Here is a 72,089-nt window from a genome sequence, read left to right on the forward strand (position 1 = left end):
ATCTTTTCTCTTCCCATTTTTAGAGTTGGCATACAATCCCATACCAGGGATTTAATGAAGTAATGTTTATTACCAATTTGACCAACTAGTGGTACGATTAATTAATAATTTGCAATCAGATTCAAATAATGATTGGTCATTTTACCACATTTTTATTCGCATTCTGCTCTAGACATAGTATCACAGTGTAGTTCTCCTAGAAGTGGAGTGCCCAGACGTGTTTGGTAAACCACGGGCACTTAGCCGACTCTGCTCTTCTCGATCACTTCTAAGTGTTATAATTGTATACAAAAACGGGTTAACAGAAGAATTAATGGGTAAAACAAAGGCCACAATCCATGCATACAACACCGGCGAGATTGTGACTGCACCTGCTTGAACTAAAATTGATATGAACACAATAGGGGACCAGCAGAAAAGATCCGTAAGAACGATGATCGCCATTTTGGATGCTAGCTTATATTCTTCGTTAACCTGACACGGTCTGTTCGCTTGCGTACGTGTTTTTCTAATAGTGAAAAATATTGTAATATAACAGAAAGCCACAATAATACAGCATAATAGATTTAGACATAAATAAATGGCAATGGAAAAATACATGCTAGATGCTGTACCTTCAATTGTTGCTTTTTCTATTTGTAAAATATTGGTATAATCACCCGCCATTAATAAAGAAACATTTGTATTGTTTATTAAAAATCTTCTGCTCATTGGCAAAGCTATGCATACTTCGGACAATTCATATCCTTCAGTGGAGATTTCTGATATGGCTATGGAAATACCACACAGGAAGAGTCCGAAGATCCAAATTAGAAGAGAGATTTGTTTGGTGCACCTTGTAGTCAATCTACGCCGACTGAAAGGGCTGGTAACACCCATGTATCGATCTATGCTAATGAGAGTAATAAAGAGTATTGAGACTTCACTGGATAACAAAGCAATTGCACCTGCTAATTTGCACACGTGACTATCCCGCCATACTTCTGCGTGAGATGGGAAAGCTTCAGCAAAATAGACATCAGATGATGTAATGATGAGCATGTATATACCCATGAAGAGATCAGAAACAGATAGGTTGGCGATCAGAAAGGACTGTACTTTGTTCCTCTGGTTTTTGTAGTGACGTTTGCGCCAGAACAAAACGAATGTATTGGCTGAAATGGCAGAAATACCAAGAATCCACATACAGATTTGAAGAAATTGGCGCGAAAGTAGCCGCTGGCACGTGAGAAATGCTGGAGGCGCAGTTAAAGGTATACACTCGTTATCATACGAAATAAAACAACATGTGGCATGATCTTCGACTAAGAATCTTGTTTTGTTACTTACTCCCATAAAATCATCATGGTTGATCCACTTTAGTGAGTTATTTCTAAGATCAACCGTTTGCAGTTTGGTGCATCCGGAAAACACATTGCTTGGTAGATCATTGATTTGATTATCCTGAAGCGCCACGAGTTGAAGATAACTTAAACCATCACAAATATCTGAAGGGAGCTTGGTTATCTCGCTACGGTTCAAGAATAACACCTTCAGTTCTTTCAGCCCGGCAAAAGATCCATCATGAAGATCATGTAACCGGTTTCTGTCCAGAAACAAACCTGTCAGCAGAGACAAACCTTCAAATGCATTGTCTTCTATTGTCGAAATATGACTGGAATGAAACGAAAGAACCCGAAGATTTGTTAGATCAGAGAATGTTCCCGTTTGAATTCTTTCGATTCGATTATAAGCCAATTGAAGAACATGTACATTTGATAAATTGTGTAAATACAGTTCTGTAAGCAAGTTGTTTTGCAAAGATAACAGATATAACGATTTGAGAGTTTCCCAACTTCTAGGTTCTATTCGCTCTATTTTGTTGTCGCCGATATAAAGTTCTTGAAGGTTTTGAAGACCCAGAAAGTAGCCGTGTGCTATATGTTGAATATGATTATCGTTTAAATTGAGTAGAGTTAAAGATGGTAAATCAGCGAACAATCCAGATTTCAAATTATAAATCAGGTTTTGGCGGAGATCGAGATATACCAATTTGTGCAATCCATCAAAGGTCCCTGTTATTATCTCCGTAACGTTACTCTTACGCAGTATCAGATGTGTCAAGTTGATCGAATCGTTGAAAATTCCAGGATGCAAAATACTAATGTTATTTTCCTTAAGATTAAGAAGCCATAACTTAGTAAGACCTTTAAAGCATCCTATCTCTGGCGTGATTAAGCCACTTTTACTCAAGTCCAATCTTTGGAGTGATTTTAATGTCCTGAATGACCCAGATTTGACCATTGATACTCTACTTTCACTCCATAAGAGAACAGTAACATAACTAGGGTATACAACTAAGTAAGATTTCCAATTATTACCACAAAAAACTTGTACTTCTCTGTGGCTAAGAGTACATGAACAATCTATAGGACAAACGAAATCACATTTCCAATCGTCAGAAGTATTGAAACAATGAATGATGGAAGAAAACAATTTTGGACTGCATGTCTCACTTGTTTTGATACATACATCTGAAGTTGAACAATTAGATCCCGAACAAACGTTGAACTTATGTAATGGTTTGAATTCAAGATGGAAGGTCGCATTTGATTGGCTGAAAATTGTAAACCGATTGAAGTGCAGCCATTGACGACAATTGTTATATAGAAGTGCGATTTTATAATCGCATGATTCGTTTGTATTTGCAATTTCGATGTAATTATACTCATTAGCGTTTTGGGTGTTATAATTATTAATAATATCTATACCAATAGTAGAATTCATTGATGATATTATCTCTACTTTGCATAGAACATATGGATGTTGCGTATGTAATAAGGTTACATCACTTAAATTTTCTGAAAGTGAAATTGTATCCGCGTCACAAATATTATGCTCCATCAACGCAATCTGTGCAGATGATTGAATTGGACGTATCATTTCGGTTAATGTTACAGCCACTATGACTATAAACGTGCATTTTGCGATTGAACGCCAACATCGATTTAATGTCATGGTTACCGCCATGATTAATCTTTATGTAATAAATTAACTTAGAGTTGATTAATTAAAGCCCTTTATTATTCCGTAACATGATGTCAATGTATCCGTAGTGCACTGATGTATAATGAAGTATATAATTAATGGATTATTTGAAAAGTCGAAGCTATAATGAGGACCAAATTTTATCCTTTACTAGGTGCCGCAAAGACACCATATGTAAGGATATCTCGTGAATTGTGGTGTTTCCAATGGAATCAAATTACATTTTACAAAGAACACGTCCTACCACATACCCTAGAAAAAGAGATTTTTTTCTACAGGGTCTGTGGACCTACCAAAGGTCTTTGGTCCTGTATACATACAGCTCCTTCGGAATTCAGTTGAACTGGTCACGGTTCATATTTTGGGACGTATGTCATATTTGTCCAAGGAATAGTATTTCGCCATGGAAACACTAAAAGAGGCAAAATTTTTACATTTTACTCGGGAGCTGATTCTGGTTGCGATGGTCCTTTGTGGAATGTCTAGGGTATGCGCTCTTGAAGCTGCAAAGTCTCTGTGTGTGTTGTTGTTAAAAGGTTTATGGAATGTGAGGCCGTAGTGGTCAGTGACAACCTGTAAAGTGTGCTGAGGCTTGTGGATTAACGTCTAGACGTTGTGCCAGTGTGTAGCGCACTATGAATCACTGCGCTTTTGTATATTACATTTTAAACTTATCCGAAGATCGATGTATATCTTGCTCTTACCAATACAGCAAATAAAAGTAAACGAAAAATATTTGGGTTGATTTAGTAGCGGTATGTAGACGACGAATTTATTAGAATCGTTGACGATGACGAGTTCAAACAGTGGTGACGATTCAAATGTTAAAATCAAAACTGAATTGACGTATCACATATTTTCTCCAAATATTCTTGACGAACAATTCAAATAATCCACAAACTTGGTCATTGTTTGTGTACAGAATCATAACAGTTTTTCCCTCAGATCAGAAGAGCACTGGCACAATTTCAAAAATTCGTATACTGCGAGATACAAGATATTACCTAGCCACAAGATAAACCACGTCCATTTGGTGATGATCAGAGAATGATATGATGAAATAATATGATGCCAAACTCGGGTGCCAAACCCATCGTATTCATTTTCAACTCTCCTTACATAGCCGCAAAAATCAAATTTGGAGCCTTTTCAATCCTTTCGTTTAGCAGAATAAAACGGTAGCGTCAATATTATCTGTGTACTTATTTGAAACTAACGAAGTCTAGTTTTCAACATACTGTCCAATATGAAGCACCAATTAAGCAAGAAACGGATAGAATTACTAAAGAGGATATATGGTGTAGAAAATAACAGGAAAGTTGAGCTGTTGCTGCTATCTTATAGTAATAAATATAATACTGTATGAAGCTCCAAGCTAGTTGTATCGCGATGAAAGTATTATTAATTTGTTCAAAATCATACCAGACACGTTTTACATTCGCCATATGCCACGATATTGCACCGACATAAGATTTTCTCTGTCACTGTCAAAATTCTTTCCATCAGTCGATTTCCTTAGTTTCATCCAGTTTCGTGCAGATAATAAAATAGCAGACTTTCAAATCAGCTAGCAGCCTAGCACAGGCTGGGGATACTGACGTATTACCTCCTGAGAAACAATGTTTGTTACGTTCGGCATGAGCGTACTTTGTTATGTATACGCGGATTACGTTGATCTATAATTTAGTTGTCATACATATCCAATAACAGCTAAATCCAACATGTCCAATCAGAGCCCAGAAAAACACGTAACCATACGCCCATCGCCTACATCGCCATAAATAGTTGGTTTCAATGTGTTACAGCTCATGAACTGATCATTGCATCTTTACGAATCCAGTGTATCATTTAAGTTCTTTTTCCTTCAGTCACTGATAACCGATTGATTTCTAAAAAACAGTAAACGACGTCGTATATTCTTGCTTAACTTTCTGGCCAAAGGAGATACAATTGTGCTCATTGGTTAGTCAATATTTAAAAAGTAATCACTCAAAGCCCAGAGAAACTCGTAAACATGCGTCCATCGCACACAGGCAGAACAGAATGGCTACACAGTTGGTTCCGGAGTTGGATTCAATACTGAGCTGATTAATGCATTTTCACGATTCCAATGTGTTCACCTATCCCCTACTATAACATAAAAGAGAGGTTACTTCATTGGGTCATATAGGTGTTTGCATTTTGACAGGTTGTTTGGTTATAATACAGATTTATGATAAAATATACAATCAGAGCTTCTGCGGTTCAAAAGCTCGTAGCGTATTACGGGATTGTTGGAAATAGCTAGAGGGTTGGAACAGGAGGGAAGTGTATAATTGTATTAAAGTTCAGGTAATTATGTTTAAGTAGGGTTGGCAAAGGTCAAAAAGAAGATTTTGCTTATTTATTGGGTGGTTAGAGTACTTTGGTAGCATGTTAGAATAGCAAGCATTGTTTGTCAATTTATTCTTGTAGCCATGGTGACAGCTAATTCTTAGTTTTAAGCGGTTTTCAGTCAATTTCAGAGTAAAAAAGCTATATGCTATACACACTGTCCAATATAAAGCACCAAAGCAAGAAACTGATATAATTACTAACCCGGATATCTAGTGTAGAAAATAACAGAAAAGTTACGCTGCGTAGAATCAAACCCGGGAATCAAAGTTGTTGCTATCTAGTAGTAAAATACTGTACGAAGCTCAAAGCTAGTTGTATATTGCGAAACAAGTTTAATAATTATTTTTTTATGAAATGCAAGGTGAACAATAGTTCATTGGGAATGACTATGTCAAGCACATAATAGGCAACAGGGCATTATATTAGTAATCTTTATGGGCCAATCAGTGGTTCACACCAGCTTTATTAGGAGAGTGACAAGAAGCCATCTGCTAAATCATAATCCCGAAAGACGATGATGTACACGGCACTAGATGGATTGAGCTCCACAATCAGTGATCTCTCCAACTACACAGTCTGGGAGTCCATTCCAAACATGGACTGCAACATGGACGAAAGTTCTGCCGGTTGATAAGGTTCTCGAAACTGGCTCAGTCGATGTATGACTTGACATAGAAAGACTGGTGCCCCGGGGGGGCACTGTAGTGGTGAAGGGGGGTATCAGGCGCGTCCGTGGATTCTCAAAAAGCACCCTAAACACGTATTTCTGAAACTGAAATTTTCACCCCTAAACAAGTATAAGTAGCACGATTTGCTACCCTAAACAAGTAGTTGTCTTTCCCCCAACCCTAAACAAGTAATTTATGCAATTATTACCCCTAAGCAAGTAAACACACAGCAACAAGAGCTTTTTTTCGATGATCTATGGTGTGTCGTAGTAAAAAAAATATGCCGGCGGCTCTGCATAGCCAGAGTCTGGTTCAGGAAACATGTAAAAGCTTACCTCACAGGTCATGCAGTATGTCCAATATTTTCAAGATTTTTGTGCCAATAATTTCCCCTTTTTGTATCACATGTCCAACCCTTTGGATTGAAATATTAGAATTTATTTTTTGGGATTGGGATGTACCCAATTTTCCACATTTCCAAGAGAATTTTGAACTGCAAGTCCAACGCAAATGACGACCATGGCGATTGCAAACCACACATTATGAAGTTGGAAGACAAACACGGTCAGTCTCGCTTGGTCTATTTCCTAATTTCGTCTCCATTTAAAACATCCTAGAGCATTAATTATCATGCTGGATTTAGTGATAAATAGCCAACCAATATCCTGAAACTCATTGATTTATAAAGGAAAGCCAGGAAATAGCTCCAAATTATTCAATCGGCGTGTTTGTAAATACCCCGACTGGTGCGAGTGGCTCGTCTGATCATGTAAAGCTTGGGCAGCAATTCCTTCGAGTCTAGCGGGCATAAGCTGGTATGCATTTTGTAGGGCACAGATGCAGCAACCACACTGCCACATGTCGCCTGCGATGTAGAGAGGGGTTGTTAAGATCCATTCTTGCCTGCTGCTGCTCATCTAAACCGATAATCCTCAATGCTTTGCGCTGTATGGAATCAAGGAGCTTCATGGTGGTGGTTGCAGCACCCATTCAGCATAATGAGGCGTACTCCATAACACTACGAACCTGGGCCTTGTAAACTGTGGCTTTCCCTTTCACATCAAGCTTGTTTGCTACCCTCCTTAGGGCCCAAGCTTTTGTCCAGCTCTGGCAGCAGTGTTGGAAATGTGCTTATAGACCTTAGACGCCCCCAGGATTTCCAGCTCATCCTTCTCTGGCAGTTCGGAGTTACCACCAATTTGTTCAAATTCAAACCAGTTTAATAGACACTTGCGATATAGTCTGAAAGTCCCACGTGAATGGGACTTAAGACATCTTGATACATTTTACAGTTACTGTTTTCTGTTTACTCTCGTAACTTGCCCAAGGTTCGCAGGTTTTTGCCACAGGTGGAAAAAGCCGCGGTTTTAACCGCTTGGTAAAAATAGTTTTTGCCGGCAAAAATGGCAAAAATTAAAAAACTGATTTATAGTTCAATTTTTCATCTCAATACAAATTATACAAATTATTAAGTTACAAAAATCATTTCCTGAATGTAACAAGGCCAGATTTTGTAATTATAAGTAACATATGAAGAAATTAAAGGCATGCATGTTCATTGCTCAAGTGCATTTAACCGAAATGTGGCATACATCAGATTCAAAACTTTTTCATTTTAAGGACTTGATGAGACAAAAATTATGTTGAATCATTCATTAAAAGTTGTGTGCTGCTGTTTATGAGCTTCTGTGTTATTTTTTGATATTTGAGTGACTATATGTGAGTTTTTGCCATTTTTTGCCATTTTTGCCGGTTTAAACCAGGCAAAAACTGACAAAAACAGGTTTTTGCCAGTTTTTGCCACTGGCAACGGCAAAAACAAGTTTTGCCGGCAAAAACCGAACCCTGAACTTGCCGAATGAAAGAAGATCATGTTGGAAAACATCTTCTAAGAATAATTCGAGCGGGAGGGGGTTCTTCCTTTGAAGGTGTACGGGGATGTATAGTATAGTATAGTGGGAATCGCGCGTGCTCGATTTTAGTGCAGCGTATACCGTCCAAATTTTAAAAAACCTAAACCATATGTGGGCAAATTCATTTTTTTAATAGATGCACTATCTAATTCTGCACATTATGACACCTCATTGAATGCAATGTGACCTCAAGAAGTAAAGTTACAAGCATTTGATAAGACGAAGAAATTGGGTAAACTGACATACTCGCTATTCGCTATACGAAATACGCTCATTCGATCAGGCTGAGTTCACATAGTATACTCCTATATGAACTCAGCCTGAACGAATGAGCGTATTTCGTATAGCGAATACCGTATACCGTATACTTCTATGTGAACTCAGCCTTATGGGCCAATCAGCAGTGGTTCACAGCAGCTTAGGAAAGTGAGAAACCCCTCTGCTAAATCATAAGCCCGAAAGAAGTTCATTTATAACGCACTTGAAGGACACAATCAGTGATCTCTCCAACTACACAGTCTGGGAGTCCATTCCAAACATGGACTGCAACATGCCATTGCATTGTGGTATTTCCGTGATAAACTACTACAAGCACGCTCGTAATATCATTATGCATTTAAAAGTGTATTTTGGTCAATCATACATAATAATGCTATTCTAATTTAATTATATTGATTTAATTGTTATTGCCTAAATGTATTGATATTTATTTATACCAATGACTCTTGTTTACATTTAATTTTATTACTTTGTTGAGCTGTTGGTATCACTTGTATATTGATGTTGATAATTGATGAAAATAAAATATGAATGAATGAATGAACATGGACGAAAGTTCTACCGGTTACAAGATTCTCGAAACTGGCTCAGTAATTGCATGACTTGGCATAGAAAGACTGGTCCGAGTGGCTCGTCTGATCATGTATTAAAGGCTTGGGCAGCAATGCCTTCAAGTCTGGCGGACATAAGCTGGTGTGCATTTTGTAGTAGAGCACAGATGCAGCAGCCACTTGTCGCCTGTGACGTAGAGAGAGGATGTTAAGATCCATTCTTGCCTGCTGCTCATCTACACCGATAATCCTTAATGCTTTGCGCTGTATGGAGTCAAGTAGCTTCAGGGTAGTAGTTGCAGCACCCATTCAGCATAATGAAGCGTACCCCATAACACTACGAACTCCCTTTCACATCAAGCTTGTTTGCTACCCTCCTTAGGGCCCAAGCTTTTGTCCAGCTCTGGCAACAGTGTTGGAAATATGCCTAGACCAGGTGAGTTTCTTATGAATAGTAACACCCAGACTTTCCAGCTCATCCTTCTCTACCAGTTTGGTGTTACCACCAATTTGTTCAAATTCAAACCAGTTTAATAGACACTTGCGATATAGACTGAAAGTCCCATGTGAATGGGACTTAAGACAACATATCTCGATACATTTTACAGGTTACTGTTTTCTGTTTTATTCTCGTAACTTGCCGAATGAAAGAAGATCATGTGGGAAAACATCTTATAGGAATAATTTGAGCGGGAGGGGGTTCTTCCTTTGAAGGTGTACGGGGATGTGCCATCCACCAATTTGTTTATTACATATTTGTATTAACTATATAATCACAAATTAATGAAAGAAATCATGCTATATAGTCCCTATACATGATATTCATAATCGCATTGGCATAACGTTAAAATTTACGCTTTGACCATCTTGGACATTATTTGGGTGTAAAGGAGCTGCAGTTATTTATTAATCAGCCATCGCTTGTGAATAACTAGAATTGGTCTTTTAATCAAAATTGATAGTTGTAATACGTGTGTTACTTGGTGCTAATGTAAATATCACGTCCATCATTTATTATAAATATATTGCAGGGGACACGATAATACTGTCTACATTGGAAGGATGATCAGTCATTGCTTATTCGCACCATACGACCGATTCTCACGAGAACGGGACATATGACATCTCGATTCATTTTACAAGTTACTGTTTTCTGTTTATTCTCGCACTTGCCGAATGAAAGAGAGCATGTGGGAAAATATCTTATAGGAATAAATTCGAGCAGGAGGGGGTTCTTCCTTTGAAGGTGTACGGGGACGTGCCATCCACGGTTGTTTGAAGTGATCATTTATTAATGTTTTCAAAACATCACATAATGTTCAATTCTAGACCTTTACAACACCACCAGCTATCACACTAATACATATATACACAATAGCTATTTTAAGCCTAGATTTTATTTTCTTTATCCAGCTTTTCATGTTTTTCTGCTTTTTAGTGGTAATTTTGGTTCTATAAACTATATTTGTGTGGAAATTGAGGGCGCTATTTACATATATTTTAAATTAAGTTTAGCCTAATAATATGAGTTATTCCTTTCATTTCATAATAAAAAGTAGCTTGAAAATTTGTTTGCTTTATGTTACTCATTTTTATGATGTTATAATGTCATTTATACAAGTGTATACCCCTTGTAAAGATGCAAACAAGATTTAAGATAAATAGCGCCATCAGTGTTCAACTTTGCTTTGCTTCGTTTGAAAAAATGTATAAAACAACGTTTTATCATAATTTAGCATTAAAATGACACTTTCCCTATTTGATTGAAAATATTCACGCCATGCACGTGCAGCATGTGCATTATACATGTATAAGCAGGCAGTCATTAATTAATGTTTCTTAATTAAATGCAAAGCTTTATATATTAAATTTCGAAATTTCTTCTGTAATGTCTTACGCAAGTGTTATTAAATGAGTCGCAGCTGGGATTCAAATTAGTACTAGCTTTGACCATATTCCTAGTATAACAACCAATAGCAACCAGCAACAATGATTCAATTAATATATATAACATTGGGCCAAAATTTAAATAATCGTGGCCATTACAACTTTTGTCTCGGTATATTTTGTCTCGATATTTACAGCCTTTTGTAGCCAGGTTTTTATAGCCAGGCGGAAACTTGAAATTTGGATTCATTGCCCCTATAATATACATAACTTTTGTTACCAGTGTGTAGTAATTTTTTGAGAAAAATGCAAAATTAGTCACAAAATTTATCAGAGGGTGTAGTACCACCTTAACATGTTTAATAGTAACACTTCTCTGGTTAGAGTTTCCGAGTTGCCCATCATCAATTGAAATATTGAAATGAAACAGGCGATCTGATTCCATATTTGAGGGATATTATATCAATGAGCACCACAATTGTACATTTTCAATGTGCCGGTACTGATCCTCGAGCATGTTGATGAGCAACGAAGCAATATTTCATGATGTGCGTCAATAGCACACCGAGCAGAGAGAATCTAGTATCAATATCACAAGTGTTTCATAATGGCTCCCTGTCCTTTTTCTCCTCATTGTTTTAGAGTTTGGCACAAAAATAAGGAATAATTTTAAAAGTTTGAATTTGCTCTCTAAGGACATGTTCAAATATCAGTTTCATCAAAGGGACCCTTATTGTTCATTTTGATATGATGTGACACATTTTTATTCGCATTCTGCAACATCACAACATTTGTGGTTATCTTAGAAGTGGAGTACCGAGACGTAGTTTGTAAACGACGGACACTTAGCCGCCTCTGCTCTTCTCGATCACTTCTAAATGATATAATTGTATACAAAAACGGATTAACAGAAGAATTAATGGGTAATACAAAGGCCACAATCCATGCATACAACACTGGCGAGATTGTGACTGCACCTGCTTGAACTAAAATTGATATGAACACAATAGGGGACCAACAGATAAGATCCGTGAGAACGATGACCGCCATTTTGGATGCTAGCTTATACTCTTCGTTAACCTGACATGGTCTGTGCGCTTGCGTACGTGTTTTTCTAACACCGAAAAATATTGTAATATAACAGGAAGCCACAATAATACAGCATAATAGATTTAGACATAAATAAATAGCAATGGAAAAATACATGCTAGATGCTGTACCTTCAATTGTTGCTTTTTCTATTTGTAAAATATTGGTATAATCACCCGCCATTAATAAAGAAACATTTGTATTGTTTATTAGAAATCTTCTGCTCATTGGCAAAGCTATACACACTTCTGATAATTCATATCCTTCAATGGTGATCTCTGATATGGCTATGGAACTACCACACAAGAAGAGACCGAAGATCCAAATTAGAAGAGCGATTTGTTTGGTGCATCTTGTAGTCAATCTACGCCGACTGAAAGGACTGGTAACACCCATGTATCGATCTATGCTAATGAGAGTAATAAAGAGTATTGATACTTCACTGGATAACAAAGCAATTGCACCTGCTAATTTGCACACGTGACTATCCCGCCATACTTCTGCATGAGATGGGAAAGCTTCCGCAAAATAGACATCAGATGATGTAATGATGAGCATGTATATACCCATGAAGAGATCAGCAGCAGATAGGTTGGCGATCAGAAAGGACTGTACTTTGTTCCTCTGGTTTTTGTAGTGACGTTTGCGCCAGAACAAAACGAATGTATTGGCTGAAATGGCAGAAATGCCAAAAATCCACATACATATTTGAAGAAATTGGCGCGACAGTAGCCGTTGGCACGTGAGAAATGCTGGAGGCGCATTTAAAGGTATACACTCGTTATCATACGAAATAAAACAACATGTAGCATGATCTTCGACTAAGAATCTTGTTTTGTTACTTACTCCCACAAAATCATCATGGTTGATCCACTGTAGTGAGTTATTTCTAAGATCAACCGTTTGCAGATTGGTGCATCCGGAAAACACACTGCTTGGTAGATCATTGATTTGGTTATCCTGGAGCGCCACGAGTTGAAGCTTACTTAAGCCATCACAAATATCTGACGGGAGCTTGGTTATCTCGCTACGGTTCAAAAACAATACCTCCAATTCTTTCAGCCCGGCAAAAGATCCACCATAAAGATCATGTAACCGGTTTCTGTCCAGAAACAAACGTGTCAACAGAGCTAAACCATCAAATGCATTGTCTTCTATTGTCGAAATATGGCTGGAATGAAACGAAAGAACCCGAAGATTTGTTAGATTAGAGAATGTTCCCGTTTGAATTCTTTCGATTCGATTATAAGCCAATTGAAGAACAATCACATTCGATAAATTGTGTAAATACAGTTCTGTAAGCAAGTTGTTTTGCAAAGATAAAAGATATAATGAATTTAGAGTGTCCCAACTTCTAGGTTCTATTCGCGCTATTTTGTTGTCGCCGATATAAAGTTCTTGAAGGTTTTGAAGACCCAGAAAGTAGCCGTGTGCTATATGTTGAATGCGATTATCGTTTAAATTGAGTAGAGTTAAAGATGGCAAATCAGCGAACAACCCAGATTTCAAATTATGGATCAGGTTTTGGCGGAGATCGAGATATACCAATTTGTGCAATCCATCAAAGGTCCCTGTTATTATCTCTGTAACTTTACTCTTACGCAGTATCAGATGTGTCAAGTTGATCGAATCATTGAATATTCCAGGATGCAAAATACTAATGTTATTTTCCTTAAGATTAAGAAGGCATAGGTTAATAAGACCTTTAAAGCATCCTATCTCTGGCGTAATTAAGCCACTGTTACTCATGTCCAATGTCTGCAGTGATTTTAATGTCCTAAATGACCCAGATTTGATCATTGATACCCTACTTTCACTCCATATGAGAACAGTAATGTCACTAGGATATACAACTAAGTATGATTTCGAATTATTACCACAGAAAACTTGTACTTCTCTGTGGCTATGAGTACATGAACAATCTATAGGACAAACGAAATCACATTTCCAACCGTCAGAAGTATTGAAGCAACGAATGATAGAAGAAAACAATTTTGGCCGGCACGTCTTATTTGTTAAACATACATCTGAAGTTGAACAATTAGATTTCGAACATATATTCAACTTATGTAATGGTTTGAATTCAAGATGGAAGGTCGCATTTGATTGGCTGAAAATTGTAAACCGATTGAAGTGCAGCCATTGACGACAATTATTATATAGAAGTGCGATTTTATAATCGCACGATTCGTTTGTATTTGCTATTTCAATGTAATTGTACTCATCAGCGTTTAGGTTATTATTATTATTAACAATATTTATACCAATAGTAGAATTCATTGATGATATTATCTCTACTTTGCATAGGACGTACGGATGTTGCGTATGTAATAAGGTTACATCACTTACATTTTCTGAAAGTGAAATTGTATCCGTGTCACAAATATCACGCTCCATCAACGCAATCTGTGAAGATGATATACATTTAATTGGACGGATCATTTCGGTTAATGCTACAGCCAATATGACTGTAAACGTGCATGTGGAGATTGAACGCCAACATAGATTTAATGTCATCGTTACCGCCATTACATCTTTAGAGTTTATCAAAGTCGCCTTGTTATTCCGTAAAATTAAGTGTATCCGTAGTGCACTGATGTACGATGAAGTGTATAAAATTGGGTCCAATTCCTACTTTATTCATGGATTATTTGAAAGATTCAGCTGAAAGTTGAAGCCAAAAGGACCAAATTTGATCTTTTACTGCCGCAAGGCTTGTAAATGTAAATAACGGATTTCTCGTGAAATTTATTTCCAGTGGAATCAAATTACATTATACAAAGAACACGTCCTACCACAGACCCTTAAAAAAAGATCTTTTTCCTGGGGCCTGTGGTCCTACCAAAGGTCTTTGGTCGTGTGTACAGCTGGTTGGGAATTCATATTCGACGTACATATCATGTTATATTTATCCAAGAAATAGTATTTGGTGATATTGAAACTTGAGAGGCATACGTTTTACTTCGTGAATTTAACAGTACTTTAAACTTATCCGAAGATCGATGTACATCTTGCTCTTACCAATACAGCAAATAAAAGTAATTTCCCGCGGAAAGATATTTGGGTCGGTTCCCGGGTTGGTTTAGCAGCGGTTCTAATATATAGACGGTGAATTGATCGGAATCGTTGGAATAACCATTTCAAACAGTTGTGATGATTCAAATGTTGAAATCAAAACAGCATTGACGTATCACACATCTCCAAATATTCTTGATGAACAATAATAATCCACGAAATTGGTGTAAAAACCCAAACAGTTTTTCTTTTGAAGTTCAGAAGACCACTGGCAAAATTACAAAAAAACGTATACTGCGAGATACAAGATATTACTAGTCACAAGGTAAACTACATCCATTTGGTGATGAGAGAGAATGATAATGATAAAATAATATGACGTCAAATCCATCGGATGCGTTTTCAACTTTCCTTACGCGCAAAAATCAAATACGCATTTTCAATCCCTTCCTTTAGCAGAATAAAACGGTAGCGTCAATATTATCCGCGTACGGTCTTGTACTTATTTGAAACTAACAAAGTCCTGTTTTCACCATGTGTTATTCCAATATGAAGCACTAATTAAGCAAGTAACGGATAGAATTGCTACCTGATACATGTTATACTATAAAGTATATAGTAGCAAATAACAGGAAAGTTGAGCTGCCTACAATCAAAGTTCGTGCTATCTTGACAGTATCTTCTACTAGTAATGAATATGATACTGCATGAAACTCAAAGCCAGTTGTAGCGCGAGGCAAGTACTAGTATTAATAATTTGTAGCTATTTGTTCAAATTCACATTTAGACGCGTTTTACATTCGCCAGATGTCACGATATCGCACCGACTTAGACTGTCATTGTCACTGCCCAAATTCTTTCCATCAGTCAATTGTCTTAGTTTCATCCAGTTTCGTGCAGATAATAAAATAGCCGACTTTCAAATCAGCTAGCAGCCTAGCACAAGCTAGACGTATTACCTCCTGAGATACAATGTTTGTTACGTTCGGCATGAGCGTACTTTGCTATGTATACGCGGATTATGTTGTTCTATAATTTAGTTGTCATACATCCAATACAGCAAGATCCAATGTGCCGCCCAATTTGAGCCCAGAAAAACGCGTAAAAATACGCCCATCGCCAACATCGCCTCATAAACAGTTGGTTTCAATGTGTTATAGCTGATCATTGCATTGCATCTTCACGAATCCAGTGTATCATTTAAGTGCGAATCGATTTTCCCTTCAGTCACTGATAAACCGTTTCTAACAAATGAACCACGTCGTATTTGCTGGCTAAACTTTCTTTCATTAGTAAAAGTAAATCATTCAGAGCCCTGAGAAACTCGTAAACATACATCCATCGCACACAGGCACTGAGACAGAATTGATAAACAGTTGCTTCCGGAGTTGGTTTCAATATGTTTTGTTGAGAGGATTTGCATTTCACGACTCCAGTGTGCCCAGTCCCTCACCTGGGTCATACACTGGGCCGGATTTACCATTGGGCCAGATGGGCCCGGGCCCAGGGTCCCCAAATTGGGGGGATTGCCCTGTGCATATTCCTTTTAGCCCGAAAATTTCTTGGGCGCACTGGGCCTTTGCATAGCAAAATGCAGCTTCATTTGAGGCTAAATTAGTCCGAATGTAATAAATTTAGCGCGCTTCTCGCGCAAATATCAGACAATATACTAAACTGTGCACTTGAGTGTACTTGCCTTCCTCATGGGGCCTCCAAATTTTGGTCTGGCCTAGGCCCCCCAAAAAGGTAAATTCGGACCGGGTCATACAGGTTTAGTATTTTTTGAGTTTGCATTTTGGCAGGTTGCAGAGATTTATTTATAATATTATACAACTAGAGCTGCTGCGGCTTAAAGGAACACTCCGGCAATCACAACATTATGTCTTATATGTTAGAAAAGTCATTATCAATCACGAATCACATGGTTTTATTTGAAACAAACTCATATTGACCATAAAACGAATTAATACAGCCGTCTCTCAACACACGATATTCAAAATTCATGGGCGCTGAAATTATCCAGTGCAATGACGTCCCCCCAGTAATACAATGAAGACTGGCAACAATTAAACACAAATAACCATGACGTCATGCAATAGACAATTTCGGCGCGCGAATGTTGAATATCGCATGTTGAGAACCGGCTGTTTTTATGGTATGAGTTTGTTTTAAATAAAACCATGTGATTCGAGCTTGATAATTATTTTTCTAACAAGGTGGCATTTATCTGCCTACCTCAGATTGTAATACGCTGCCCACCAATCTTCACATCTCATTGTAAGTGCTTCTCTCGTTATTCTTTTAGCATAGATGTTGAAAAGCTGAGGACACAAGATGCAACCTTGTCTAACACATCTCCCAATTTCGAATCAGTGCTACCTGATCAGATTCACCACATGGTTTAATAGGAAAACCCATCTCTCTCATGATGTGCCAAAGGTCTTGATGGGAAACAGTTAATGCCTTACTGTAGTCAAGGAAACATAAATATAGTGGTACAGAGTTTCCCCTGCACTTTTTAATGACTCTCCAGCTTCTTTGTCATCCTCCGGTTGAGTCAGTGGCGTAGCGCGGGTCATCTGATTTTCTAAATTTGCCCCCGTGCCCCTATGACGTTACGCCACTGGGTTGATTATTTTCAAAAGAACTTTGCTGGCGTGGCTATGGAGGTTAATGGTTTGGTGCTTTGAACATTCTTTTATGTCTTCTTTCTTTGGAAGTGGAATAAAAACTACCTTGCCCCAGTCAATATAATCCACTTTTTATGCATACAAGTATACCAGTATCGGTATTCATTAACCAAGACATTTTTGTTTCACTTCGGTGGCTGTGTCCACCAAATTTCATGAACCTGCAACAATCTCTGGTGAGTTCACCCCGAATGACTCTTTAAATATATATATATTTGTCTCGCTTCCGGTCTTGTTCCCACCCAATTGCGTGAACCCACAACAATCAATGGCGATTTGACCCCGGATGACCTTGACATTTTTGTCTCGCTTCGGGGTTTGCCCACACCATATTAATTTCATGAACCTGCAACAATATATTGTAATTTGACCCCGGATGACCCCGAAATGACCTAGACATTTTCCCTGCAACAATCTATGGCGATTTGACCCTGAAATTATCTTGAAATTTTGGGTCTCGCATCGGGAGTCATCCCCTATAAAAAAAAAATTCATGAACCTGCAACAATTTATGACCTTTTGAACCTGGATGACTTTAAAATGACCTTGATATTTTTGCCTTGCTTCAAGGTTCGCTCCTGCAAAAGTTTAAGAACTGAAACATTTGACCCTCAGATGACTTTTGACCTCGGATAACCTAAATTTGATTTTTTTTCATGCTGCCCTCATATCGACGATAATACTAGTCTTGTACTACAGATTTGGCATTTAGTATGGAATAGTTTTTTGCAAAATTCTGAGACTGGTCTGAAAGGGGTCTACATAAACCGCACGGGCTAAATAATAATTGGAGTGTGTCGGGAAATGGTGTAAAATAATAATGATAGAAAATGTGCATGAGTTTACATTATGGCGCTGATAATGTAGTGATTTGGCTTAAAATGGGGGGATTTAAGGAGACTGAATTTGAGTTTTGTGGGGATAAAATTTTCGAATTTTAGCAAGATTATTGTAATACTAGAGCGGTTACCCGTACATATGACATCTCGATTCATTTTACAAGATACTGTTTTCTGTTTATTCTCGTAACCTGCCTATAACACCTTATAAGAAAAATTCGAGCCAGGGGGGTCGTTCTGTTTGAAGGTGCACGGGGATGTGCCACGGTTTTAGGGTACCTTTTTGTTTTGGTATATCAATGGGTAGGTTTTCAGTCGAGACTATTGCGCCAAACTGAAAAATGTTATAAAAAGGGATGCTAGGATCACGAAATCCTCCTTTAAGGCAAAAACCCCAAAATCGCAACAATTTTCACCAGCTAATTTAAGATTATATGTAAAGGCCTATCAGTAAATTGGCCGTAAAATGAGTCTAAAAACGCGCTTCGTCTATTCCCTCCTTGATTTCTTTCCACCTAATAAGGGTGATGTAAGCGATGAGCAGGGTGAACGGTTTCATCAAGACATTGCTGTGATGGATTGGTAACTAGGTCGGTTTAACCCTAACATGATGACGGATATATTTACAAGCCGACGACGGATGTCGGCTTGTTCTGTCTCTTCTCAATTCTTCTTCTTCTTCTGGCAACTCGTGACATTTTGCGTGACTTGCCACGTTTCGCCCTAGCTCTCTTATGATTCGACAGATTTCAACCATAGTTGAGCCAAATGACCACTGGACTAGGCCAAACCTTCCATTTGACTTTGACCTTGCTGTGACCTTTGACCTAGCTATAATGGTCAAAAGTGTGATTTCACAAAAATGCTACTCCTTCCACAAATTTCATGCAATGATCATGTGACTCATGCATATGAATCAACATGTGGCAGTGCTTAAAACTTCCTAAAAAGAATTGAGGTCAAAGGTCATTAAGGTGGTCATTTCCGGTCTGAAAGCTAAAATATTCAAAAAATCACTGTCTTTACAAAATATATAGCAGAGAGTCGCCATTAGCACACATGCATTGCTACTAGCCAGGGTCTTTAGGATGCCTACAGGTTTGGGGTCAAAGGTCATTAAGGGGTTACTTCCGGTCAAAAACCAAAAATGTTCAAAAAATTTTATCTCAAAATGTAAACAGACCAGAATAATATAACCAACATACATGAATTAGTGTTCCCTGATGTATGCATGGTATTTTTATTTTGGGGGTCAAAGGTCATTAAGGGGTCACTTCCTGTTTTTAGCTGAATAACTTCAAGAATTTTTATCTCAAGAAATGAACATGTTAGAATTTTTTAATTAAAATTGGAACAATGCATTTTGTCGGTGTACATAAGGTTTTTTTTACATTGAGGTCAAAGGTCATTAAAGGGGTCAAAAGGTCAATCAAAATTTTCAAAAAATCAAAATCGATGTATAAGTTCCGATTAAGCTGAAATTCACCAGGAATATTTCTTATGACATCCTAAGCACAGTGTAAGAGCAGTTGACCCCATCCGTAACCCAGGGGTCAAGTTATAGGGGTCAAATTGCGGCTTGTATTCAGCGTCTGTTGACTCTAGTTTATAATGTCTTTTTATATAGCATTCTCAGTAAAAACTAACTTGAAAGTGTGACATGCTAGGTAAATTCTGACTTCATATTTGAAATCAGCGGCCCTGATTTAGCCAAGAATGCATGAATTTTCCTCAGTAACAGAAAAACGTTTTCATTTGTTTTCCAGTGATATATTTCTACATCTTATAAAAAGTATGTAGTGGGCCTCACAAAACGATATCAGAAAAATACAGTACACAATTTAAAGAGTCACAAAAAAAAACTGATCAAAGATAGCTTAATCTTAATCCTTAGGGGCGAAATATTATATTAAAATTTCTGTCTGTGTTTCGTTCTTTATTTTTTCTTTTTTTTTTTTTATATCTTTCTTTATCTTTCTTTACCCTTTTTATTCTTATTGTTTTCTTTTCTGGCTTTTTTTCTTTCTCTTTCTTTCTTTATGTCTGTCTGTCTGTCTGTCTGTCTGTCTGTCTGGGTGTCTGTCTGTCATTAAATTCTGTATTTCTGTTTTTTATTTTTATTTCTATCTGTGTTTTTCCTATCTCTTTGTTTTTTTGGTGTTTTCGTTCTTTCTTTTTCCCTTTGTTTCGTTCGTTCTTTTTTCATTCTTCCTTTCTTTCTGTAATGTTTTTTTTTTTCTTATAAACTGTTCTCACATCAATACATCAATGACTCGACCGTAAATACGCGAATATTCTAGATAATGACGTTAACTGCCAGAGGCTTCCTAAATATTATTATGATGACATAATTCTTTGAATAACCACAATCATTTCGGCTAAGATTTATGATAACATTGGGGAATAAATTAGCCATATAATAATTTTCAGAAAAAGATCATCAGTTCAAATGAGTACTGCACGGATATGTATGATATGGCTTAATGACACTTTTTCCTGGAATTAAATCATGTGTTCAACATTATTACTAGGATAATGGTACCTTGCATGCATTTTGTTGGCAACGCAACACATAGTCATTTAATTTAAATCCATTATGTCCTTGATCATCAGTAGTAATCTGTTATCAATTTTGTAATATAGCTCCGAGAATATAATACATGTAATTTCATACAGTATGATCGGCTATCTAAATTATATCTATTGCAACATTTCCCTTGGGCTCTTCCACAGAATCGTGACCACAAACATATAAAAAATTTATTTCAAATACAGACTTGACATTAAAGGAAGTCTACTGCAATCACAGCATTATGCTTTATACGAGTATGTTAGAAAAAAATTATTAAGCACGAATCACGTATTGACCATAAAAACGAATAAAAACAACCGGCTCTCAATACGCGATATTCAAAATCCCCGCGCCGAATTTGTGCTCAGTTGTCATTAGACTGTCCCACAGTCTCGGTTAGGTCCGGCCTGGATAATGGAACGATACATAATTACATAATAGCCTACCAAAATATGCCATAGTCTTTCACCCCCCCCCCCATTCTAAATACACAGCCCAAAACCAATTCCTCTCTCTACACAAATTAGCTCAAATTGATGCCACTACACTGATCAGTGATCACACCTCCTATATTGAACGCTAAAATTCAGTGACCGCTCCCCACGCCGATATTGGGTTGATTTTTAATGCTATGTAATCTACATTACCAGTCGTTCTCCATGGACCCGAGGGAGGGTCTAAGTTGTCATCAGCCTTCATTGTATTACTAGACAATTTCGGTGCCCGGGAATTTTGAATATCACGTGTTGAGAAGCGCTGTTTTTATTCGTTTTCATGGTCAATCTGAGTTTGTTTTGAATAAAACCACGTGATTCGTGCTTGATAATTATATTTCTAACATGGCATAATGTTGTGATTGCTGGAGACTTCTGGAATATTTCTTCACGTAGTGCCAAGACTAGTCTGGAAGGAATCTGCATAAACCGCACGGGTTAAATATTTATTGGGGGTGTGTCGAAGATGATGTGAACTAATTTTTAATAGACTGTGCTTTCCATGAGTTTATATGGTGCTTATAATGTAGTGAAGCAGCGTAAAATATGGCGTATTGAAGGAGACTGAATAACCTACAGACTCAGGGTGTTCATGTCACGAGAGACAAATCGTTGTGATTAAACCCGGTGATAAGGATTTCCGTGCAAATCCAATAAGGGATGCTTTCTCAAAAACGAGACCGTACCTTAAAAGAAAATGGATTACGGATATTGTCCCGAATCAACTTTTTTCTTTTTTTAAAGCAGTTTCAAAAAGGTTAACATGATTTTTACTCGGAAAAAAAGGCTTATGCCTGACAACTTTGCAACAACAAAAAAGTCCATACAAAAGCAAGTTTTACACCGTTGGCAATATTTATCATGCTTATTTCATAATTAAGTTTTGGGTTTAGTTTATCTTTATTAACGTCACACTCTCTAATAGAGACCAACCAATTCTGGCTTATACAAAACAATAATACAATGAAAACCAAACTTGAGTCAGGGTCACTCTAAAAGCAGAGTCCAGCCACTCTGCGACTCTATGTCTAAAATGACTTCATATTGTCTCATCTGACTCCCTTGATGAGTCATAATTTGTTGACTCCACACAGGAGTCATTTGACTCCCAATATGGAGTCATTTTAGATCTGGAGTCACGCAGTGGCTGGTCTCTGCTTCTAGATTAACCCAGACCCCATTTATAGAGACACCGTGGTTCCATTACAGGGTCCCTTCGACAGTCCGACTCCAGGTAGGAACGCTTAGCTTTAAGTCACCGTCATTATCCTCTTCAACGTTGCCAACTCAAGAAAATTCGATTTTTGTCAGTTTTTGTTTTCAAGACGCAGAGTGGAATTTCAATACGCACAGTAACGCTTATCATATTCTTTCAACACATTTATTCAACTGCAAGTCTTACAAAATGTCTTGTACAAAAAGCAAAAATAACGGTATGTTTTAAAGGTTTTGAGATTATAATCACATCAAAAGAATCTACACCACACAGTGTCAACACCCTGTATTATAAATATTTTTCCATACAGCTCAATATACTCCGTTGAAATCAATATTCTATTATTGACACAGATAAAGAAAGTTTACATATGCATTGTGTTATAGGGCTTGCACCTGGAACTTAACTGACTGGGCTATAAACGTGTTCCTTTATACCTATAAAGTAGAATTGTAATTCTCAAAATTAAATATATCACGATTTTTACATTGGATTTCAAAATCTTTACATAAAAAATGCAGTAAAAGATATCCACAGCAAGCTGCAAGGCCCCGCTAATTAATGTACTGCTTTTCGAGTGAGTGTACTGGAAACAAAACCCTGGTTTTACCTGAAAACAAATCGATTTTCTTGTAATAGAAACATCATATGGGGTACTAGAGCATGCACAAATCGTAATCATGTGTAGAATATAGAAACTCTGTGTGTATCTCATATGATAGTCATGGTATGCTTAGCCTGAGTCGCTCGGCCTATCTCGAACAAAATCGCTATGCGTAGCTGTTGAAAAACACGAGGAGTCGTTGTACTATCACGGCAATTTTTGACACGAAGATATAGGGATGATGACGTTGTGCACCATCATATCACAACATGTAGTCTATTTTCATTACAGGAATAAAATCAATTCATCTCAATATGCAACGGAGAAATATGATCTTATTGTCCCTGAGTTTACAGACCATTAAAAGACTCGACCTTCAACAATACAGTGATAATAGATTTAGCCTACTGATTTTGAAAGAAAACTCATAGTTGAATATAATTACATCGCTTAGCTATTATCGATTGGTTTTTAGCCAAATGATTTGTTTTTAGTCAATCTCTCACCGAGCGCGGAGTACAAGTATAAGCTCATTTTGAAATAGAAGCTACTCTCAGCAGCCGGCAGGCAGTTTATAAAGACACGTGCTTTGATGCCTATACAAAATAATTCTTTACCTGGCGAGGACGATGTGCCTCATCTGATCATCATGTTATTGCCTGATGTACAAGTTGTGTCTTGCCACATTGAATAATATGTTAATGATAAATTCAGAGGATGGCAGTGACTTCATACCCATATGTGATCAGTCATCACCCAACGTACTAAAGTCTTGTGTGATATTTTGCTTCATTAATCACGGTGGGTTTTTTCCGAGGGGAGTAGATTTTAAATAACGACCTGAATGTTACTTTAGGATTTTTTCCATTACTAGACCTAGATTTTTTTTTTACTTTAAAACTATTGTTTTATGTACCACATATATAATATAACCCTCAGGTCTGCTTGAGTCATCACACATGAGAACATTCATCTACCCAATTGTTTTGTCGGTTTTTTATCCATTAGAATAATGTATCTGTTTGCAATATTGGCGACATCCTCTCAAAGACCGGTTTGAAAGATCTAATAAACTGTGTAAAGTTTTATACTTTATAATTAGGGTATGATACCAGCTAATACCCTGCCTTAGGGCCACAAAAATCCTATAATATTTGCCCATTTGAGCGTTGCAAGAATTTTCCTATTAAGTCATTTTAGTACCTGCATGGCGACACCCACTTCATGGCGATACACACACAAAGTATGTCTGGTACTGGGTAACAGTGTAGTTTTACCAGTAACTGGGGATAACAATGTAGTTTTACCAATGACTAGCGACACACACAAAAATTATGTCTTGTACTGGATACCAGTGTAGTTTTGCCAGTGACTGGCGATACACAAAAATTATGTCTTGTACTGGATAACAGTGTAGTTTTACCAGTGACTGGCGACACACACAAATTATGTCTTGTACTGGATACCAGTGTAGTTTTACCAGTGACTGGCGACACACACACAAATTATGTCTTGTACTGGATACCAGTGTAGTTTTACCAATGACTGGCGACACACACAAATTATGTCTTGTACTGGATAACAGTGTAGTTTTGCCAGTGATTGGTGACACACACACAAATTATGTCTTGTACTGGATAACAGTGTAGTTTTACCAGTGACTGGCGACACACACAAATTATGTCTTGTACTGGATACCAGTGTAGTTTTACCAGTGACTGGCGACACACACACAAATTATGTCTTGTACTGGATAACAGTGTAGTTTTGCCAGTGATTGGCGACACACACACAAATTATGTCTTGTACTTGATAACAGTGTAGTTTTACCAGTGACTGGTGACACACACACAAATTATGTCTTGTACTGGATAACAGTGTAGTGTTACCAGTCCCAGCCAACCCTGACAAAAAATGAAAGAAAACAGTGCCCCTCTGGAAAAAAATGAAAGAGGAAATCAGGAGGGCACAGCGTCATCATCCCTATATCTTCGTGTCAAAAATTGCCATGATAGTACGGCGAATCCTCTCGTTTTTCAATAGCTACGCATGGCGATTTTCTTCGAGATCAGGCAAAGCATAGTACGACTATCATATGAGATACCGCCAAGTTCTATTCTACACGTTATATACGATTTGCGCATGCTCTAGTATCCCATATGGTGTTGCTATTACATGGAAATTCGATTTGTTTTCAGGTAAACCCAGGTTTTGTTTTTAAATACACTATTAACTTGAAATTAAATACACTAATTAACGGCCATTGCTGTTTGCTCTGGATACATTTTACTGCATTTTTGGCGTAACGATTTTTAAATCGTAAGTTAAAATTGTGATATATTTAATTTTGAGAATTACAATTATATAAAGGAACACATTTAGCCCATTCACCTAAAATCCAGGTGCCTGTATTATAATATTCGATCACACGTGTATATCACAATGCATATGTAAACTTTCTTTATCTATGTCAATAACATTACTCGTTGATGGTCGATAAACGTCCCAATAAATCGGACTTAGTCACCGGTCAGTTCTACAGCATAGATATCCATGGCTAACGATGGTTAACTATGGAAACATGTTAAAGGACATCAAGAAAATTTTCTAAGTTATTTATTTTGAGCTCTTTCGAGACGAGTAATGGATACATTCTGTAGATTTAGGTTTTGTCTGTGACTGCTAATGTGAGGCCGTCGTAGGTCGTACGGGGCTCAAACTCGGTGGGTGGGTGGGTGTAGTTCTGTCCTGGCAAGAAGAAGTTTATGTTCGTTAAGTCATCCGACCCCGGGGCCCCCTCCAAGGGGTCATTTGAGGTCAAATGACTAAAAACTGCCATATGGGCATGAAACTAGGTCCTACGGGACTCAAACTCGGTGGGTGGGTGTAGTTCTGTCCTGGCAAGAAGATGTTCATGTTCGTTAAGTCATCCGACCCCGGGGCCCCCTCCCAGGGGTCATTTGAGGTAAAATGACTAAAAACTGTCATATGGGCATGAAACTAGGTCGTACGGGGCTCAAACTCGGTGGGTGGGTGTAGTTCTGTCCTGTCAAGAAGATGTTTATTTTGTTGCATTAATGAATTGCACCACACAATTATATAGGAAAGCTATGTTATCAAAGATTTCGACTAAACCAATATGTCAAACCTTTTGGGAAAATAAATTCAAAAATATGAAATTCAATTGGAGCAAAATTTGGAAAAATATTCTGGCAAAACAAAAGAACCTAGGCTAATGACATTGAATTGGAAAATAACCAGTAATATTTATGCAACAAAAGTCTTTCTTAACAAAATAGGAAAAGAACAAAGTAATGTATGTGAAATTTGTAACGAAGTAGATTATATTGAACACTTTTTTTTTGGTTGCAAAAAAATAAAAAGATATGGAGCGAAGTGGACAAAATAATTTTGCAACACTACAATGTTAAAATTAAAACCACACAAGCAGATGTTATCTTTGGTTACTACCATGCAGGAAAATGTAATACTACAATCAATAAAATAATAAGTGTTAGTAAACTGTCAATTAGTAAATATCGTTACGGGAAATATCCAGATTTGATCAGTCTATTACATTCTGAATTAAGAATCAGAAAGCTTATGTAGTAAAAATTGTAGAAATTAGCAAAGTCAGAAATTAGTTAAGTGAGAACAAATGAGTTATGTAAATATATAATGTGATGAAATCAACGAAGCAAATAAAAAAAAGAAAAAAAAAAAGAAGATGTTTATGTTCGTTTTAAAGTCATCTGACACCGGGGTCCGCTCCCAGGGGTCATCTGAGGTCAAATTACTAAAAAGTGTCGTATGGGCATGAAACTTGGTAGGTACAGTCAACATTTAAAACAACATTTTTGAAGGTCATTTTGGGGTCATCCAAGGTCACCACGGGTCATCTGAGGTCAAATTAGTAAAAACTGTCGGATAGGCATGAAACTTGGTGGGTACAGTCAACATTTAGAGTTATAAGTTTAGATCATTTTGAGGTCATCCAAGGTCACCCAGGGGTCATCTGAGGTTAAATTACTAAAACTGTCGTATGGGCATGAAACTTGGTGGGTACAGTCAACATTTAGAGTCAAATTTTTGGAAGGTCATTTTGGGGTCGCCAGGGGTCATTTGAGGTCAAATTAGTAAAAACTGTCGTATGGACATGTCACCATCAGCCTGGTAATCGCGCCCAGCCGAGAACCGCCAAATATGGTAACCGCCTAGTCTATTTTAAAACTGATGCATCAATGACTATGTTCATCATGTCATTGTATCATTCTCACATACATTAGGAAATGAATTTGGAGAATAGAGGCCTTGCATGTGACATATCATCCCGTAAATATGGCGGACTACTCAAATGCATTCAACAAAAGCATGATTGCAATCAAATAGGTTGATGACAACATTTGATTGAATGGACTGCACTCCGCCATAACTACGGTGAAGGACACCGGCTCAAATCCTTTGTTTGGAGCCAATCGATAATTTCATGCAGGGCCTCTATACTTTCTTCCTCCATTCTTACGTCAGAAAATTTATTTCTTTTCTATTACTACCTCAAGAAATAAAACAATGAAATAGACAAGGACACGAAAAAATCTTATAGGTGAACAATTGGTAACGGCGTCGAGCGCGCAAACCGTGCCGTAGTTCATTTATTCATCATAATATATCTTTTTCTTCTCATATTTTTCTTCTCATATTTTCGTAATATTCAGTCATTCATTTCATATTTGCATACATATAACATATTCATGATCGCGATTATATATTTCCAACGTAGGTTGACATTGAATATGGGTAAATTACTTAATAACGTCTCAGATCGCTCAAATCCCGAGGGATTTTGAAGCCAGCAAGGTGGTGGATGAATCGAGTTTAAGATAGGCATTTCTGGCCTTTTCGGTCTTCCATCGTCCATGTTTTGAGATCAGAAAGGATGGCACGTGAGCATTACAAGCAGCTGATGCTCCCCCGGACCTAAGGCTATGAAGGCCATATAACGTAATGTCCGGAACTAGGGGACTGAGTGCATCTAAAACGATCTCACGAGTGCGCGTATAACTCAATAATCTCAATGAACTGGAAGAAGGAATGAGACCCGAACGTGTACTGACTAGCCTACGTAAGACAGGCAAAGGTGAATCTGGGGATCGCCTAACGCTTTGAAGTACCGCTCCGCGACGACCACTGGGCATGTCGGCTTTGAAGTCCTGGCGATTACCACGTCTGCTCCATCCCTATATTGATCCGACTTTGATTTTGCTAGGTGTATAGTCATACGATCAGTTGAAACAGTACAGTCTCTTCTTGTGATCAGACTCAAGTCGTCGAAACGCAGAAAGCCGGCATAACTCACGAAGCATGTGAATAAGACACGGAGGTCGGCCAAGTTTGCGTTGTAATGACCGTGCGAGCTAAATAACTTGACCAACGTGTCTGAAGTGATGGGCTCCTTACGAACGGTTGGAGTTGATCTTAAGCGCTTAAAACCTTGCAAAGCAGTTTTCGCCATAGAGTTAGACGTTGGTGAAGGAATACCGGCTAGACCGTGCGCCCAACTGACGGCTGCTGCCGCGGATACCGCGATAGATTTTGGACCTGTGGCAGCGAGGTGTGAAATATAAAGGGAAAAATGAAAAGGGCTAACGGGAAATGTGGAAACTTCAGGATTTGATGAAGCCCAGGCCTCCCATTTTTTCCACGAGGCTAGGTATTTCTTTGTGGTAGATGTAGCCTTTGCTGACATGAGAAGGGCTGGAAGATTGACGCTGGCGAGATGTTTTAAAGTAGGGTCTTGAAGCGAAGATGTTAAACATTTCCAAGCACCTGCAAAGCAAAAATAAAGAACAGACACCAATAGGTTCATAACAATGACGCTAATAGCGTCTTGTAGGCATTCAAAACATGCATACAATAACATGTACAAAGGATTAAACTGTAGAACAATCACAAATTGATTGAGTTATTATTAAATTTTTTGATAACTTTAAGAAGTTAAAGATGCTCTTACGATGGCTGACCAATTATATATAACAAGCGACAATGGATTCTATGAATATTAAACTGAATGTGAGGTAGGCCTATAAGTTAATACAGCTCTATGGCTTAAAAAGTGCAGATTCGGTGTTGAGCGACGGGCCAACGACGCGGCGTTGGCGCTCAGTGGCCACGAAAAACCCCCGGTGGAGGAAACGTGAGTGCATCCAGGACGCTCAACGGAGGTGCACACCCCCTGGACCGAATATGTATGAACAATTCAAAGGGAAAAACAAAAAGTAATATGACAAACGAAAAACAAATTTTGGGTGGGTTTGGGCGGGAAATTAGGTGTTGCACGGATGCTTGCTTGACTGAGAGTGAGCTATCAAAAGCGAATCCCAATTGTGGTAGTATGGGTGATTATGTAATCGCCTATTGTGTACCGGTAAACGGTACAACGACCTTTCGTACGCAAACGAAAAGAAATTTCACTTTCTTCCTCCATTCTTACGTCAGAAAATTTATTTCTTTTCTATTACTACCTCAAGAAATAAAACAATGAAATAGACAAGGACACGAAAAAATCTTATTGGTGAACAATTGGTAACGGCGTCGAGCGCGCAAACCGTGCCGTAGAGAAACGCAAAAGAAAGGGCAATGTTGCTACTGATACGAGAGTGAACTCATGCGCAATAGAAACGATAGTAGAGCTGATATCAAATAATCAGTCACTCGTGACAAAAAGCCTTTTAGTATCTTGCCTCAAACTGGCTAAATTCATCCAAAAAACGTCAAATATACATATGGTGGCAAGCGCCTATAATACATATATCTGCCTCAATATGGCAGTGAAAACAAAGTTCCTCAATGCATACAAAATTACTGCTCGAGTAAGCAAATACCCAAGCTGGTGCCCCAAATAGGCTTAGGTCTAAATGGGTACTTTGACCTCGTGATTATCTAAACACAAGCCTGGCAATAGCCAAGGTCAGAGGCACAAAACCCTCTGTTTATCTTCCTAGGTAAGCATCTATGATCAATTCTCAAAGCTAGCGTCATGAAATTGGGCGCGCTACCGAAAATGGAATTGGGCGTGATGCGTGGTGGGATGAATGAAATATTCAACAATCGCCAATCATGGATTGATGTGTCAAAATGGGTACCATCAGGGCATATGGATGGCCAAAAGTATGCCGAAGGCCACCTAGGAATAATGAGTGTACCGTGACCTTTACTTTTTCGTAAATGCCTCAAAGAGTGCACTATGAGTGAAACTGGTGGGCACAAATAATTGTTCTCACCCGACCAACTATGACAAAAAGCGTCTACGCCCAATGAGCCGCGGCACCAAAATCTTGAATTGAACTTCCGAATCTTGAAGGTGTCGGGAGAGGCAAAACGGTCAAAAGTATGGGCCCCAAAATAGTATCAATGTAATCAAAATCTGATTGATGAATGGCCCAATCGTCAAAATCTGAAACTCGGCTGATCTTATCAGCAATGGTATTCATATCGCGAGGAACCCATTCTGGCAATAGCACGATGTTGTGCTTCATTGATAATGAAAAAATAGACAATGCCAAGTCATGCAAATGAGGTTTCATGCTACCATGCTCAAGGATACGAGGGACGTTGGTGTTATCTGTGTACCAGCGGACCTTTTCATGTGCTAACTCCTCACACAGTTCAGTAAGCATTTTGAATACGGCTGCTAACTCGCGCCACGTAGAGCTACGTAATTTCTCGTCCGCAGACCATGAGCCATTGATATGCAAATGGGAAGACCCAACAACATAACCACCATAGCCAGAGTCGCTTGCGTCCGAATATACGGTGCGAGTGGGTGTATGTTGATGCTTAATAGCAAAACCATTAAAAGCATTGAGATTAGACTGCCAAAATTGTAATTCACCAGTTACGCAATCGGGAATAACAAAAGAATCTCTCCACGATGACCTCGCCTCAATACATCTATACATGGCACGTGTCAAGAGGCGCGTGACTGGTCCAAGGGCAAGGGACATGGATATTATTTGACCAGCGACTGCAGCGAGCGCTTTAATTTGAATCGGTTCTGCACGAGCGTGAGAGACTAAAATATCCTCAATAGATTGAAATAATTTTGCTGTTTTGGTCGCGGGCACCGTAAAGGTTAATGAACGGGAATCAATAACAAGGCCGAGAAATTGTATACTGAGTTGAGGTTGCCATAAACACTTTGTTTTACTGGGAACAAAACCACTTTTGGTCACGCATTCTTTTACAAAAGCGGAGTTACGCAACGCTGATTCTAAATCGCGAGATACAATCAATCCGTCATCTATGTACATAAAAGATGTGATACCTTGTGAGCGCCAATGATATACAAGCGGTCTTGTTAGCTTCGAAAACAAATAACAGGCGCTTGTGAGGCCGAATGGGAGGACTCGTAAACACAAAAAATCTAACCTTTGCGTTAGCATCAAAGCGCCAAGCAAATCCCAAATACTTTTGGTGGGGAGGGAATATGTCGACATGGTGGTAACCAGATTCTAGATCAAAACTCGCATAAAATTGATCAAAATCGAGGACCTGTGAAATGTATTTTAAGTCCTCGTATTTAAACTTTGTTTTGAACACGAACTTATTTGGGTGACGCAGATCGAGTACCAACCTTAACTTTTTGCCCTTGGCCACTGTCAAAGGGTTGCAACAATAGGGGTGAATCTATTTCAATAATACAGCGCTTGCACAACAGTTCCGATATAGCGGAAATGACAAATTCGGGGTGATCCAAGCTTGACCTATTGTTCTTTGCAAAAAACGGTGGCGGCGTAACAATGAATGGTATTTTATATCCCGAACTTATAACATCAAGCTGTGATGTGCCCTGAGTAATTTGATTTAATTTAATTATTTAACTTTGTTTACAAGCTGAAAGTATTTCATGAGATGGGAAACCCCTTGTATTTTGGAATTCCCCAAATTATTGTAAACAAAGTCAGAGCTATGTTTGGAACTTGGAAAGCCCCAGTTCATTGTTGCACCAACAGGAAAGCCCCCCAGGAAGTGATGTAATGTGAATGTGTATAATTAATCTTGGGAAATCCCAAGATTGCAGCAATGTTGTGAAAATGTGATTGAAGTAATGGTTTATTAATAGATGATGGGTTTTTGCATGAGTACTGATATAAAAAGCTGAAGGCTTTTGTTGGGACTTTACAGAATGTCATGTGAGATTGAAAACTCCACATGTGTGTGATGGTCTTCGTGCTTCAAAAAAAGTACATTTAACCAGTTTATATAGCCAATAATTGAGCTAATTTTAATACAGCAACGAAGAAGACAGCGAGCACACAAAAGTGCTCTTCCTCATCAAAGGATTAAAAGTTCTTCTGTCAAATTGCTGGAGTTTGCTGGGTTTGTGAAGGCCACGCATCTGTCAAGAAACAGTGGAGCTGTGTTAAAGAAACCGGTTCCCTGGAAAAAGAGTGATTGGTGAAAGAAACACCATTTTTGGAGAAAGCAGCGCAAGGAGATATATTTGAGGAGAAAGCAGCGCAAGGAGATATATTTGTGGAGATAACAGCGCAAAGGAGATTGGAGAAAGCATCATCATTTTCGTATGAGGATTTTATACGCAAGGATTTATAAGCGCAAGTGTACACTGGACTTCGCAGGACAAGCGAATAAGGATACATTATATCAGTCGTCCAGAACATTGCAAGAACTCTAGGATCACCAACAAGAAGACAGCTGGTTAAGTAGTCATAGAGTAAAACTGTCATTGTGTGATTTTATTGTATATGCGATATTGTTATTATATGTACCAATCATACTCTGTTCTCAATTAAAGACTTAGATTTTGTTAGCTTAAATAAACAGTGTATTTGTGTTGTGCATTCGTGTGAGTTCGAGTAAAAGGTGATTTTGGCCTTGAGTCAAGTACGACTCGTAACAAAATTGGGGGCTCGCGTCCGGGATAATACACTGTAAAAAAAGTTAACATTCATTTACTGAGTCTTGAAAGTGAAAGTACAATATGACAGAGTTCAAAGCAGAAGAGTTTCTTGAAACTATAAATTGGGAGAAGTTTGATGAGTTGAAGAAGCCTGATTTATTGGCATTTGCCCAACATTATGACTTGAAAGTAAAGCAAGCTACAAGAAAGCAAATAATCAAAAATGCCTTGATAGATGTTTTGGTCGGGGAAGATATTTTGATGAATCCTATTTGGAAGAGAAACTTGAAGTAGAAATTGGTGGGGACTCAGCATTTAAGTTGAAAGAGTTGGAAATTCAATTAGAATTGAGGAAAATGGAAATGGACCAAAAGAAAATGGAAATGGATCAAAAAGAAAAACTGGAAATTATCAAGTTAGAGAATGAAAAACAAGAAAGACAAGAAAGATTAGATATGGAGAAACAGAAAATGGCAATGGAAGACAAAGCGCGCCATGAAAAGATGGCGCTGGAAGCACATTTGAAAGAAAAAGAAATTGAGTTTGAACAAGAGAAGTTGGCTAAGCTAGGTGACAAATACTCATCAAGTTTCTCCTCAAAGTCAAAGTCAGGGTTTGATGTTACAAAGTATGTAAAGCTTGTGCCTAAATTCAAAGAGAAAGAAGTTGACGAGTACTTTCAACATTTTGAAAAGGTAGCTACAAATTTAAAATGGCCTCCAGAGCATTGGACCCTACTGTTACAAAGTAGTTTTGTGGGGAAGGCCAGGGAGACTTACTCAGCTCTACCAATAGAGAAGTGTAATAATTATGAAGAAGTTAAACAGGCAGTCCTTAAGGCCTATGAATTGGTGCCTGAAGCATACAGACAAAAGTTCAGAGATTCAAGAAAGCAAGCAGATCAAACCCATGTAGAATTTGCCAGAGTAAAAGAACAAATGTTTGACAGGTGGCTTGGTTCAAAAGAAGTCAAAGATGATTTCGGCCAACTTAAGCAATTGGTTCTTATAGAAGAGTTTAAGAAATGTGTCCACGTTGATATTAAAACCCATTTGGATGAAAGCGCTAGCAAAATTAAGACGCTAAATGAGGCGGCGACAATGGCGGACGACTATGGCTTAACTCACAAATTGAATGGGAGTAGATTTAGTCATAACAGAAGTTATTCAAACAGGTTCAGCCATAATCAACCTAGAGCAAATCAGGGTGGTACACAAGAAGTGAAACCTCAGTCTAATTCACAGCATAGTGCTGGTGGTAGAGGGACCCCAGGGAGTTCAGGTAACAGAGCAAAATTTGGGACTGAATTTAAAGCCAAAGTAACTTGTACTCATTGTAAGAGACCAGGGCATACGATGACCCAGTGTTATTTCTTAAAAGGCAGACAAGACGCACAAAACAGCAGCAAACTGCTAGTAATACTGTAGGATGTGCAGTGTCACTTGAGTCAAAGAAACAAGTCAGTCAAATCAAGAAACAAGAATTCCCACAAAAGGGAGGTGAGACAGACAAGGTGTGTGAAGAATTTGAACCATTTGTGTTAGAGGGAGTAGTATCACTTGGTGAGAATGGTAGTCCAAAGCCCATCAAGATTGTGCGAGATACGTGTTGTGCACGGTCTATGATTCTGGAAGGAACTTTGCCCTTTAATGAGGATAGTTCAGCAGGTAATGCTTTGATCCAGGGTATTGGGATGGAAATAATTAGTGTACCTCTCCACAAAATTAACTTGACATCTGACTTAGTTTCTGGTCATGTAACCATAGGAGTTAGACATGAATTGCCAGTCAAAGGAGTGTCCATGTTGCTAGGAAATGATTTGGCAGGGGGGAAGGTTTTTCCTGACCCAATAGTCACAGATAAGCCCTGTATACAGGCTGATAATAGTGAGGAAGAGGAGATATTTCCTGCATGTGCAGTGACACGGGCAATGAGTAAGAAGGCCTCATTAGAAACAATTGAGGACAACCAAATTGATGACTTAGGCTACAATTTGGAAGACACATTTGTGTCAAAGTTGAATGAGAAAGAAGATAAACTTCCTTCTCCTGGGGATAAAAATACCCCTAAAAGTGACACAGCCTCTGAGCATGAACAAATTGGGGAAACCATGAAAGACCCATTAAGTCATGACAAGCTGATTCTGGAGCAACAAAATGACCCAGAACTCAAAGAGATCAATCAAAGGGCATTGACCCTAGAAGAAGCAGAACAAAATTCTGTCTGTTTTTACAAACAAGATGGTGTGCTAATGAGAAAGTGGCGCCCACCTGATGTGCCTGCCGATGAAGAGTGGAAGGTAGTGCACCAAATTGTGGTACCAAAAGTCTACCACACTGAAGTTATTAACATAGCACATGATAGTCCCATGGCAGGGCATTTGGGTGTTAAGAAAACTCATGAAAGAATTCTGAGACATTTCTGGTGGCCCACTCTCAGAAAAGATGTTTCTGAATATTGCAAAACATGTCACATATGCCAAGTAGTAGGGAAGCCAAATCAGAAAATACCTCCTGCTCCATTAAAGCCAATTCCAGCCTTTGATGAACCATTTAGTAGGGTTATTATTGATTGTGTAGGCCCCTACCAAAGACTAAGTCAGGTAATCAATACCTTCTGACAATTATGTGCGCGTCAACACGCTTTCCTGAAGCCATACCTTTGAGAAATATTAAAGCAGTGACAATAGTGAAAGCTTTAACCAAGTTCTTCACATTTGTGGGGCTCCCCAAGTCCATACAGTCAGACCAAGGATCAAACTTTACTTCTGGAGTATTTCAGCAGGTCATGTATCAATTAGGTATAGAACAGTATACCTCAAGTGCTTACCATCCAGAATCACAAGGTGCACTAGAAAGGTTCCACCAAACATTGAAAAACATGATCAGAACATACTGTTTGGAATTTCAGAGGGACTGGGATGAGGGAGTGCACTTGTTGTTGTTTGCTGCTAGGGAAGCTGTTCAGGAAACTTTGGGATTTAGTCCTTTTGAGTTAGTGTTTGGACACACAGTGCGCGGGCCCTTAAAGTTGTTGAAAGAAAAGTGGCTCAATGAGAAATCAGATATCAATTTGTTGGATTATGTCTCCAATTTTAAGCATAGGCTTAACAGAGTAACTGATATTGCCAAAGAAAACTTGAAACAGGGTCAGGCCAAAATGAAACAATGGTATGATAAACATGCCAAAGAGAGAGTGTTCAAACCAGGTGACAAAGTTCTAGTACTGTTTCCAATTCCAGGACACCCATTACAAGCCAGATATCATGGCCCATGTGAAGTGGAGTCAAAAGTGGGTGAAGTAGATTATATTATCAAGACTCCTGGTAGACGCAAGAGCAGGCAGTTATGCCACATAAATATGCTCAAAGAGTATGTTGAAAGAAGTGACAGTGGCATTCCAAAACCTGTGTGTACAGTAAAACATGCTGATAATGTAGACAAACATGCCGATGTAGACAAAATCGCCAATGTAGACAAGAGTAAAGATGACAATTCTGATGTCACATATGACCAGGATAAAGAGCTAGAGCACAAAGAGTATGTAAAATTGAACAATTCTGATGTGCTCACTAATTTGGACTCAAAGTTAGGTCATCTTTCTCAAGATCAACAAAGTCAAATTGCAAATTTGATTCACAAATTTGACAATATATTTCCTGATACGCCAAGTAGAACAAATGCTGCATTTCATGATGTAGATGTTGGTGATACAAAACCAATCAAGCAGCATCCTTACAGAGTCAATCCATTGAAAATGGAACATCTCAAAAATGAGATTAATTATATGCTAGACAATGATATCATAGAACCAAGTAGTAGTGAGTGGAGTTCACCATGTATTCTTGTTCCCAAGCCTGATGGTTCATACCGATTGGTCGCAGACATGAGAGCTGCAAATGTTCATTCAAAGACAGACTCGTACCCAATTCCAAGAATTGATGATTGCATAGACAAAATTGGGAATGCAAAATTTGTTAGCAAATTTGATCTTTTGAAAGGGTACTGGCAGGTTCCACTCACAGACCGTGCCAAAGAGATTTCTGCTTTTTGTACACCATTTGGTCTTTACCAATACAAAGTTATGCCATTCGGGTTGAAAAATGCCCCAGCAACATTTCAGAGAATGGTGAACCAAATTGTGGCAGACATAGAGGGATGTGAAGCGTATGTAGATGATTTGATTGTTTACAGTCAAACTTGGGAACAACACATGGAACAACTCCATCAATTGTTTGAGAAGCTGTCAGAAGTACAATTGACAGTCAACCTGGTAAAAAGTGAGTTTTGCCATGCCACAGTCACATACTTGGGATATGTTGTAGGTCAAGGTCAGGTGAAACCTATCAAAGCCAAAGTTGAAGCAATTGAGCAATACCCCACACCTGTAAACAAGAAAGCACTCATGAGATTTCTAGGAATGGTTGGCTATTATAGAAAGTTCTGTCCAAACTTTTCAGAGATAGCAAGTCCTTTGACTGATTTGTTGAAGAAAGATGCAAAATTCATTTGGTCAGAACAGTGTGAAAATGCTTTTCACAAAGTCAAGTCAATACTCATGAGTTCACCAGTGCTAACTGCACCTGATTTTCAGAAGCAGTTCAAGTTGACTGTTGATGCCAGTGACATAGGCTGTGGAGGTGTTGTGATGCAAGAGGGTGAAGATCAAATTGACCACCCCATATGTTACTTTTCAAGGAAATTCAACAAGCACCAGAGAAATTACTCCACAATTGAGAAGGAGTGTCTAGCAATGCTATTAGCATTGCTACATTTTGATGTGTATTTGGGTACCACAGTATACCCTGTGCTTGTTTTCACAGATCACAATCCCCTCACCTTCATCAACAGGATGAAGAACAAAAACCAAAGACTGGTGAGGTGGAGTTTGACCTTGCAAGAGTACAATCTGGACATCAAACATATTAAGGGAAAAGACAATGTAATGGCTGATGCCCTGTCCAGAATTGCATAAGAAAAACCGATAAACAAAAACTCCTTTTAAAAGGGAAGTTGTGTGTGACAAGTAGTCACTGTGTATGATGAGTTAAATACTCAAAGTTGATAATATGTTGAAGTTGATGTAAAAGAAGAAAACATTTAAGAAAGTTTTCATTACATTCGAAATTTCTTCTTTAAGGGGAGGTGTGATGTGCCCTGAGTAATTTGATTTAATTTAATTATTTAACTTTGTTTACAAGCTGAAAGTATTTCATGAGATGGGAAACCCCTTGTATTTTGGAATTCCCCAAATTATTGTAAACAAAGTCAGAGCTATGTTTGGAACTTGGAAAGCCCCAGTTCATTGTTGCACCATCAGGAAAACCCCCCAGGAAGTGATGAATAAATACTCACGACTCGAACACTTTGGCAAGCTTAGCTGCATTTGTTTATCATGCATTCAGTCTAAGAAATAGTGTAGTTAAAACTTAATCATGTTAATGGTAATACTTTACATGTAAAAATTATTCATCAGTATACTGTTTTTCTCATACAAGTTATATAATTATTTAAAATAATTTGTGGTGTTGTTTGTGTATTTGTGATGCTTTATAATGCAAAATATTTTGTAATACTATGGGCCAAAGGCCTGATTGTATTTAATAAAATTGAACTTGAACTTGAACTTGAACTTGATGTAATGTGAATGTGTATAATTAATCTTGGGAAATCCCAAGATTGCAGCAATGTTGTGAAAATGTGATTGAAGTAATGGTTTATTAATAGATGATGGGTTTTTGCATGAGTACTGATATAAAAAGCTGAAGGCTTTTGTTGGGACTTTACAGAATGTCATGTGAGATTGAAAACTCCACATGTGTGTGATGGTCTTCGTGCTTCAAAAAAAGTACATTTAACCAGTTTATATAGCCAATAATTGAGCTAATTTTAATACAGCAACGAAGAAGACAGCGAGCACACAAAAGTGCTCTTCCTCATCAAAGGATTAAAAGTTCTTCTGTCAAATTGCTGGAGTTTGCTGGGTTTGTGAAGGCCACGCATCTGTCAAGAAACAGTGGAGCTGTGTTAAAGAAACCGGTTCCCTGGAAAAAGAGTGATTGGTGAAAGAAACACCATTTTTGGAGAAAGCAGCGCAAGGAGATATATTTGAGGAGAAAGCAGCGCAAGGAGATATATTTGTGGAGATAACAGCGCAAAGGAGATTGGAGAAAGCATCATCATTTTCGTATGAGGATTTTATACGCAAGGATTTATAAGCGCAAGTGTACACTGGACTTCGCAGGACAAGCGAATAAGGATACATTATATCAGTCGTCCAGAACATTGCAAGAACTCTAGGATCACCAACAAGAAGACAGCTGGTTAAGTAGTCATAGAGTAAAACTGTCATTGTGTGATTTTATTGTATATGCGATATTGTTATTATATGTACCAATCATACTCTGTTCTCAATTAAAGACTTAGATTTTGTTAGCTTAAATAAACAGTGTATTTGTGTTGTGCATTCGTGTGAGTTCGAGTAAAAGGTGATTTTGGCCTTGAGTCAAGTACGACTCGTAACAAAGCACAAATTCACTTGCTCTCAAATTATCTTTCCAATACAAGTAATGGTTTTTCAATCTACCTTGTACTCCTTCCGGTGGTTTAACATCCCCTTGCTGATACTCCCAATCTCTAGTATTTTGCGGCTGTGCTTGGTGGTCCTGACTGCTGCCGCTGAATGGATCGAAGGGCGGGGCAGGACGATCTGACGTGGCCTTGTAGCCCGCACTGGAAACAGGTCCGGGAGTCGTTGAAGCTTCGGTAGGGACGAAAAATGGAGACTGCCTAGCAGTAGAAGCAAAAAGAACTCGTTGCGGGTCTGATATATGGCGCAAAAGTCCCTGGCCTTGAATATGCGGCGTTGCTACCACGTTTTTTGGTTGCTGGTTTCTTCGCCGCGGCTGCCTTCTCGGCCTGAAAAAATCAATGCAAATATTAGCATGAGAAATACGAATGCTTTCATTATTTAAAACATGAGAAAGACGTATCTGAAACTTTGACAATTGGAACGAAATAATTGTATCTCACCTTTTTGATCTTCCTGGCGTCCTCTGGGTCCGAGGCAAGGTTATCCGTGACATATTCTTTAACTACTCCCCAACCCAGCTCAGAACGATCGGCGAGTTTGATTAACTTCTGACGCTCTTTTATTTCGTTAATGGCGTCTTGCAAGTTGGTCTTTGCCTCATCCACGTCGAGTGTCTCGAGGTTGCTCTGTGCGGATTGGATGTGTGTCAATACTTTTTCAGTATGCCTGAACTGTTGCTCATTTCCTAATCTCTTGAACGCAGGGACCTCAGTGAGCCGCTGTCTTTTGCATTCCTTTTCCACGCGGCTTTCGAGGCTGTCCTTTAATGAGTTAATAGCCGCAAGTACCTCAGCGTGGCTGTTGGGTGGGGCAGCCGGTGGGTTTGGCTCGCCGTCTTGCATAGTTGAAAACCAAAAATATACGTGGTAGACACTGGGTTGAAAGAAGAAAATTAGGTGTTGCACGGATGCTTGCTTGACTGAGAGTGAGCTATCAAAAGCGAATCCCAATTGTGGTAGTATGGGTGATTATGTAATCGCCTATTGTGTACCGGTAAACGGTACAACGACCTTTCGTACGCAAACGAAAAGAAATTTCACTTTCTGTTAATAAAATACTATGCTGACCTCACACTCCAGTAATTTCAGATCATTGAGCTCAGTAATACATCAAAGAATGTCTTCCAATTCATGAAAACAAATAGATAATCTGCATATCGGATTAAAAGCTTGAGGCATTTCAATTGCAAGGCCCATTACTTATACACCAACAACAACATAGGCCTACAAGTGTATATAATGTAGCATGTGCACACATTATCATGTTGTGGATGGTGAATCAAGCTGCAGTGCCTACCCATTCCCAAATAAATGCAGTGACCAACCGGTGTTCACTCATGATTGACGTACTGATCATTATGTATGATTTAAACTCATAGGTTTTGGCAATTTGGGAGGGGGTGGGTTCAAAATGACCCCATAGGATTATACGGGGGTAAAAATTTCAAATTGCTCAAATACCCCTTTCAAATATATCAAATTATTTAAATAAATAAATGAATGAATAAATGAATGAATGAATGAATGAATGAATGAATGATTGAATGAATGAATGAATGAATGAATGAATGAATGAATGAATGAATGAATGAATGAATGAATGAATAAATAAATAAATAAATGAAAAAAAATTGAACAAATTGTAGCGTAGCATTAAAATCATAATAACCATTGCTGGCAGGCGGATTCGAACCAACGATATTGACATTACCAGTCTGATGCTCTAACACTGAGCTATGCCATCATCTAGTAATGAGGGTCGAGTTTTTAGCGTATACAGTGTTTGTCTGTGAAAATGCCGCCTTGTGAAATAAATAAATGGTCGTGTGTCTTGAGCTCGCCACCAAAAAAAGGTGGCGACGTTACATTTTGCCAAAGTCGACTCAAAACAAATGATGATATCTCTGTCAAGCAAAAAGGTATTGTCATACTTGTGGTCTCATTTTATTGCTAAATAAAATGCACTTTCAACCCTGTAAAAAGAAATACTTTAGCTTTTTTAATACTGACACTGTGCTTCATAGAATTCAGAATGGGCAGGGTGGCGGTGGTGGGGGATGTGGTGGTGGGGGATGTGGTACACACAAACTCTATGGGATTTGTATTCTTAGTGCGTAATCTGCTTCTGTAAAGGCTGTAAATTGGATTTGGACTCTATTTAGCATCTAAAACACTCATGGCCTTACTGCTAAACAATTCTACTAATTGTTTTTAATAATTTATGATTGGTTTAGTCTAGAAAATACAAACTTTTTCATACAAAACTACCCGTTGTCATATTAAACACTGTAGTAAGTAATGCAGATGTCTTCAAAATCTAAAAGTTACTGTAAAATTTTAATTACTTATCATATCATAGTCAAAGTATAGATTTTCTGAAGGGAAATTTGATGAGGAATCTAAATATGGACATATTTTTTCTGTATCGGTTAGGGGAAAATGTTTAGGTTCAAAATATGTTAAAATATAAAAAAATCTAACATACTTTGGGACACCCTATATTCCTAGATTACCAAACAGCTGTGATTTTGGTTTCTTCCAAAGTCAGTTGGCTCTCCATATCCTCTAACCAAATGAAAGTTGTTTACTTCCAGTTTATTACTGTAAGTTGGTAATAAGCAATGCATTGAGTGACCCATTTTTTATCAAAATATTTTTTATTCCACCCTGTATAACTTGCAGGTCATCCTGTATAATGAGTTGAAATGTATATATTTGAATTGCTTATGCCTTCAGCTGTCCAAAAATGTATACTTTTGCTAGTTTAGGGTTGACGATTGTCGAGATAATCTAATTAGAAACCCGGTTGGTGTAAAAATTCATAATATTTGTCATGTAACGCTAAGGGTGGCGAGCTCAGGACACACGGCCAAATATAAAGTCTCAATTTTTAATTTAAATTTATTTGATAATTTTCTAACCTATATTTTCTTTAGAGCAGGGACAAATATTTCCCCTTTTATCCAATTTGGCCGCTAAATAAGAATCTACTTCTTTTATTACAGATTTAATTCCGCGATTTGTTCCATTCAGCAATATCAAAGATTAATGTCAAGCATCTCACGACAGATATTTAGTTGGCTTAGTGGTTTTACACAGTGCTTTTTAACCGGGAGGTACCGAGATCGATTCCCACCTCTGCCTGCAATTTTTTTTTCAAGACTGGGAAATAATAACCTGACATTCGCCGCTGACATTCGTACTGCAGAAGCGGAGTTGTAACTTGTTAAACTTTGCTCCTTCCGTAAAAGGGTACATTATTTTGGCACTACATTATTTCTTTTTTTCCACATTGCTGGTAGGCCCCTATTAAATATCAAATGGTCATAATTGGCGGTCACTTCAAATCATCGCCAACTGAACGAGGTTCAGGAATGTACTCTCATTGTTAATTGTTGGTTAATCCACCACTTGAACAGGACTTAACCAAAGCAAACAAAGACTTAAGCTTTTTTACGAATGCTATACATAAGTATAAGCTTATTATCCTCTTCAACAATAGGATTAAAGATTGGTGCTTGACTGGAATTACGTGCTAGTGTCATTGGTTATTGTTAAAAGGCAATAAGGTGTGTAATTGCAATATTTCTTCTGAATAGGAAAGACTCTCTACATCGAACCATGGAGCGTGTTTATAGTGAGCCAGATTATGCGGTATTTAGCTGGACTGCCACGCAGTCTATATTTGTTTATGTTTTACTAACCATTGCAAATCTAGACTACGCGGTAGTTTAGCTAAATAACGGAAAGATTGTCTCACTATAAACACGCTCATGGATGCTGGTGGATCGAACTAAGGCCGATCCTGACTCCACTTCGCAGCGGTATGCGATGCTGCGATGCTTTTCAAACATCTCAGCATCCCGCGATGAAATTAAAATGTACAGGTGGAGTCAGTATCGGGCTTTAGGAATAAAAACCCAATTCGAAATGATGCGCTTGAGAATTCAACAATATAAATAATGGTAGCTCTATTATAATACACATTAATGATAAAATTCCAAAATATAATACGTTTTCTGTCTTTGCTTGTCACGTGGTAGCGATTATATTTTTAAATAAGTTTCAAATGAATAACAACAAGACAAGTGGCCGAGTGGTCTAAGGCGCTAGGCTCATAGAGTACTAAGCGTTGCGCCGTGAGTTCGAACCCCGCCTCTGCCAAACTTTAAAAGAAGCAAATTAAAATTTGACTTTTTTAAATTTCATATTTGGGAAATGTGACTGGGAGAATTTATGTATGGTGTGGAGTGGTGTGATAGGGCATGTACTTTAACTGGCCGGCGCGGTCCGGTGACTAAGTCTTTATTGGGCGTTTTATCGGCAGTCAACGAGTAATGTAGAATATTGATTTCACCAACGGAGTATGGACCTGTATGAAAAAATATTTATAACATAGGGTGTTGACGCTGTGGAGGGCAAAGGAAAAGAAAGGGGCAAGGAGCCCTTTTCTACTAAAATGTAGCCCGATCATGGGTCAAAATAGTGTAAAATACAAAATTTGATGTTTTATCGGGGTGCGGCTAACCTTATTTTTCGCATTGCAAAATTAAAAACGAAACAAAAACAACAATAAGCAAACAAACAAACAAAAACAATTCGCTAACTTCACTAATTTATTATAGATAGTTGTCACAATTATATATTTAAAACTCTGGCTGTAATGGAAATGGTATTAAACATCGAAAGTTCCGCCTTGTAAACACGCGATTTTCGTTTACTGTCAATGCTTAAACATAATTTATTAAAATAAAATGTTTAGGTAATTTTAGGAGAACATACGAAATCGGATATATGTTCAAAACGTAAAGGCTGCTATTAAAACAAAGATAGCTATAAATACCATAGCGGACGCACAATTAGATTCTCAGGGGGGAGGGGGGGGGAAGTTTTTGAGAAAAAAAAACTTCACCCACTACATGAGCAAAAACAAATTCCCCAACAACACTAAAAAAAACCACCTTTCCCCACCTAACTGTGTATAAATGCATGAAATTTAAAAAAAAAGAAAAACAATTCCCCGACCCCAACATCCTACCCCCACCCCTGAGAATCTAATGGTGCGTCCCTAAAGTTTTGTTACGTGTGTTAGTTTTAATTTCTGTTTAAATGTTTGTGTAAAATTAAGTGGAACTTCGGTACATGTTTAAAAGGAAGTTAATCATCGAAATCAAATGTGACTATCGATGTGTTTCCTTATGTCAATGTATGTGGTATTATCTTTGGATAGTCATGCGTGCTTCTTTTTTCTTTTGTATGACAGTAAGAAAAACTAAACTACACGAACTTGGCAAACTACACAACGCAACAGTCCGGCATAACAGTTCAACCATGTTGTTTACAGTCTATAGGTACCGAGTATTCGCAGTAATAAACCACCGCATCAATTATTGGTAATTTTACACTAAAAACTACAGTGATATCATCAGATCATGGAAACAACAACACCCAGTGAAATGGACACAGAATTTACCGGATCCTCGTTATCCATTCGGATCATTTTGACCACAATAGTCACAATAACATCTTTCTTAACTATTACTGGCAATATTATCATCGTATATTCATACTTCACCACGCGTGCTTTGCAGACGTACACAAACTACTACATTTTGAATCTAGCCATTTTGGATTTGATTGGCGGGCTCTTCCCCATGCCCATGTATGGGACGTACTGGATCCTTGGTTACTGGCCGTTAAGTGTTCCTATGTGTGATTTCTACTTATGGGTGAACCACACAACGATAAATGCAACGTCTTTCGCGGTTCTTATCATTGCTATTGACCGATATCGCTCAGTGGTTTATCCAATACAGCACTTCAAGCAGCGCAACTTGAAACACGCGCTATTCTGGATTTCCACGTGTATCATAATACCTCTTATCATCTGGACACCAACTATTTTCATCTGGCCTGCTATTGGCGGGAGAACTTTCCCGCCACATATCTGCCAACCGGAATATACAAACAGCTTGGTATTTTCTGCCTTTGCGCAGCTCGGATTGTTCTGGATTCCTATAATAACAATGGCGGTTCTCTACGCCAAAGTCTACAGAGTGTACAAGAAAAGGATTGGAACAAAAAACACTAAACAGCGGGAAAAGAAGACGCAGAAAGAAGCTTCATCAAGCGGAGTAGAGACAGCAATATCGACCAACATAACGACGTCGAGATCTGAAGAAGGGAGCAGTGCAGCTGGAACCCTTGAAATCGACAATCAACAATCGAAGAAAGAGAACAAACCCGAGATCGAAAGCCCGCGAATTAAAAAAGAAAATAGAACGGCTGTACGCACTCTTTCCTTCATATTTGCTGTGCACTTGGCGTCTGGACTCCCATGGGGCATTCTAGTCATTCTCTTCAAGATGTGTCCCAGTTGCATTCCACTTGCGCTCTACCAGGTAATAAGATCTAATAAGCTCAATTTGTAGTTCAATCGCGAGCGACTTTATTCTTTTCAATGCTACAAAGGGACAGGCGACAGGTTATCCTGTCTTGTAAAGGTTTTATGGCTCCATTGTCCTGACTTGTTTAGAACTTCTTGTTAAAGGGGCGTGGTCCAAATTTTTCATGTTCTGTTTTCCATCTTAAATTGAGTCCCACCATTAAAAACAATAATATTTCCAAATTTTTAGTTGTATTGCTATATGCGAAGTAAAAACGTGTATAACAATGCCCCTTATGATAGTGCATACTTCCGGTTGTGGTTATACCACAATTCAACACGTTTTTGGTCATAATATTTACACAAAACATATCTAAGGCGTAAAATTATACACGTGGGTAATGAGACAAAATATGAGTTTTCTTTTATACCAAAATCTCAGTTTTGATGACCAGAAGAAAAATGGCGAATGACGCTGTATTCTTTCCACCCAATTAGAAGGATATCACTACCACTTCATGTAGATAAGGTCATTTGTTTCAAGTTTGTCACTGAGAGGTTTAAATAAGACTCATTTTTATCCAATCTATGGAAGACTCGTGATATGAATCCGAAAGATCACTAATACGCAACGTATAATTTGGTCCTATAGTACTATATATTGGTGCTCAGTTAGGTAGCCCGATGACCCCCCTCTCTCTATCCCCGGGTTTCTATCATACCCTGGTGATGTAATAAATTGAATACCTGAGTGGAAGAAGGGCCCAACTCCATCAAAACTGTTTTTGAGATATTAAGAAAAAAACTTATGGCAACGGTACAGGTCTTAATACGAGCTGGAGTTGGGCTACAGATGTGTTATAAATAGCTACAGAAATCCATTAATTGCACAAGTAGAAGCATGTAATATGTTAGCAAGAAAGTTTATTGTAGTGAAAAGCAGATTTCATGGATGAACAAAATTCCTCTTTAACCCAATTTTGTGGAAGAAGGGCCCAACTCCATGGAGTTGGGCCTTTCTTCCATGAAAACCATGATTAAGGGTACATGGAAGACTATTTAGAGCGAGGATTTTGGCTCATCTTTCACACACAAGGAAGAACAGTCTGCTGGCAATAAAATGATGGGTATAACTCATTTTTGTAAAAAATTGGAGTTGGGCCCTTCTTCCACTCAGGTATTCAATTGTATCAAGCATAATAATTAACATTTCCATTGTGTTATCGTTTTTCATTCAAATACAAAACGTCAGCACTATGCAGATGTTCAGGATATGATAGAAAGAGCCATTGGTACCTATATCGGAAAACTGATAACGCTATCGGACCAAATTAGACGGTGTGCCTAACTTGGAAATTGCTGGTGACGCACATATGCAAACATTACATAGTAATCTTATACCAATACCGTATACCTACAAGTGTTTTGTCTCAGAGTGTAATAGATGACAGTTTTACCAATGACCAGTTTGACGAATGACCAGTTTTACCAATGACCCCCCTGCAAAATTTTAGGGGGTGTCCACCACTTCCGCCGCCTATGCCAATGACTGGCGACATATACAAAAATTGTGCAATAGTGGATAACAGTGTAGTTTTACCAGTGACTGCATGGCGAAACACACACAAATTATGTCTTATACTGGATAACAGTGTAGTTTTACCAGTGACTGGCAACACACACACAAATTATGTCTTGTACTTGATAACATTGTAGTTTTATCAGTGACTGGCAACACACACACACAAATTATGTCTTGTACTTGATAACAGTGTAGTTTTACTAGTGACTGGCGACACACACACAAATTATGTCTTGTACTGGATAACATTGTAGTTTTATCAGTGACTGGTGACACACACACAAATTATGTCTTGTACTTGATAACAGTGTAGTTTTATCAGTGACTGGCAACACACACATAAAACATGTCTTGTACTTGATATCAGTGTAGTTTTACCAGTGACTGGTGACACACACACAAATTATGTCTTGTACTTGATAACAGTGTAGTTTTATCAGTGACTGGCGACACACACACACACATTATGTCTTGTACTTGATAACAGTGTAGTTTTACTAGTGACTGGCGACACGCACACAAATTATGTCTTGTACTTGATTACAGTGTAGTTTTACTAGTGACTGGCGACACACACACAAATTATGTCTTGTACTGGATAACAGTGTAGTTTTACCAGTGACTGGCGACACACACACAAATTATGTCTTGTACTGGATAACAGTGTAGTTTTACTAGTGACTGGCGAAACACACACAAATTATGTCTTATACTGGATAACAGTGTAGTTTTACCAGTGACTGGCAACACACACACAAATTATGTCTTGTACTTGATAACATTGTAGTTTTATCAGTGACTGGCAACACACACACACAAATTATGTCTTGTACTTGATAACAGTGTAGTTTTACTAGTGACTGGCGACACACACACAAATTATGTCTTGTACTGGATAACATTGTAGTTTTATCAGTGACTGGTGACACACACACAAATTATGTCTTGTACTTGATAACAGTGTAGTTTTATCAGTGACTGGCAACACACACAAAAATTATGTCTTGTACTTGATAACAGTGTAGTTTTACCAGTGACTGGTGACACACACACAAATTATGTCTTGTACTTGATAACAGTGTAGTTTTATCAGTGACTGGCGACACACACACACATTATGTCTTGTACTTGATAACAGTGTAGTTTTACTAGTGACTGGCGACACGCACACAAATTATGTCTTGTACTTGATTACAGTGTAGTTTTACTAGTGACTGGCGACACACACACAAATAATGTCTTGTACTGGATAACAGTGTAGTTTTACCAGTGACTGGCGACACACACACAAATTATGTCTTGTACTGGATAACAGTGTAGTTTTATCAGTGACTGGCAACACACACAAAAAATATGTCTTGTACTTGATAACAGTGTAGTTTTACCAGTGACTGGTGACACACACACAAATTATGTCTTGTACTGGATACCAGTGTAGTTTTACCAGTGACTGGCGACTCACTCACAAATTATATATCGTACTGGATAACATTGTAGTTTTACCAGTGACTGGTGACACACACATAAATCATGTCTTGTACTGGATATCAGTGTAGTTTTACCAGTGCCTGGTGACACACATACACATTATACATTGTAATGGACAACAGTGTATTTTTACTGGCGAAGCACAATAAAAATTGATACGCATATTGTAATGGATAAAAGCATATTTTGGCAAGTGATTGCCGACACCGGTACCCCTGTTTACTATTTATCTTATACTGAGAAAGAACAGCTACAAACGCGGAATAACTTTGGGTCCCGGCCCCCAACTCTATACACAAAAGTTGGCAACCATGAGAGTTACCAAATCTTTTAAAGACCCCCTTTGCAATGATTTTTCATCAAATTTACCCCCCTTTTTCATGCAAAATCGAGGACAAAATTTGGCTGAAACAACCCTCTTTTGTGGTTTTCAATGACTAGAATTTCCAACACCCCTTTTCAATGACTAGAATTTCAAACACCCCTTTTCAGTGACACTAAATATTGACATAAAATTACCAGATTTTCCCAAGTATCCCTTTTATCAAAATTTCGCGGACAGTACAAATTAAATACCCCCTATTTTGCTGCTTTCACGGTCAAATTTTGCGGACTGTCCAAATTATACCCCCTTTTTTCCCAATGTCACGGTCCTCACTACTGGTAAAACAATTACCCCTTTTCCGCGCTATTTGGTAACTCTCATGGTTGTCAATTTTTGTGTTGAGTTGGGCTGCCGGGCTTTGGGTTGTATATCGATTTCATAAAAATAACGGGAGATATAAGAACACTGAAAAGCATAGTCTACATGACATGATGATATGAATTCACTCACAACTTTGGTCATATTAAAGGCATGTGTTTGTAATTTTGTAAAGATTGCTTAAGGCTTGTTTCAACTAATGTACAATGTAGAATTAATAGTTGTGCAGGTAACATTAACCTATAATGCATAGGCTAACACTTTCTTCTGTTTTTGATTGCAGACTAGTGTTTATGCCGCCCGGATAAGCAGTTTGCTGAATCCCGTTTGCTATGCTGCAGCCAACACGCTATACGGAGACGCATTCAGTCGACTTCTTTGTTATTGGAAATGCCGTAAATCATGAACCTAGTTTGAAATCATGTAATAAGATATCAATAGCCTATAGATGAATCCAAATACACGCATTCCTACACCTGACTAGCAGCCTTTAGTCGGGTAGCCGTCGGCTACAATGCACTCAAAATGTGAAATGATTCGGCCTTGGCGGAAATTTTAAACTGCATTCCATCACCCGTTTTACACCTTCCGCGAAAACACAGGTAGACAAAAGAATAACACAATACAGTTCCCTTCGACAAAACACACAGCATGGTCTATTCGTTGTTGAAGTGACATAATAATCGGATTAACTATACGCGGTATCTATGCATTGATGTACTTGCGAACAAAAGGACTATGTATATGAATAGATGCGACGGGATTACCTGCGGAATTATCTCCATTATATATATTATTAGCTATTATTCTATTAACCCACTCGTCCTTGCATCTTCTCTAGGTGTTAGGCGGCTTTTATTTGCACAATTGGACGCTCAAAACACCAGATTGGTGCTAGCGGCTACCCAAAGATGTCCGACCAAATCCTGACCATGACTTGGCTACTTGGATTCGTCTATATATAAGTTGAAAAATAAACGTGCCATCGTAAAATAACCATCACATAAACAATGTATCGAATACCACGTAGCCTGCACAATTACCCATATCGTTGTACGGGGGAAATGGTTGATTTTACAATAATACATGTACAGAATACGAGGAAAATTTATTTTAATTATTTACGCGATCTTGATTTCAAAAATAAATGTTTCATCGGAGTGATCTACCCAGTGATTGATACTTTCAGGAAGGAAGTGTCAGGATGAAATAGCGTGACCGTGGAAATATTTATAGTATATTATAGCACACTATGCCCTCGACTGATAATCAGTCTAAGTCAGCATACACCGTTTAAAGTTTTAAACAACATTGTTCAGTATTGTTACAACAGGTTGTCTGAAACAAGGTTGTATAAGTTTTAAACAATGTTGTTTATAAGTTTTAACAACTTGCAAGAGTTTAAACAATACTATTTGAAATGTGCAATGCTCAACCTTGTTCAAAAATAAAATTAAACAACTTGTTTAAAAATGTAAACAAATGTTACTTCAACTTTTATACAAGTTGTTTAAACTTTTAAACAAGTTGTTTAATTGGTTAACAAGTTGTTGAATTTTTAAACAAGGTTGAGCGATGCACCTGGTAAACAGTGGTTGTTTAAAAATTTTCAACAACTTGTTCAGTTGAAACAGTGAACAGTGTACAATTCATGCATTACAAATGCCTATTTCATGATTTTGCTACGATCACGGAATTATTTCTGTGGCTATGATAAATCTTCAAATTCGGACAAACATTACAAAATGGGACTTTATATACAATCTATGTAGTCTATTCTGCCATCGACAGCGGGAGTGTACTAAGAATACCATCAACAACACAGCCAATGGTATACCGCTATCTACTGCTGATAGCAGCGTTGATGAAGTAGTTATTAGTGGTTCTACGGAGGGTATTTAATTGAATTTGAAATGTTTACGAAGATTGATGTACGCTATACGGGTTCCATCAGTACGCATTAGCATGTAATGTGAAAGCAATATGCACAAACTCAAATGTTATGAAGCATCGGGTGAAGCATTCATTTCTGCGAACTCAAATGTTGTGAATCATTCATTTCTAATAATATAACACTAACAGGCATGATATTTTGATCAATTAACTCATGCGACAATAAACACACGAAACTACGTTTGTGCGTTTATGTTACTTCTCCAATTAAGCGTTTTTATGTGTGTTATACATGTTTACGTTAAAAAAAATAGACACGAGTTATTTAATCACACTAATAAATAATTTGACAAAAAATGGTGAAAACATTATTCAGTTGATTTGTTTTGTTGTTTCATGCATTCTTCGTAAGTAGGTGGGGGTGGTAAAGAACTGATATCGTCGTTCTCAGCTAGTGTCCTATAATCGGGTGGAGCATCTGGTTTTGGTAACTTGGGCATGTCGGGTGATATTTCGAAAGGATTGTGCCATAAAATATCGATTGGTGCCCAAGTTCTTCACTAGTAGTACCCGATGATGCTGAGCGCTGTTGACTAGATGAGTGTGCATCATCAATCTCAGAAGTAACGTTTTGGGGCGTGGTGTCTGGACTACTGTATTCTATCATTTCCCGCGCATCTTCTTCATAATTGAGTGGCCTCTCGAACAGACGACGACGCTCATATAAGTACGACTTCCTGCATATTTTGAAGACGGGATAGGATAACGCTGCACATACGATGAATATCCATAACCAATCTGGAAGAGATGAAGATTAATGGAACGATATTGTAAAGCTCGTTATGAAAGAAAGAAAGAAAGAAAGAAAGAAAGAAAGAAAGAAAGAAAGAAAGAAAGAAAGAAAAAGAAAGAAAGAAAGAAAGAAAGAAAGAAAAAAAAAGAAAGAAAGAAAGAAAGAAAGAAAGAAAGAAAGAAAGAAAGAAAGAAAGAAAGAAAGAAAGAAAGAAAGAAAGAAAGAAAGAAAGAAAGAAAGAAAGAACAAGACAAACAACCGACACGACACACAGATAGACACACATAAAGAAACAGAGACAATCACACAGACACACACAGAGACAGACATTCACCCAGACACGTGAGAACATACAGACACACCGACAGACATACATAGATCCTACATAAAGAAAGAATAAAACACACAGACCGACAGACAGAAATACAGAAAGAAAGAAGGAAGGATAGATGGAAGGAAAAAAGAAAGAAAGACACACAGAGAGAAAGAAAGAAACGTCGGAAAGAAAGAAAAAGATGTGAAGAAAGAAAAAAAAAAAGAAAAGAAAAGAAAGGAAAAGACAAAAGAAAAATCAAAGAAAGCAACAAATAATACTAAAGAAATTGATTTGACTAATATTCCTGATGATATCCCCATCTCCAATTAAATTTGCATAATTCAAATTACCTTTCAACATGTTCAATGATTTCTGTATGAAAAATACAATATTATTAACCCACTCGGTTCTGTTCCGTAACGACACTGAAAAGTGAAGTTTTAGAACAAAGAATGTGCACACACATAAAATTTGAACGATTCCAATAAAATAATCAAGGAAAGAAAGGCCTTACATCTATCATATTTACTGAGCCCCGTTGAGTCACTTGCATATTTGTAGCAATGTATACCAAGCATGGCATCTAAAGGACATTCAGTGTCTTCCAACTCGGTGAAGTCGCACTCGTTCAGATTAAAACACGATTCTTCATCACACGCCGAACAATCCAATTCTGCCAAGAATACTCTATTCGGCCATACGTTAAATATGTAATTGGCGTCATTGTACACATCTGAAGCATATCCATAACCTGAGTAATAATAACAATAACAATGATGATGGTGATGATGATGATGATGATGATGATGATGATGATGATGATGATGATGATGATGATGATGATGATGATGATGATGATGATGATGATGACGACGATGATGATGTTGACGATGATGATGATGAAACATGTTCATGTTGGTAAAGCAAAGTTGGAAACTAGCCACACATTGCGAATTTCGAATATTATTACATGAATATTATTATATACGATTTCTTGGGTTTCATCCTAATAATAGTTTTATTACCTAAAGATTGGCAGATAGTGTTTCCTACATTCCTACCCACTGTATTGCATATACCACCCCATTTTCCGTTGATGTATACTTCTACTAAACCTTTACATCTCGTAGAACTGCCGCTAAGACGCACTGGCAGATGGTCCCGTTGTGCATCTAATAATAAAACAGAGAATAAATATTTCATGTAGCTTAAGGGATCTAAAATGAGCGTTTATTGCGTTTCGACAGTATTTTTTGAGGGACATGAGAGCACCTCAGACCTATCGAATTGCATTCTGAATACGAAGCATGTCTTTCTGATATCAAATAATTTTCATTTTTTGAAAATCACAATATAATACAAATTTTATGACAAATTATAAAAATTTGATGTTTTTCAAATTTTTGATATATAAAGTCCTCGAAGTAAATTATATAAATCTAATGATATATTCTTAAGTGTATGTAGCAGGGAGGAAAAGCCGACGGTCAATTGAAAATTTTGACCTTTCACATTGAAGATATAGATTTTTTCCCTAAAAGACCTATTTTTTTTTTTGTGTTTTGGAAAAAAAAATCCATATCTTCAATACGAAAGGTCAAAATTTTCAATTGATCGTTGGCATTTCATCCCACCTACATACACGTTAAGTATAAATCGTCAGATTTATAAAGTTTACTTCGAGTACTGTTAAATATCAAAAATATCAATTTTAATGATTTGCCATAAAATATGTATTAAATTGCGAATTTCAAAAAATCAAAATTATTTGATATCAGAATGACATTCTTCGTATTCAGAATGCAATTCGATATGTCTGATGTGCTCAAATGTCCCAAAATAAATACTGTCCAAACGTTCATACCCCAGCCCTTAAAAGCTCATTTCATTTATAGTCTGATGTCAGTGTAAACGGAGACATCCAAATTACACTGCTGGTGGTATCAGTATTGATGGAGAAGTCATATGGCTGATATCAATGTAATGTCGATCTACATGATCTACTGCTGATATTACAATCGATGAAAATTTTGATCTATACTGTGGTGTATTAATTAATTGTCAAGATATTTGTGTATGAAGTCATCAACTGCTGATGTCTGTGGATAAAAGTGTGGATGACATCCACTGCTGTATGTGGGTGAGATGTCATCTTTTGTTGACATGAGTCGCCTTTGCGAGCGTAATATCGATGTTGATAGTCCTCCGTTGATGATATATAATGTATGGAAGCTATCCTTAGTGATCTTATAATTAAATACTGATCCCGGCTGCTGATATTTTTTTCATGTCGAGCATATCTAGGCATTAACAGCTGAAATCTAGGCGATAACGCTGACGAAACTTCGGCCATGCACTTGACCTGGTGAACGAAGGGGGTCGCCGTAGATAGCTGGTAGGGGGATATTGTTTACGATGGACGTCGATGGTAGGCCTATGCCGCAAATATAGTGTTGATGAAGTGGTCATAATATGCTGCGGATATTGATATGGATGAGTCTAGTTATATACCCAATGCTGATCCCATTTATATACTCTCTTAATATAAAACAGTGAAAAACTCACTCTCCAACAGGGACATTAGTCAAACAAGAGTAGGGGAAGCTACCCCCTGTGGGACATTTTATCCCCATTTGCGATGTTGGCCGCAATGGTAATTAAGATTTTTAGACCTTTTTTGACCATTTTTGACATTTTTCGTCAAATCTCCCCTTGATAATCTCCTTGCCCTCTCTAGAAAAGCTCTTGTACTACAGTTTGATCTGCTCGCAAACGGCGGGCATTATCATATCGCGGATTAATAAATCAATATATTTTATTTGGCGTGCTATCTTCGGTAGACAGTCAAAATGATAATCATTGAAAAAATCATTAACCATAAAGAAAAAAATAGAGGTATGAATTATTTTCTATGTAGTCCCTAAATGCTATCTACAGAAGATAGCAAGCAAAGCAAAAAACATGCAAAATAATATCACGTAAATTCTTGAAGATATTCATGTTCTGGCAACTCGGTTGCTAAGCAGCAAAAATCATCTGCTGTACACAGATCGTCACTGCAACAATAGCATCGATAAAGGAAACTGTGAGTTTCCGAAACGCCTGCAAGTAAGTGGAAATATTTGGACTAGTTGTGTTTGAATTTACAAATACCATGCAAAATAATAATTTTCCAAAAAAAAACATTGCCTAACACGCGTTCTAGATGATGATGATTCAGTACGCAAAATGTGAGGATTCAGTGCGCAAAAGCCCGGGCCGGTAAAACGACTAAAATTTGCCACGCGCAAAGAAAAAAAAAATCGGCACTAGGCCGAATGCAAAGTTATAAAGAAATGTAAAAATGAAGAACCTGACCGAAATTTAACGCGGCACTTATATAGCAGAGATTATTGGGAACATGAAGGAAAGAAAATAAGAAACAAAACAAAAAAGCAAAACAAAAACAAAAAACAGTGATGATTCAGTACGCAAAATATTACTTTTTGTCTCATATAGGCCTAAACCCGCAGTGATTGCTATCTTCGGTAGACAGTCAAAATGACAATCATTAAAAAAATCATTAAACATAAAGAAAAAATAGAGGTATGAATTATTATCTTTGTAGGCCCTAAATGCTATCTACAGAAGATTGCAAGCAAAGCAAAAAACATGCAAAATAATAATGTTCCAAAAAATATTGCCTAACACGCGTTCTAGATGATGATGATTCAGTACGCAAAATGTGAGGATTCAGTGCGCAAAAGCCCGGGCCGGTAAAACGGCTAAAATTTGCAGCGCGAAAAGAAAAAACAAAGGCACTAGGCCGAATGCAAAGCTATAAAGAAATGTAAAAATGAAGAACCTTACCAAAATTTAAAACGGCACTTATATAGCAGAGATTATTGCGAACAAGAAGGAAAGAAAATAAGAAACAAAACAAAAAAGCAAAACAAAAACAGAACAAAACAAAAAACAATGATGATTCAGTACGCAAAAAAATACTTTTTGTCTGAATTGAACTCCTCTACTTTGTCTTCTTTCTTTAACACACAAAATATAGACCAGACAGATCAACTATAACAGTATTAACACTCTTAGCGTGGGTCTAATTTTGGTGGCCGTGATGATAAATGCCTAATAATTCTCCGCCGATTACGAGCTGATCAAAGTGCAAGCCTTTTGCTGGTAGAATAAAGACATAAAGACATATCTTGTGTCGTAGCTACATAGGCCTACAGGTGATACAATTTGTAATTTGTGGATTCGGCCAGAGATATCTGGCCAGCCCACAGAATTAGAGAATTCTGTGGGCCAGCCACATCTCATTGCAGAGCTAGCCAGAAGTATCGTCAAATTTGGCCAACAATTGCCAGAAGTATCGTCAAATTTGGCCAACAATTTTTTGTTTTCGTTTTTATTTGCTTCCCCCATTTTTAAAGTTAAAATGGATCTTACCGCTGTATTGGTACGTCGATGATAGGATACCCGCCCCTTGTGAAAGAGCTATAGCGGTGAATAAAATAACAATGTAGGTTCTAGTATTCATGCTGAAAAACAAACAAACAAAAACATGTGTTCAAAAAGAAACTTATAATTTTTCACAAGGTCATCTTAAAATCCTGTCCATCAAAATGAAACAAAAAAAACAGACAGGGTTACTTCAATATCAAAATGCACTGACATGGTAAAGCTTCCTGGACTACTGTACACACTTAAAAATAGGTAGTCAAAATTTTGACTAATTTAGGGGGTCAATTTGAAATAACCCTGGATGGGTCAAATTTTACAACCATAGGGGTCATTTTCAGTCGTTGACATTTTTAACTACAATTTGGGTCAATCTTTTGACTTCATGTACCGGGTCAAAAATGACTTCAATGGGTTCTGTGCATAGTTGACCCTGCATATGGGGTCAAAAATTACTACTTTAGGGTCATTTTTGACTACCTATTTTTAAGCATGTAACGGCGATCTTTTCTTTTAGACCACCCGAGTTATATAAGGTTAAAATTACGATTTTACCAAATTAAACTTTCACAACAAGGTTAAACATGTTCTTAGCTATACAAACATACCTTTTATTTCGTCGAACAAGCTTTATTTTGTTCCCTCATTTCTCACATTCTTTGCCACTTTTCACTCATCTGATCATCTTTTTATGTGACGGAAGTGATGCTGATTGTATGAAGGTATATTTTTTGCTTTTCCGATCATTTTTAAATTGTTCTTTGAGACAAAAACTTCTTTGCAGAATAGCTGTTTTCACATGTTTTCAAAAGTTGTTTTAACCTTGTTTTTTACCCCACAATTTCCCTCATTTATCGAAGCCCTGCCCTCCTTCCAATACATTAAACCTTGACTTCAAAGTGTTTGGCAACTGTTTAACCTTGATGCAAAAGTAAACCTTGATGCAAATGTAAAAGGAAAAGATCGCCCGTGTAACATGTCACAGCCCATTTGATGTGTGTGTGTAAAGCAATTGTTGTAACAGCAATGTAGACTTTCCCGTCTCAGGATTCCCTCACAAAAATAACACTCGTACCCAACGAATAAAAAAAAACACCACCGAACACGGACACGACACATACCCCGGTACGCTCGCGTTATTTCTTTCTGCAACCATAATGGGCCGCAATGCGATAACACGTAGTACATACATGTAATTATAGGCCTATGAGGCTAGATATAACACGAGTTTATTACCATTATTATTTCCTCTTACTTAAGGTTACACGAAGAAACGTATAAAAAACGTATAAAAGACGTATAAAGTTGTTCTCTAAAACCGCGTTTTCTCAGCAATCAAATATCGCAGTGAGTCAAATGTTGGTGCATGGATGTATCTTAACATTATTTTTGTGTGTTTATACAAATTTTTAGAATCCGTTTGAAAATCCTTCGTTTAAATCATTTTTACGCACCATGTTCACAAGATCAAAAACACGTTCCATGCAGTTTTTTTCAAAATATTCGCTCCGTATAAAACCACGCCGAGTGACTGTTTTCCTTATTTTTGTATTGTACTACAAATCGACCAAAGAAATAATGTTGCCATGGGGAAGAACCAAATACAGTACCGATTAAATTTTATTAGCCCGTTTTTGGGAACAATTTTCGAGAATCTTGTACCACAAAACACTGTTATGTTACATTATCGATATCTGGATTGTGGAACGTTAATTTTGATTTCTAACTGCCTACATTATTTCTCAAAAGTATGTCGATTCCTTTACCATTTGAATTTCATTCCAAATTTAAGCCACTTCTGCAAAAATCGAGGTATTTCGCCATCGATACCTCCGACATTTACAGCGGTGATGAGATTGTTTACCATAAGAGCCTGGTATGCACTATTCCATAATAGTCAGTTTGAGATCAATCGATTTCACAGGTCACTCAGTAGCTTAATCGGTTAGCGCGCGGCCGGACTCACGTTCGACTATATAATACTATAGTTTTGAGCTGGAAAACTTTGGTACGTGTTCGAGTCCCTATGTGGTCCATTCCATCTATTTTATTTTATTTTTCTATCACTTTTTTTTTTTTCTTGTTCGTTTCTTTCTTTCTGACTGCAGCGATTGATTGTTTTTGCCCGTTTTTTTTTCATTATATAATTCAGGAATTTTAGGCTATACTAATCTAATTGGCGCGGCCTATGAATATATTTTTACAAATTAGATTAACAAAATATTGGTTGTTGGTTTTGTTACTGTTGTTGTAGTTATTGTTGTAGGCCTATATATTGCATAATCATGGTATAAATAGGCATACTAGGCCTATTATAGCCTATAGAAGCATTGATTTATTTCACGACAGATATCATCCAGGATAATTTCAAAAATTGAAAATTTAGAAAATCCAAAGTAAAATTGCCGAAAACGGCTGCCCACAATCCCCCCCCCCCCCATCAGCCCATATGGTCCTATCATGGTCGCCCCTTCCCCCTTCCCTATCCCTGCAACATATAGGATGACTCACGAGCCGCGGTTTGTCCGTGGCCCAAGTTCAGATTGATACACTATTGTACGCGTGAGTTCATTCTTTTCTGCATGGCTGTTTCCATTATTAACTTACGCCCCTCTGGAATCAAGCCTTGAAAATCAGTTGTATTTAACCTTAATAAAATAAAAAGAAATCGATAGAATTAAAATACAAAGGTTTACCTGGGGTTCGAACCCACAACCTATGTATCCATAGTCTAATGCCTACACGACTGTGCTATGATTCGTTGTGCCAGAAAGGTGTTTGTTTATGATACTTATTGATTACGGAATAAAGTGCATACACACAATATACTATTACTAGTATATTAGTAGGGCCTACTAATAAATACGAATATAATCCTAACCCTAACCCTAACCCTTACCCTAACCCTAACCCTAACCCTAACCCTAAACCCTAACCCTAACCCTAACCCCAACCCTACCCCTAACCCTAACCCTAAGACCCTAACCCCTAACCCTGACAATAATGAACCTTGCCTCGGACGATGCGGTTAGTGATATATTGCGGCCCATTATGGTTGCAGAAAGAAATTAAGCGGTACGCTCCCGTGTGCTTCAACACTATCTCACGATTACCTTTGCCGAAATGTCCAGGCTCTGACAGAGCAAGCCGTTCCATTCCAAAGCATTTTTCAGTATAGTTAAACATAGCCTCTAAATAAACCATTAGGCCTATGAATGAACTAACCTTTCCGAGACGACCATGATGTGAAGTTGCGAATAAATTTCTGACCTTGGCTGCTGTATTTTCGGTCATCACAAAAGACGTGTTGCTGGGTGATAAAATGACGCGCTCGGTATGACACGCGTTTAATATTGCGCGCAAAGCGTACTCGCCGCACAAACGATTAAGGGAGCACACCACTATATTAAAGGATAGACAATCCGTCTGCAAAAAGTGAAATGGTGATGAGATCCGGTAAAGAAAACATAATTTTGAAATGTTTTAATCCAGGGCAAAAAGCCGCCTGCATGCCTGTTTGATGATGTATGGATGTGCCCTGGCATTGTTGGGCAATTATTTTGGCATAGCGATGCCCCTCATAATTATGCTTGTTTTCCTAGTTCAACCAAACTAGTCTTGTTGATTTCAGCAACTAACTAAAATTGCTTTCAACAGAGGAATAATAATAATAAAACACACCAAACAACAACAACAACAACCTAAAAAAAACCATAAAAAAAACAAACAACAAAAACAAATGCGCCCAAATTTACATGAATTTGGAAATTTTTGGCATTGTTTCCAAAGCGTTAAATTTGATCAAAATTGGGCGCTTTCTGTGAAACGTATATAGATAAATGATGGTTTATCTTACTATAAATAGGGAATGTTGTATGTATGTTTGTGTGTTAGTATGAAGATTGAAAGGCTCCGTCAGTTTGGATCCAAATGTCGCCAAATTCGAACGGGAGATTAAGAAATATACGGGGAATGCATTGCACTTTATTTGGTTGAAAACGGTCAAGAATTGGCTGCAAAAACAGTGAAAAAATGGATAAAAACGGGGTTTTTGTTATGAAAATCGCTTGCCAGCCTTTGCGTCACTGCAGCTGGCAGGCAGCGCGTCGGCGCCGCGTGCGTAATGCGCACTACGCCATCAAGCGCGCAAATGGCGCAGAGCCACGCGACTTGCAAGCCAGAGACCGGTGGACATGATAATACGGGGTTATGATAACGGGTGAACACGACAAAAAAGGTACGAGTATAATGGGCTAAAGTAACTAAATGAAAACGGGAACAAAAGAAAGAAGGAAAGAGAGAAACTAATCAGGAAATGTAAGGAAACAAGCTAAAATAATTAGAACAGAATTAAATAAATAAGATGGAAAACGGGAAATCACAAGCAGCAGAATAAAAAAGAAGCTAAAGGGAAATGTAAGAAAGAACAGATTTAGAAAATAATGGGAACGGGGTTAAATAAAATACATGGAAACAGAAAATCACAAGCTAAGCAGCAAATATATTTTAAAATGGGAACAAAGTAGCCTCATGCAGAAGAAACTGAAAAGAACGAAAAAAGGAAATGTAAGAAGGGACAGATTTAGATAAATAAAATGTTCCTTTTCAACATGTTCAATGATCCTACCTGTTCAGTAATTCCTCCTGTTTTAGTGAACGCTCCATTTACTCATCTAGCGGGGACCCGCTAGTTATAAATAAATAGGCCTATTGATGAAATGGAAAAAAGTCTTTGTATATTAGGCCCATTAATAAAAAAAATCGTTTCACGTCAGCCTCCCTCCTCACTTTCTGGCAACAGTCTACATTTGTTTAAATTTTCATATTTATTTTAAGTTTTTAATACTGTTGTAAAATGTCCGCATGAAACACTTGTAAGTGTTTTTGTGAAACTATAGACGAATCCAACGAGCCAAGTCATGGTCAGGATTTGTCGGCCATATATGGGTACCCGCATGCATCAAACAGGTGTTGTGTGTCGATGTTAGATTCTTTTGTGTTGTAAACTGTCATAATTGTCTGCGTGTAACACGGGTGATAGAATGCAGTTTATAATACCTTTCAAGGCCGCATCATCCCACATTTTAGGTGGGATAGTTGGGTACCCGTCGTGGCTAATGGCTGCCATTGAGGAGCAGGAATGCGTGAAATTGGATTCGTCTATAAGGGGTCTGACCCCTCATAATCTTATATAAAAGAGATACTCATCTTTCATTAGAGAATGAATTTGGAGAAAACCTTCTGATAATTACAAACACTCGCTGAGCAGCAAGACCTTCCCTCTAAGCTTTTAATCCGATAAGCTGATTATCTATTTGTTTTCATGAATTGGAAGACATTCTTTGATGTATTACTGAGCTCAATCATCTGAAATTAGGTACTGGAGCGTGAGCCACCCAGGCTGGTGACTCAGCATAGTATTTTGTTAACAGAAGGTTTTCTCCAAATTCGTTTCCTAATGTTTCCTGGCTGATGCTGAAAACTACTAGCAATTGTACCTGAAAACGGCTGCATTTTGTCAATTTAGCAAAAAAACAACAACAAAAACCAACAAAACTCTCCTCCTCACTTTTTCCAAAAAGGTGGGGACGCGAAACGAATTTTTAATTTGACGTGACCTTATATAAATTATATAAGTTTTGAAGACTATTTTGATGTCCTCTAGGCTTGCTGAGGACTTAATGGAAACGTTATTTTAACAATAGTAGGCCTAATAATATACTCAGTAAAAACCCCAACTTCCACCGAAACAACCGGCAGCTATATCACATCAGCAATGTAGAAAATTTACAAATGAACTACAAGAAGTTCAGCAGATCTGCGAAACAAAATACACATAACTCAGTTTTTGTTTTCTAGTTTTTTTTATTTATTTGTTTGCATGCCTGTGTGTGTCCGGAGGGGAGAGGGCACTTCAATATGCAATGAATAAAAGGTGCATACTGCAGTTACTGTCCGTTTTCCTATACACAATACACAGTGCTCTCACCATTGACGCGTGACCTCTACAAATGATGTATGTTGGAAGAATGGACACTTGCCTAGTTAACATCACTGTGTGAAAAATAACCAGCCAATATTTAATTTATTCTCCAAACTTCTAGCAAATATATTTCTCTAACATGACCTAAAATTACAGCTAGGTTAGATGTTCAGAAATGGTCGCACTTTTGTAAAATATGAGTGAGGGCAAAGCATAGCTAGCTCATAGCTAGCCAACTCCCCGTGTTAATTGAATGGAGATTTGACCGAAAATATTGAGCTATATTGGTAACGGACCGCTCCGTTCTGAAGGATGCCACAAAAAAACGGTACAAGCTACATTTAAACTATTCTAAATAGGTTCTAGAAAATATAGTTTTGTAACATGTCCTAAATTTTTAGCTAATTTAGATGTTTGGAGAGGGTCGCACTTTTGTGTTTTAGGAAGGATATGTAAACGACAGATAACACCAAAAATATGAAGAAATTATTTCCAAACCGTGTTAAGTCAACAATCATTATGTTGCTCATTTTGAAGAATGCTGGTTAAAAAAAAGCAGGTCTTTGTCTCATTTCGTGAACAAAGGTACACATACCATTGTTTCCTTTCGTTTCCTTTATAATCGGTTACCCAACTGAAGCTATAATACCAGCTTTATTGCGATGTCGCACATTGAAAACAGACACTTGTGCACAACCAGAGAAGATCTGATTTAATCAGTTGAGCTGCTTCAATGAGTGTTATCTTGGTTTAATAGCTTTTAATGGGGTTTAAGTCCTGCAAAGGTCGAGATGAATTCTACTGTAGACATGACTGCATCATGGTAGGGCGGGCACTTTCACAGTAAGCATGGTAAGGGCCATTCGGTGACAGCTAAATATAAAAAATATTGGGTCATTGGGTGAGAGCATGATTTTTTGGCATTCGGAGAGAGCAAAATGTACAAAGTACGGGGTCATTTGGTGAGAGACGCAATATTTGGACGTAATAAGGGTATTGATTGCGAATATGACCTGTTTTAAAACGGGGTCTTTGAGTGAGAACCAAAAGAAGCCTCGAAAATTGAATTTTAGGCTGATTCTGATGGCTTTGTTATTTCAAAAGAAGTAACAAAATCAGTGATGAAAGTTGCTATTCAAATTAAAAAATCAGGGTCTTTGGGTGACAGATCGAATGGGAAAATTCAGTGGTCTTTACGTGATAAAGCACGTGTTTGAAAAAATATGGAGTCTTTGAGTGACGCGATACTGAAAAAGGGTTCTTAACCATATAACGGCCTATGCATGTACGCGTCACCTCCAAAGTGGGAGTTCCCCCCTCCCCGGCGCGCGTGGGGGTGTGTATAGACCTTTTTCTGATGACGTCACCTAATCGATATTGGGACCATTAAGGACGTTTAGCTTATGTGCATAAAAACTATAGAAGATATGCCCAAAAGAGATTGTTATGATGAACAACCTGTCCTTTAAGATTAATAAAACAGGCAATGTTATCTTGTTTTTATGTTTGTTAGGACGCTATGACGTCAAAATGACGTCATCGTCAAGTGTCCCATATTACCTGCATGTGCAGGTAATATGGGACACTGTGTTATCTCTATGGTGAAAATGAAAATGTTCAGAAAATCACTCTTTTGTTCTAAAAACATTTTTGTTACATGATTTTGAATGTTAAATGCAAATTTCAACAAGAAAATTCAATTTTCTAAATAGTTTTGCTTTTCGCATTGACAATGCACACAATTTCCTATGTGTCCCATATTACCTGCACCCATTCAGTTGAAAATCAGAGAAAATAATCATTTATAAAGGAAAGTGCCACTTTTCAGTGGAATTTTACCTGCTGATAAGCTTAACCCATCACCTAAAGATCATAAAAAGTGACAAATGCACCCTCAGTACCAGAGTATTTGGATACACAATCATAAAATGTGGCGTCATTGATTTTATATCAGGCCAAAAAAACGACGTAAATTTTGGGCAATTTCACTCTTTTGGCATTGATTTCCAAGAGTTTGATACACAGACTCCAAAACTGCATTTCTAGAAGCACAATTGATGTCTCTAAACACTTAACAAATCAACTTAAAGTGTGTACCTTCTCTAAGCTACTTTTTTTTAAAATGAAAACAGGTGTCCCATATTACCTGCTGTCCCATATTACCTGCAGCTACCCTATGTTTTGTCATCTGTCACTTTAGCTTCCATAAAATAATTAGCCTATTTAAACAGGAACTGAATACTATTTACCTTTGTTTCAGCTTGTTTTGATGCTACAAAATACAACAAAGATATGGAAAAACCGCGATGCTATTTGAAAATCAATCTTTGTTTTGTTTCACAATTTTGTTTACTTTTTACACCGTGACGAACTAAACGCGTACTGCGAGCTGGCAATCTCGCGCAGGACGCCTAGCGTCGCACAAAGTTGATCGCGAGCGCCGGCGCAGTATTTGCGTTTGGGTGCTGATGACGCGAATGCTGGACCCAATATCGATTGATTGGTGACGTCTGAGAAAAAGGTCTATAGACCTTTTTCCCTCTATCCCACAATGCACTATTCCAGGGGGGTATGACGTAGCTCATTAACCTCATAGATCGTGTGCATCCGATGGTCTTTGCCAGGCCTTTGCAATTATTTATGATCCCATATATGCGAATTATCGTAAAGACCATCGATGTTACTATTCTATCACACCTTTGATAAATTCTGCAAATCCTTCGTAAAAAGAGCATGGAAGGCAAGATCCGAATTGAGTTTGAACGGTACTGATATTTAATGTATTTATTTGTATGTGATAATTCTGCGTTGTTAGCTAAACTGTATAATTGTGTATTTTTATATTTTGTTTATTTTCCTGTTTACAACCCATTTCAAGTCAACTTGGGTTGAGACAGGCAATTTCTTTTGCTTTTTATTTATTTTTTTATAATTTTGCATGTATATTTAATTGTGTTTAAATTTGTTTCTATATATATTGTTTTTGAACGCACCGCTGGTTAGGCGTGTGCCACTGATATAAAAGTGTATGTTCCAATAAATAAATAAATAAAATAGGGTAGGTGCAGGTAATATGGGACAGCAGGTAATATGGGACACCTGTTTTCATTTTAACAAAAAGTAGCTTAGAGAAGGTACACACTTTAAGTTGATTTGTTAAGTGTTTAGAGACATCAATTGTGCTTCTAGAAATGCAGTTTTGGAGTCTGTGTATCAAACTCTTGGAAATCAATGCCAAAAGAGTGAAATTACCCAAAATTTACGTCGTTTTTTTGGCCTGATATAAAATCAATGACGCCACATTTTATGATTGTGTATCCAAATACTCTGGTACTGAGGGTGCATTTGTCACTTTTTATGATCTTTAGGTGATGGGTTAAGCTTATCAGCAGGTAAAATTCCACTGAAAAGTGGCACTTTCCTTTTATAAATGATTATTTTCTCTGATTTTCAACTGAATGAGTGCAGGTAATATGGGACACATAGGAAATTGTGTGCATTGTCAATGCGAAAAGCAAAACTATTTAGAAAATTGAATTTTCTTGTTGAAATTTGCATTTAACATTCAAAATCATGTAACAAAAATGTTTTTAGAACAAAAGAGTGATTTTCTGAACATTTTGATTTTCACCATAGAGATAACACAGTGTCCCATATTACCTGCACATGCAGGTAATATGGGACACTTGACGATGACGTCATTTTGACGTCATAGCGTCCAAACAAACATAAAAACAAGATAACATTGCCTGTTTTATTAATCTTAAAGGACAGGTTGTTCATCATAACAATCTCTTTTGGGCATATCTTCTATAGTTTTTATGCACATAAGCTAAACGTCCTTAATGGTCCCATATTACCTGCAGGTACCCTACTAATTATGCAATTATTGAATATACGAGTGATGCAGTTACGGAGCGATGAAGAACATCTGTGTAAGAGAGTATGTTTACGTCTTATTTTCATCTCGAAAAAAAAAGTGAAACGGACGCCGACAAAATATCACTGCGTGTCCCGCACGCGTTATTTCTTTCTGCAACCATAATGGGCCGCAATGCGATAACACATAGTACATACATGTAATTATAGGCCTATGAGGCTAGATATAACACGAGTTTATTATTTCCTCTTAATAAAATAAAAAGCAATCGATAGAATTAAAATTCTACAACGGTTTACCTGGGGGTTCGAACCCACAATCTATGTATCCATAGTCTAATGCCTACACGACTGTGCTATGATTCGTTGTGCCAGATAGGTGTTTGTTTATGATACTTATTGATTACGGAATAAAGTGCATACACACAATATACTATACTAGTATATTAGTACTAATAAATACGTATAATCCTAACCCTAACCCTAATCCCTAACCCTAACCCTTACCCTAACCCTAACCCTAACCCTAAACCCTAACCCTAACCCTAACCCTAACCCCTAACCCGTACCCTAACCCTAACCGTAAGACCCTAACCCTGACAATAATGAACCTTGCCTCGGACTATGCGGTTAGTGATATATTGCGGCCCATTATGGTTGCAGAAAGAAATTAAGCGTCCCGATCCCGTCATTAGTTTTTCACCATTAGGTCTATAAAATGTATACAAAGTTAGGTTTCAATAGCAGGAAACTTTTTTGGGTGAGGACACCATGTCCATAAGGCATAGAAATATTGTTTTTTGCCCCCAAAAGGTATTAGTGATCGCGCGCCATTATCGTGAGTATCGGGGATTCCTTTTTTGTGATGAAGGCACCAGCCCAAATGTCCGTATTCCAAAATGTAATGAACATAACTCTGTACTCCCCTGGGGAGATGATGTATTTTGCGACACTCATACCCCCCTGGAATAGTGCATGATGGGAAAGAGGGAAAAAGGTCTAGGCCTATATATATAGCCTATAGGTCTTTTACATAATTCTATTTTAAAAAACGGAGGAGAAAATAAACGTATGCAGTTCATTTCCTTTCTTGTTCCTTTACATATTCCTGGAATCCTCGAAGGTAGGTGGAGGGGGTAAAGAGCTGATGTCGTCTGCCTGTCCCACCGTCATATGTTGAGCTGGCATAGTTGGATTTGGATCATGGTACCAAAAAACCGGTGGTCCTCCACTATTGTCCACTACTGCTGACTGTTGTTGAATATATGGGAGTGTTTCTGTGTTTGGTCTAATGCTTGCTTGTGTATGGGTCCATTGTCGGGCCCATTGTTCGGGGCCTGTTGTTGGAGGGCCGGGTCTCCGGGAGAAGACCCCCAATTTCATGCAGATGACCCCGCAGATGCCAGATATGAGACCGAAAACTAAGATGAATATGATTACATATAGGGCTATATCTGTAAAAGAGAATAATACAAAAATAAGATTTTAATTAAACAAAAAAGGAATAATGAATAAAGAAAAAGAAACCTGAATTAAGAAAGACTGAAAGAAAGCAAGCAAGAAAGAAAGCAAGATAGAAAGCAAGAAAGAAAGAAAGAAAGAAAGAAAGAAAGAAAGAAAGAAAGAAAGAAAGCAAGAAAGAAAGCAAGAAAGAAAGCAAGAAAGAAAGCAAGAAAGAAAGCAAGAAAGAAAGCAAGAAAGAAAGCAAGAAAGAAAGCAAGAAAGCAAGAAAGAAAGCAAGAAAGAAAGCAAGAAAGAAAGCAAGAAAGAAAGAAAGAAAGAAAGAAAGAAAGAAACAAAGAAAAAAACAAAGAAAGAAAGAAAGAAAGAAAGAAAGAAAGAAAGAAAGAAAGAAAGAAAGAAAGAAAGAAAGAAAGAAAGAAAGAAAGAAAGCAAGAAAGAAAGCAAGAAAGCAAGAAAGCAAGAAAGAAAGAAAGAAAGAAAGAAAGAAAGAAAGAAAGAAAGAAAGAAAGAAAGAAAGAAAGAAAGAAAGCAAGAAAGAAAGCAAGAAAGAAAGCAAGAAAGAAAGCAAGAAAGAAAGCAAGAAAGAAAGAAAGAAAGAAAGAAAGAAAGAAAGAAAGAAAGAAAGAAAGAAAGCAAGAAAGAAAGCAAGAAAGAAAGCAAGAAAGAAAGAAGAAAGAAAGAAAGAAAGAAAGAAAGAAAGAAAGAAAGAAAGAAAGAAAGAAAGAAAGAAAGAAAGAAAGAAAGAAAAGAAAGAAAGAAAGAAAGAAAGAAAGAAAGAAAGAAAGAAAGAAAGAAAGAAAGAAAGAAAGAAAGAATCGGAAAGAAAGAAAGAAAGAAAGAAATAAAGAAAAAGAAAGAAAGCAAGAAAGAAAGCAAGAAAGAAAGAAAGAAAGAAAGAAAGAAAGAAAGAAAGAAAGAAAGAAAGAAAGAAAGAAAGAAAGAAAGCAAGAAAGCAAGAAAGAAAGCAAGAAAGAAAGCAAGAAAGAAAGAAAGAAAGAAAAGAATCGGAAAGAAAGAAAGAAAGAAAGAAAGAAAGAAAGAAAGAAAGAATCGGAAAGAAAGAAAGAAAGAAAGAATCGGAAAGAAAGAAAGAAAGAAAGAAAGAAAGAAAGAAAGAAAGAAAGAAAGAAAGAAAGAAAGAAAGAAAGAACTGGTAAGGAATGAAATCAAAACTCGACCGGTTTCCATTGTTTAGAATAATAGAAACCGGACGGAACCGGCGGTCAACCGCGGAGTTTTGGTTTCATCTCTAAGATATTGGTTTGACTTACACTCCATAAAACCACCACCATCATCAAAATATTCACAGTGTAAACCAAGCATGGCATCTAAAGGGCACGCCGTGTCTTTCAACTCGCTGAAGTCGCACTCGCTCAGATGATAACACGATTCCTCCTCATCTTCAACACACGAGGAGCAATCCAAGTCTGCCATGAATATTTCATTCGGCCAAAAATCGAACATGGAAGTGGCGTTGTCAAATATCTCCTCAGCATAGTCTTCACCTGAGAACCAAGGGAGAACAGTGCCAGTGCATTGATTGGTCACCCCAGGTTAAATAAAACTTAAATAAATAAAATAGTCGTAACCGTCCATCGGCGTAATCTGAGTGATAATTCATATTTATTTATTTTACATCATAAAAACACAACAAAATCAGCTAAGGTATTTCAAACTATTCTTTCATTAAAATGTTGTTCCAAGCGAAACAATTTGAGACCGATTTTATCATGATTAGGAAATGAATTTGGAGAAAACCTTCTGACAATAAAATACTATGCTGAGCCATCAGCCAGTAATTTCAGATGATTGAGCTCAGTAATACATCAAAGAATGTCTTCAATTCATGAAAACAAATAGATAATCAGCTTATCGGATTAAAAGCTTAGATGGAAGGTCTTGCTGCTCAGCGAGTGTTGTAATATCAGAAGGTTTTCTCCAAATTCATTCTCTAATGCGGAGCATTTTTGAATTTTTATCCATGTGGAGACCAAAATTTGACATTTTGACCTTTATGCATAACCCAAGATATAACTATAACTCATTCATTTTGAATTCTTTGCTCGGTCCTAAGTTAAAAATAATTATAAATTTCTACACACAAAGAACACAAAAAGACAATACAACTCATTAGCATAGTCAGGATTTTAGTGTGAGGGGCAAAACCAAATTCTCGTCCCCATTTGTCAATTTTTGACCCATTTTTAGTCATTTTAAGGACACTTTACTCTTTGCCGTGTCCATTTTCTGTTCCGGCCCCCTGTACTGCCTGCATGGCTATGCCTATGATATTACTACTTATTCAATACCTATAGATCGGCAAACGGTATCTGCAACACGCTGATCCACTTTATTGCATATGCCACCCCATTCCCCGTTGAGGTAGACTTTTACTAAACCAATGTGTTTAGCATCTCCTCCAGTGAGTCGAACTTTTATAGTCTCCGTTTGTTTGTCTGTTGAAAAAGAATAATTATTAATATCTGCTGATACCTACGGAAGTATAACTAAGAGCCACGTGGTTCACTTTGTAACTCAGGAAGTCAGGATCTCGAAATCACGAGATCCTGAGTGTTCCTGACTTAGCCAGGTTGAATTTTTTAAAGTAAAAATATGAAAATAAAGAAATAGTTAATAAGACAACTCACGATATTAATGTAACTCATGAAATTCCTGAGTCAGTGATTACAGGATCGCGCGAGATCCTGACTTAAAGTCGGGAACCCAAGAACTCATGCAGGGCTCGAAAAAATGTTAATTTCCCGGGAAGCAAGCTAAATTTCCCACAATTTATAGCATGTTTTTATACACAAAAAAGACACAATTTCCCTCCAAATACCAGAATTTCCCTCCAAACACCAACATTTCCTGGGAATGAGCTTCCCAAATTCTCCACTTTTTCGAGCCATGAACTCATGATAAAAAAGGTGGGCGGGCTTACTTGGTTCCTGAGATCCTGAGTTGTCTTATACCCCGTTTACATTGGGCAAAAGTCGTAATCGACTTAAGCTGTATTTTGAATTACGACAGCAGATTAATTCGTTTGGTGGGTGTTTACACTACATCGGCTGAATTCGATTCGAAATTCGCATTCACAAATATCGAATTCGTTTGTTACCAGTGGTTACGGCAGGTAAATACGAATTCAACAACGTGTTCGTTTACATTAGCGAAAAGTCGTAATTAATGACGACTTATTCGAATTCACTTGAAATGAATGATGATACAAGTCATCATTGGAATTACGACTTTTGAATTACGATTAACTACGACTGTACCTGTTTACACTTATGATACGTATTAAGTCGATTACGACTTTAGTGAATTCGATTACGACTTTCGCCCAATGTAAACGGGGTATTAAGTTTTTATATCTTTACTATTTCTTTATTTCAAACTGGCTAAGTCAGAGATCTTACCCCGTT

The 72,089-nt window shown here is 37.6% G+C and overlaps 2 protein-coding genes across 2 annotated transcripts; one reads left to right on the forward strand and one right to left on the reverse strand.

The window, feature by feature from the left end:
- Window positions 1–27,901: 27,901 nt before the first annotated feature.
- Window positions 27,902–40,572, reverse strand: LOC140172491 (integrase/recombinase xerD homolog). The gene is given in 4 exon segments (XM_072195637.1): window positions 27,902–28,366; window positions 28,369–29,046; window positions 39,725–39,923; window positions 40,171–40,572. Coding segments are annotated over 4 exon segments (1,599 nt in total). The 3' UTR covers window positions 27,902–28,046.
- Window positions 40,573–44,953: 4,381 nt separating this feature from the next.
- On the forward strand, window positions 44,954–51,892 carry LOC140135730 (muscarinic acetylcholine receptor M2-like). The gene is made up of 2 exons (XM_072157331.1): window positions 44,954–46,130; window positions 50,171–51,892. Exons 1-2 carry the CDS (start codon window positions 45,162–45,164, stop codon window positions 50,291–50,293), a joined length of 1,092 nt encoding a protein of 363 aa, XP_072013432.1. The 5' UTR covers window positions 44,954–45,161; the 3' UTR covers window positions 50,294–51,892.
- Window positions 51,893–72,089: the final 20,197 nt, after the last annotated feature.

The sequence above is a fragment of the Amphiura filiformis genome, chromosome 16 (genome assembly GCF_039555335.1).
Source record: "Amphiura filiformis chromosome 16, Afil_fr2py, whole genome shotgun sequence".
Taxonomy (NCBI): Eukaryota; Metazoa; Echinodermata; class Ophiuroidea; order Amphilepidida; family Amphiuridae; genus Amphiura; species Amphiura filiformis.

Coding starts and splice junctions, on each gene's coding strand:
- LOC140135730 (XM_072157331.1), top strand. CDS start 45,162: ATGGAAACAACAACACCCAGTGAAATGGACACAGAATTTACCGGATCC. Junction 46,131..50,170: donor TTCCACTTGCGCTCTACCAG/GTAATAAGATCT, acceptor TTTTGATTGCAG/ACTAGTGTTTATGCCGCCCG.